The 72,089-nt window shown below is 41.0% G+C and overlaps 1 protein-coding gene across 2 annotated transcripts; it reads left to right on the top strand.

Annotated features, from left to right (window-relative positions):
* The first annotated feature begins 20,855 nt into the window (after nt 1–20,855).
* On the top strand, nt 20,856–60,647 carry Slc17a6 (solute carrier family 17 member 6). Of its 2 annotated transcripts, none has more exons than XM_032893536.1 (12): nt 20,856–21,856; nt 24,562–24,814; nt 26,167–26,285; nt 41,574–41,688; nt 42,723–42,810; nt 44,585–44,671; nt 47,579–47,721; nt 51,011–51,160; nt 55,616–55,748; nt 57,027–57,137; nt 57,510–57,637; nt 58,540–60,647. In XM_032893536.1, the coding sequence occupies exons 1-12, from the start codon at nt 21,771–21,773 to the stop codon at nt 58,873–58,875; spliced, it is 1,749 nt and encodes a 582-aa protein (XP_032749427.1). In that variant the 5' UTR covers nt 20,856–21,770; the 3' UTR covers nt 58,876–60,647. The 2 variants fall into 2 exon arrangements, with proteins under 2 accessions (XP_032749427.1, XP_032749428.1); XM_032893537.1 differs by lacking the exon at nt 20,856–21,856 and adding an exon at nt 23,932–23,983 and having other exon boundaries at nt 58,540–59,155.
* Nucleotides 60,648–72,089: the final 11,442 nt, after the last annotated feature.

Below are 72,089 nucleotides of genomic sequence, written 5' to 3'. Positions count from 1 at the left end.
TGTGGCTAGTTTAGAATGAGGGCGTCCTAAGAGAAAGAGGAGGATGACTTGGAATGGACAAGTGCATGTGTAGGGTTGGTCAGATATGTAAAGACACTGGAAGCAATTGTTGGAGGAGGGAATAGCTATGGAAACAGAAGGGATAAAACTAGAACAAGCAGTGCCACATTCTAATGAAAGTAGGGATAATACAATTCACAGTGTTTCTTTCTTTTTTTCTTTCTTTCTTTCTTTTTTTTTCCGGAGCTGGGAACCGAACCCAGGGCTTTGCGCTTGCTAGGCAAGTGCTCTACCACTGAGCTAAATCCCCAACCCCAACAGTGTTTCTTAAGTGCAGATTTAATGTGTATATACACAGGTACACTTGTATATCTATGAACTCATAGGCATCAAGACTGAAGCATGTGGTATCTAGGACTCTGGGCCATCTTGCTATGCTATACTGCAAGAAAATTCTCAAGGGGTAAAAGGTAAAGACACAGGAGTCAGATTGAAAATATGTTCTCCATAAAATGGTAGGTGGATCTGGGCAGTGGTGGCATATGCCTTTAATCTCAGCACTCAGAAGGCAGCAGCATGCCAGTCTTTGAGTTCAAGATCACCCTGGTCTACAGAATGAGTTCCAGGACTGCCAGGGCTGCACAGAGAAACCCTGTTTTGAAAAAAAAATTGTGGCTGAGCATGGAACACGTCTGGATGGAAGAACAACCCACGAAGTAACCGATTCTTAAAGTGATCTTAAAGAGAGGTCCTAGAACAAAGTGCACCGGAGAAAGTTGACAAGTACAGTATGTGATGATGATCTGATGCTTTGGTGCTATCATGGCTAAGGGACAAATGAAGTCATGGGATTAAATAGAAACCATGTGCCGTATCAAGCATCTGACCACGAAGGTTGTAATTTGTGTGAAACCATGTCCTTTTTGGTTGGAAACACACACTGGATTATTTCAAAGGAACAGTAAGTAGTAGTTGGACCCAGTGAACATGCCTGAGTCTTGCTGAGTCAAGAGGCTGAGACCAAGGCATCTTCCTGCCTCATCTCTTCTGTAACTGCTCACGTATCCCAAGGCACCAAATTACACATGATCAATACATACAATTTTCATCATAAATGAAAACAAGAAGAGAAAAACTTAATGATTGCTTACCTAAAAGTGGTGAATGAGGCAATATTAAAGGTTCGAAGATGTAGTTTTCCATGTACATTTGTCTGTAGTCTTGTATGTTTTTAATTTAATTTCATTTTATATGTATAGATTTTTGTCTTTGTGTTTGCCATGACACCAACTGTATGCAGTATCCATGTAGGCTAGAAAAAGGTCTCCAGCCACACACTTCATTAAACGTCTGAATGCCACCTCAAGGACAATTGCTTCACATTATTAAAATTTGAGTCAAAGATGCAAGTAATATACTGTCATTTAGGTATATTATTTTCAACTCTGTGTATTTGCAGATTGTCAAGTAAAAGTTGGTTAAGAATAAAGCTTTTAAACATTCTTCCTATTCAACATGTTTATTACACACAAGAGCAAAAGGAAGAAACTTTATCAATTCCACAAACAAAAGAACCCATATTCACATCTTAATCTATCAATTTGCAGAAAGCATGGATGTCTGAGAACCATGTTAAACAGGACAAAGTTATCAATAATCCGATTGAAAAGATCTCAATTGGTCTAATAACTTGTTTTTCTAATGCCAGTGAGTTGGCAGAGAAAAGAGATGGAGAATCTGCCTGTTAAACTAAGTTTAGGAAACATCACTCTTCTGTGTCTTCTAAATGGAATCTGATTTGAACCATAGATAGATAGATAGATAGATAGATAGATAGATAGATAGATAGATAGAGACAGACAGACAGACAGACAGACAGACAGACAGAGAGGGAGGGAGGGAAGGAGGGAGAGAAAGAGAGAGGGGGACAGGGAAGGAAGGAGGGAGGGAGAGAGAGAGAGGGAGAGAGAGACAGACAGACCAACAGACAGACAGACATAGTTGAGAGCCAGTGATGCCATATACTGAATTATGGGTTATTTGTAACTCTTTTCCCACATGCATTGATGTTTTGTGTACATGTTCGTCATATAAAAATATCAGATTCCCTAGACCTGGAGATAAACACAGCTGTGATCTGCCATGTGAGTGCTGAGATTTGAACCCAGGTCCTCTGGAAGGGCAGCCAGTGCTCTTAACCACTGAGCAATCATTTCAGCCCCTATTTTAAACTTTTAAGTGTGACCTTACTTGGACTTTGAGAATACATTTGTTTTAGAGACACCTTCTGAAATGGAATGGTGACTGCAGTCTCCTTCATGTAATTGTAGATGGGAGAGGGAAGGTTGAATCAGCAGGAAATTCAGTAAGACATAATTTCCTGTTGTTTGTGTGTCATTTATCTCTGTAAGAGAGACCTGAAGGAATACTCCCAACAAACAAACAAACAAACATCAGTACATACTCTGTACCACCAAACGAGTAATTCCATACAAAAGTTGACCTTAATAATGCCCACTATATTTAGATATACAGATCTGTGAGCTATGGGTAGAAAGTTGATATTAGGCAAATACATGAAATGACCACCACAATTTACTTTTAAATATAATGCAATTCTCTCAAAATTAATATGGAAAATGCTAGAGAGGGTTGTTGTTGAGAAAATCAATTTGATACAGCAGCAATAATGTGTGGTATAACACAAGTCTACAACTGAGTTCCCAATTTAACCCCCACTACAGAGATAAGCAATAGTCTTTGTTTTGGTATTTGGGGGGGGTTGTGGGCTTTTTCTTTGGTTTGGTTTGGTTTGGTTTGTTTTTTTGTTTGTTTGTTTGATTTTTTTACAACCTTGCCCTGCTGGCTATGAAGGAAAAATAAAAATTGATTTCCAGTATAACTGGCTCCCAGAAACTAGGAAAGTAAGCGATTCCTTCACCTGAATAAAAAGTGTGTACTCTTAGGGCAACCGTCCTCATAACATGCTCCTATTGCAAACACGGTGTCCAGCTCTATGAGTTGAGAGAAATATGGCCTGGTTAATGAGGGTGTGTGCGTTACAGTTTCAGGGTACATGGGAGCTGCAGTCCACCTTCTCTTAGCAAATACCCTTGTTGTTCTGATAAAGCTGCTGCAGCATATTCCTTTTTTTCGTTTTTGGGACTAATTACAAGGTGTTTCTGTACATTCCTAACTGTCCAAGCTAGCCTTGAACTCACAGAGATCCTCCTGCCTTCGCCTCCGGAGTGCTAATATTAAAGGCGAACGACACCCACCGTACCTGCAGCGTATTCTTAAACTTGAACTACATAACTCTTACGGAGTGGCAACTGCATTGCACAAGCCAGCTCCACTCCCCTTTGAAGTGTGTTGGCTGCGATCCCTACGCTTACCTCATGTTCCAGGGTACAGCTTGCTCCTCCTTCCGCTACAATCCTCATTCTTTCACAGCTCATGTCTTGGAGCGCCACACGGTATAAGCTGAGTTATACACAGGAATTGAGGGTGAGTCAATATCTCATCTGATTATTTTGACCCACAGCTCGTCAGTGTACCAAAGTGGATGGAGTCTTATGTAGGATCTTACAATTCTCTACTAGATTCCCCCAGCCAGAAAGTCAGAGAGGTGCTGCCCTGCCTGATATGGAAATCGCTAAGGCTGTGGGTTTGGTGCTGTGCTTAGGAAGGGTTGTAAGGATTGAAAACTGAACAAGAAATGCAGCAGAGGTCTTCCAATGAAATGTCAGAACTGGAAATTAAAAACAAGCCCCGCTGAGAAGTCTCCTGAGGTTGTGTAAAGCTAAACTCAGAATTACTGCTCGGAGAGACAAGCAAAGAGCCTGGTGTGGTCCACTTCATCCTTCACAGACTGAAGATTTCATCAAGGAATGAAAATCTCGCTTCCCAACCTAGCCACGGATGAACTCTGGGTGAGTGTGGCAGAGGGTGGGTGTCAGGACACATGTTGCCTGTGCTGAGGCCTAGGAGAAGGAACTTAAGACCCAGGGCCAGTCAATATGACTTTCCTCTCATTCTCCTTCATTTTATCTCCATCTTCCACAGCTGTAAGTAGTGAGTTTTCCCCCTACCCATGCTTTGCTTTTTCTAATCTTAAATCCAGCCCTGTTCAAGCTTTTAGTTTGAACCAAGCTCCCTGCATTGTTCACTGAAAGCACTCTCTGGTGGCTCGGCTGTATGCATCTCTTCATTTGTGAAATTAAGACCTAAATGTGTTTGCTAATAAACTAGTCTTACTGAGCTAAAAAATATGTATCACAGGAAGTATCCACTTAAAGCCATTTGGCTATTATAAAGGCATATGATTTAAAGATACATAGACATGTTTTTGCATGAGCTCAATTTTTATTTCATTTCTTTGGAGTATATACCTGGAGGTGTGATTGCTCCTTTTTGAGATATATAGCTCAAGGTGGCCTCAGGGTTGTGATCCACCTACCTCAGAATTCTGAATGCTATTCTATCACATATAATGAATCTGAGTGTCAGATGTGAGAAACCATTTCTCAAATCTGTAGTCCTAAAGGAGATGTAAATGATACCTATGCCTCCTTCAAGATCCCAATGACAAACCAAAGTTCATGCTGTAGAATCCATGAGTTTCAAGTATAGAACATGGATTACCCTAGCAGTCATACTGAAAAGACTTCAGCAAACATGAATGATGACTCCCCCTTCCATCATAGATGGAGGACCTTCATTTAGCCTTCTCCCATCTAATATACTCTAGTACCTCTCTGAGACCTCTGGGGCCATGTGCAATCGGTACCAAGTTCTGTCCAAGTGGCTAGGATGAGTGGTTAGACACTCTTTGAGGTGAGAATCCAAAGAGCCTCTCCACTCTTTTGTGAAGGAAGGTCAACAGTCCACAGGTTGGGTGTGACTGATTCTTGTGGACCAGCACAGCCAATCTAAATGAAAACGGTAAAGATGATGACTGTTTTGTTGGAGGAGAGTGCTACACAACCTCAACAATGGACCAATGGCGTTTTTCATTGCGCAAATGAATTCACAATAGCTGTGCACAAAATTGAGACACCCAAAACCTACATGTAGATAGGGAAGGGGCTCATGACGTCCCACTCCAGCTGAGAGTCACTGGAGAAGGGAATCAGGTTTCTTGAAGGATGCCTCTAAGGGACTATCCACAGCTCCATTGATGATCCTACATGCAGGCGTATAAAGACAGCATGAAATGGACTCTGGCTTAGAGAGAAGGGATGGGGGAGAAGACCGAGACAGAGAGCACATGGGATTTGGAGTGGAAAACAATGCAAGGGATAATGGTGGAATTGTAATATTTTCACCACGCTTTCTTCTTATGACTTTACAGTCTGAGTGTTTGCCTCATTTTTCAACAACTTTGTAGTGTATGAGTCTTTCAATAAGGCTTTGGATACACAAATTAAGTATTTCTGCATTGGATACAGGTATGCTAACATATGATAAACAAATACAGTTTTAAAAATTGCTCAACAATATTATCAAGTAGTTATTCTCTATAAGTAGCTCCCACAGCTGGGATTTCCATCACTGTGGTAATTATTTGTAAAGGCTGCTCACATAGATGTGTGGTGTGTGTTTGCCATTCTGAATTCTGACAAACATTACACAATGAATGGATGGGATGCAGAAAGTCAGCTGAGAAGTAGACATACCACCAAGAGTCTGTAAGTAGTGACAGTGGCTTCAGTCCCAGTAATAAATAATAAACTTTACCTCCTTCCCAGCAGACCCCTATTGCAAATGTATGATAGTCAATGGTCCCAAGAGAGTAGGAGATAGCAGGTGGACCATGACATCTACTTTACCATTGCTGCAGATGGATTTCAGACTGAAGGAAACTTGGCCATAAGCACTGTGCCCTGAGAACAGTATCTTCTCTTGATGAAATATTTTTTCTTCGAACACAGAGGTCACCTTGCATTTTACAGAGTTACTGAGTTGAAGGGAGGAAACAATAAAGTAAATGAAAAGATCTTCTAAAAGAATAAGCTGACAAGTAGGGTCAAGGCTCATCCCAGGTCACAGGCTGCCCTGTGATGCCCCACTTTTAGTCTGAGAACTTTATCGCTTTGTCATTGTCTACCCTTCACCATTGGTGCTGATTTACTGTTTCATTCTTTTCTGCTTCACCCATTTCTCCAGTATTGTATCTATCCTCTCTCGATCATCTAAGCCAGTAAAACCCCATTAACTGAAAACTGTCTTTCCCCCGTTTGAAAGAGGTTTTTAATAAGGTATTCTGACTATCTCTTCTGGGACCAGTTCTGTGGAGTCATAACAGAAACAAGAAATAAACGAAGTGATTCCCAAGTTCCAAGTAACCATGAGCTTCCATAGAAAGCAGGAAATGCTTCTCAGAAAGTGATGCACAGTAAGCTTTACCATTGTTTTATGTCCAATGTTCACCTTTGACTGTATTCTCATATTTTATCCAGGAACGTATATGATACATGAAAGGATTAGATAGTACTTCACAACACAGAAGAATTAGGATAGATGTGCAAGGAAATGTGGTGTTTGCCTTCCTAGAAGCCATCAACAACACCCTTGGCAGAAAATTACAACGCTGAATACTACTGAGTGGTGAAAAAATGCAGGTCACATCATGGCTGCTTAACTCAAGCCAGTATAATTCGAGAGCGCTTAAAAGCTCTTGGCGTTTTTCCTAAAACCATAGCCACTGATGTAAAGCCAGACATTTATTTTCTTGGATTAAAGAGAAATCAGAGACAGGCAATGCTTGGACTTGTCCGTTGCTTCAATGTTGTCTCTGTGTTGGTTGGCTCTTAGTCAATTGGACACAAGCCAGGGTCATCTGAGAAGAGGGTGCTATAGTTGAGACAATGCACCCCTTAAAAACAGATGTACCCCAGTCAGTGGGGCATAGTCTTAATTAGGGATTGATATGGGAGGGTCTGGCCCACTGTGCCACCTCTGGGCAGGTGGCTCTGAGTTGTGTAAGAAATCAAAACAAGCAAGCCATAGAGAGCAAGTCAACGAGCAGCATGCACTCCTTCATGGCTTCTGCTTTCATTCATACCTCCAGATTCCTGCTCTGATTTCCCTCAGTGGTGGAGGGTGACTAAAGGGTTGTAAGCAAAAATAAACTCTTTTCTCTACAAGAGCGATGTTTTGTTTTACAAAAGCAATGGAAATCAACTAATACATCCAGATATAACACAGCTGTTTGTCTCTTTTCACTTGGTTGTCAGTATGCATTGATTTCAACATCCATTTTTTTGTTTTGTTTTTTTGTTTTATCTTTTATTTTATTTTATTTTTTTCTTTTTGTGTTTTTGTTTTGTTTTTGAGAAGGGTTTCTCTATGTAGCCTTGCTGGCCTCGAACTCAGAGATTTTTCCTACAGAGATCTGGGATTTAAAGTATGTGATACCACCACCCCACTCACCCTCCTTTTTTATCATTTGATGTCACTTATGACTACTCTAACATCAGGAATTATGAATAGACTAAGGAAGAAAGATAATGTAGCTTAGGTGGAAGCTATAGGCTTAAAGGAGTTACTATCTGCCAACTCATGAAGCTACTGGAAACATGAGAGAAAGACCCAAAGCTGAGCTTCTGGAAGGAAATACCAACATCCACCACAAACCGTAATAACTGTAGTAGTATAAATCTTTTCCCACTGTTGTCATGAAGCACTAAATCCAGGGACCTGTTTTCCACTGTGCTGTAACATTGGCTATTATGTATGCTATAGCGACTTTTATATCTGAAGTGCGTGTTGAACGATAACCCTCATTATGAGGGATAGAGAGGGCCAAAAGGATCTTTAGGAGGCTTTTGGGCTCTGCCCTTGTGAATGTGTTCATCAGTTCATGCAATTAATGGTTAGAAAGTCCTAATGTATCTATTGGACAGGTGTCTTCCCACTTCCTGCCAATGTATCTATTGGCAGATTTCCTAGCCTGCTACGCCCTCAACACAGTCATGGCTCTGCCTTTAAGAAGGCAGCCTTTCAAATGGATCAGAACAAACTCTGTTTCTACAATTCTGTGATAGCATGTTTTCATATGGAGAGAAAGTGGACTGGGATGCACTGAAACTTGTTTACTATCAACTGTGCTTCAGGATGTCACCCTACCTGCAGGTAACCAAATGTCCATGACTCTCTGAGGTTACAGGGCTTTCCAGGGACATGGCAGTTTCCATAGTAAATCAGGAATCACCCCCACAAAAATAAGCAAAAACAAACAAGATGAATCACTAGTCTCTTCTTACCACCGACAAGGAAGCACTACCACTCCCCAGAGCTTAGCACCATATTTCTGAGCTTTTAACAATACTCCATCACCTTTTCCCTAAGTATGTTGACTCATGTGTCTTTTTCGTGAAATATATTTGAAAAGTGAGCTTAGATGGGATGACTTAATTATGTGGTCCTGACGTCTCCCTAGGCATTTCAAAAGGCTGCGGATAACCAAATGCTTAATAAGCATTTTCTCCTAAGAAAGAGGTTACAGAGACAAATTTCCTTGACATTTTCTGTTCCATGAAGCTTTCTCTGCAGTCTAGATTTCCTGCAAAATCACTTCTGCCCATTTTGGCCTTAGAAAGAATCTAGAACTATGGTTTCTGCTCTAATGATGTTAGTCTCTACAGAAAAAAAATCAAGAGAGAAGTGAGTTGAGAATATCCCTGGCAGAGTCCACCAACACAGTCAGTTGCAAGAACACTTGCGAATCTGTATGTGTTTCCTACACAAGCAGCGAGTCTTGTTTGCATGGACACTTTTGTTTTTATTATTTGGGTTTTTTTTACTTGATTTATTGGGCAGAATAAATCTATCTTTCCTTTCTCAGGTGCATTTGCTGAGAATTTCCCACTATCTGAAGTGGAGTCCTCAGTACCTTGACTTGGGCTCCCATAGTAACACAAAGGACAACTTTCCATAATTCTATATAACACTTGTTTCCTCTGTGTTCTGGACATACCCATTCAATGCCATATAACACTCAGGTGTTCTTTGTGTGACAGATATTGTTCTAGAAAGTCATGCTTATACAGACCATATGAGCCCTTCACGAGGTCACCTAGGCTCTCAACTCTGTAAACATCTTGAAAAAGAACAAAAGGAAGGAGACAGTTATAGGAAAAAAGCTGTGACAGAGGACCCGTTTTAGAGTGAGTAACCTGTTCTCACCTGAGAGCACTGCTGTGTGGAGCTGAACAGATGCCTGCCCTCTGTAGCTATTCAGGAATCCCCTAGTGTTTTGCCTGTATGTATGTCTGCTGAGTGCTGAGAAGACAGGATTAGACCACCACACTCAACTTTCATGTCTATATAATGAATACTTAGCTCTTCCCCAACTTATAAAACTGGGAAAATGGGCCTTGCAGTAATGGTAGACCATGGACATGCATATGCTTGAAAGGATGTATTCATGAATGTGAACCTCAAAGCTAGCAGGCACACAGGGATCTAGAATGAGAGCCCTGAAGGAAATAATGAACTAAAAATGAAAATATGAATGTATGACAGGAACTGGTTCCCAGCCCTTTTCCTGCTTAGCATCCAGAAAGCTGCTTGCCTGTAGTCTAATTCTTTCCGTGAAAAAGACTGGAAGGTTTGTATAGAGGAAAAGCTCATCAATGAAAGCCAGAAGGCATTCAGCCACTGTTACCCACTGGGTCTGCCTGAAGGACTGCCTGGACAGTATAGCTGAAAAGTTTGATAGGCCAACCTTGCCTTTATCAAAGTGGGTAAAATGAACAGCTAAAAACTACTAGATGCTTGATTTATAAAAAAAAAAAAGACCCTGGAATAATCTAAAATAATGCAACAAGGGGAGATCAGTAGAAATGGAGGTCTAAGGATAAGTCTGAAATGTAGCAACACATTTTAAAGTTTTCCTAAGAATAATATAGAGGTTCAACGAGTGAGGAGATCTTAAAACTCAAAAATAGAAACACATAAACCTTAAAAATCAATGAGCCTGAAAAGAAAAATGGAAGCCTGCCAAAAAGTAAAAATCAGGATTAAACATGCCGAAGAGAAAGTGATCATTTAAACTGAAGATCAATTTAGTGTGGCTGATGTCCAACACACAGAACTTTAAGAAAGAATTGGGGGGCGGGGTGGGACAAAGGGAAGGAAATTATAAAAGATATTGTTATGGTTTGTATATGCTTGGCCCAGGGAGTGGCATGATTAGAAGATGTGGCCCTGTAGGAATAGGTGTGTCACTGTGGGTGTGATCTATAAGACCTTTATCCTAGCTGCTTAGAAGGCAGTATTCTGCCAACAGCCTTCAGATGAAGATGTAGAACTCTCAGTTCCTCCTGCACCATGCCTGCCTGGATGCTGCCATGCTCCCACCTTGATGATAATGGACTGAACCTCTGAATCTGTAAGCCAGTCCCAATTAAATGTTGTCCCTATAAGAGTTGCCTTGGTCATGGCCTCTGTTCACAGGAGTAAAACCCTAACTAAGACAGAGATTAATATGCACATCTGAAATTTGAAGGACAGGAAGCAATTTGCCTCAGAATAACAAGCTGAGATTCAAAAAGGAAAGGATCCTTTTAATAGTTTCAGGAATTTTGTGAAACCATTGAGTGTGCCATAAAATCTCAAGAGTCAGAGTAGTGCGAGGTTACTACCAACAACACAGTAGAAAGCAAAGGAAAGAGGCCACAAATTACCAGAAAAATGCTGAGCTTGGAACTCACAAACAGGGAAACTAAGTGTGAAGGCAGAAAAATAAATCAATTTTCAGATACACAAGTTCCCAATAATTTACCCCACCCCCATTCCCTGTTCCAGAAACTAGCAAAATTGTCATTAAGGAAAGGTGTAGAAAACAGGCTATAAAGAGTTGATTCAAAAGAGAGGTGCATGATCTCCTAAGACTAGCAATGACAAGGGAGCCCAAGGAGACCGCTGTGTATCCCAGTGAATGAGTGTTTTGTTTGTATTAAAGCACAAGAGAAGAGCACCCAGAGGTGAGCATCTAGTGGCCCACATGGATCTGAGAGCATCAAGTCTGACCACGCTGGGGAAATCTTCATGTTTTATTGGAGTATTGGAGGACGATGGCACACAGAAATGGTATGAAATACCAGCAAGCAGAGCATGTCATGAAGCCCGGAGTGAGGAACACATTGTGGGTGACAGAAGTGACAAGAAAGCAGTCAGCTGTGGTGCTGAGCAGCAAGGGTTTGGGAGGGCTTGGAATTTTAATTCTGCCGTGAAATCATGTGAGCTTGAGAGTGGTTTAGCATTAATTGTCACAGTCAATAGAGTGTAGGACAGAGAAAACATATGTATATAAAAAGAGGAAAAGAAGCAGAGTCAGAGACAGGAGAGGGGCAGGGAAGAGATTTACGTGCATCTTTCAGAGGAGTGAGTATGGAATCATCAAATATTGAAAACCAGCAAAGTGCCGTATGGCTGAGAAACACCTAAAGAAATGTTCAACATCCTCAGTCATCAGGGAAATGCAAATCAAAACAACCCTGAGATTTCACCTCACACCAGTGAGAATGGCCAAGATCAAACTCAGGTGACAGCAAATGCTGGCGAGGATGTGGAGAAAGAGGAACACTCCTCCATTGTTGGTGGGGTTGCAGACTGGTACAACCATTCTGGAAATCAGTCTGAAGGTGCCTCAGAAAATTGGACATTGAACTACCTGAGGACCCAACTATACCTCTCTTGGGCATATACCCAAAAGATGCTCCAACATATAACAAAGACACATGCTCCACTATGTTCATAGCAGCCTTATTTATAATAGCCAGAAGCTGGAAAGAACCCAGATGCCCTTCAACAGAGGAAGGGATATAGAAAATGTGGTACATCTACACAATGGAATATTACTCAGCTATCAAAAACAATGACTTTATGAAATTCATAGGCAAATGGATGGAACTGGAAAATATCATCCTGAGTGAGGTAACCCAATCACAGAAAAACACACATGGTATGCACTCATTGATAAGTGGCTATTAGCCCAAACGCTTGAATTACCCTAGATGCACAGAACACCTGAAACTCAAGAAGTGTGACCAAAATGCGAATGCTTCACTCCTTCTTTAAAAGGGGAACAAGAATACCCTTGGCAGGGAATAGGGAGGCAAAGTTTAGAACAGAGGCAGAAGGAACACCCATTCAGAGCCTGCCCCATATGTGGCCCATACATATACAGCCACCAAATTAGATAAGATGGATGAAGCAAAGAAGTGCAGGCCGATAGGAACCGGATGTAGATCTCTCCTGAGAGACACAGCCAGAATACAGCAAATACATAGGCGAATGCCAGCAGCAAACCACTGAACTGAGAACGGGACCCCCGTTGAAGGAATCAGAGAAAGGACTGAAAGAGCTTGAAGGGGCTTGAGACCCCATATGAACAACAATGCCAACCAACCAGAGCTTCCAGGGACTAAGCGACTACCCAAAGACTATACATGGACTGACCCTAGGCTCCAACCTCATAGGTAGCAATGAATAGCCTAGTAAGAGCACCAGTGGAAGGGGAAGCCCTTGGTCCTGCCAAGAATGAACCCCCAGTGAACGTGATTGTTGGGGGGAGGGCGGTAATGGGGGGAGGATGGGGAAGAGAACACCCGTATAGAAGGGGAGCGGGAGGGGCTAGGGGGATGTTGGCCCGGAAACCGGGAAGGGGAATAACAATCGAAATGTAAATAAGAAATACTCAAGTTAATAAAGATGGGAAAAAAAAAAAAAGGAAACCAGCAAAGTATAGCTATCATATAACTAACTTAGGTGGTACTTATTCTGTTACGCACCGATTTACATTGTACCACACATAAACATGTACATATACACAAACACATTTATATATGCTTGTATACACAAAGACACACTCATGTACCTACATACATACACAAACATTCACCTACATATATATAAACATGCACACATAACACACACATTATATATCCACATACACAAGCACACACATATATACATATAGACAGAAAAACAATACACATATACATAGACATATATATACAAGCATACATAATATATACATACATATGTATATGCACACAGAGAGAGAGAGACACACATACACAAACACATACATAAGCACATACATTCATGTTCCCATATACAAGCACATACACGTATATACATATATGTACATGCATATGCATACAGACACACACACTGTCTTCTATACAAGGTATAACAGGTGTCTCTGGTTTAGTTCAAGTTAATAATAAAAACTAACCAGTAAAATGACCTATCAGGATGCCTTACAAATAAGGGAAATCTAACTCAAATAGAATAAAACACTAATTAAAAGATGCTCATTTTCTCTGCCCAGTGAAAGATCGCATTTCAGAGTAGCTTGATCAGCCCTCTGCCTCTGCCTCTGTATCATAAATGACCAACAGGACTGTCACACCAAAATTGTTCTAGTGCACTGCCAGTTACTTCGGTCTTCAAAACTGGCACCTTTGTCCCATGGGCAGGTAGTACTCTAGAAGTGGCTTTCCCTATTCATTGTGACTTATTGATGGACGTATTCGTGTTTTTAGGACAAAATCCTGCATAAAATGTTAGCATCCCCAGAAACTTGTTCAACCATCACTTTGAAGCAACTTCTCTTTTAAAGCCAAAGTAATCTTTTTTAGTTGCCACTAGAGGGCAGCAGGTAGGGAAACATGACCGTTGCTTACCTCTCTAGAGATCTTGGTTTTTTTGTTTTTTGTTTTTGTTTTTCTTTTTTTCCCATCTTTAAATTGGGTATTTCTTATTTACATTTCAAATGTTATTCCCTTTCCCGGTTTCCAGGCCAATATCCCCCTAACTCCTCCCCCTCCCCTTCTATAACAGTGTTCCCCTCTTCATACACCCCTCTTACCACCACCAACCAACAATCCCCTACACTGGGGGGACCAACCTTGGCAGGACCAAGGGCTTCCCCTTCCACTGGTGTCCGAACAAGGCTATTCACTGCTACCTATGCAGTTGGAGACCAGGGGTGGTTCATGTATAGTCTTTGTGTAGTGGCTTAGTCCCTGGAAGCTCTGGTTGACTGGCATTGTTGTTCATATGGGGTCTCAAGTCCTTTCAAGCTCTTTCAGTCCTTTTTCTGATTCGTTCAACGGGGGTCCGGTTCTCAGTTCAGTGGTTTGCTGCTGGCATTCGTCTATGTATTTGCCGTATTCTGGCTGTGTCTCTCAGTAGAGATTTACATCCGGTTCCTGTCAGCCTGCACTTCTTTTGTTTTCTCATTTCCAGGTACAGTTAGAGAATGCTTACAGCATAATTTAACATTGTCTATTCTATAATAAAACAATGTATGTGGATCTTTGGCTTGGGAAACATTATAATAATTATTTTAAACTGGGATTGCAGCCCACTCTGCTTTTAATAGTACATTCATTTATTTTATTGGTGGCTTGATTTTTTTTTTTTTAGAATTTCATACATGAGTGCTGTATTTACATCTTTACCCCTTCTCTCTGCCTTTGAACTCTTTATGTGTTCCCCCAATTTATTCTCAAATTCATGACTTCTTCTTTAATTAATGTGTGTGTGTGTGTGTGTGTGTGTGTGTGTGTGTGTGTGTGTGTGTATGATGAACTGTTGTGTGGGGCTGTGTTAAGAAACTGCCAAGTCCATTTAGTGTTTCTCATATGTATGCATATATGTTTAGGGTTGGCCATTTTAGATCAAATAACCTATCAAGGCTCAGCATGGAAAGGACTCTTTCTCTCTTGTGTACCAGCCATTGATACCTATAGTTCTTCATCTAGGAGTGAGGCCTTCTATGATTTACACATCCACACTTGCCTCTTAACAGGTCTCCTTGTTTGTCAGGTCTTGGTAGGTAGCCATATTGGAAGACTTCGTAGATGCAGCTTCGCTTACATGTGGAAGACACTGACTCACAGAGGACTTCTTGGTCCTCTGACTCTTACCCTTCCTCTGCCGTGCTTTCCACAGTGCTTCACTACAGTGACATGGGTGTAGGGTTAAGTTCTAGGTGCATCAGTTGCCCACTCTGTAGTCAGTTGCTGTAGTAAAAATAGTGCAGAAGGGAGAATGAAACTAAAAACTCTAGGTGTCGACTGATCAGTGGGAGCGTTCGGTAATGTTGGATAACTTCTTTCAGAGAAAATAGTGCCTGTCAGTGTGTGAGGTTAATGCATAGTAGAGAGGAAAAGGACACAATAACCCAGGACAGAAAAAGAACAAAATCATTATAGAGTCCAGAGAGAGGAAAAAAACATGGTCAAACCCCAGCACATTTTTTGTTGTGTGTAATTCATTCTGTATGTGAATCTGTGAAACACCATAAGCACCAAGCACACACCTCTAATCCCAGAACTCAGCAAACAGAGGCAGGTGGATTTCTGTGAGTTCAAATCTAGCCTGACCTACATAGTGAATTTCTGACCAGCAAAGGCTGCATAACGAGACCCTTTCTCAAAAGAAAAGAAAGCATGAAAGAGAAAGAAAGAGGGGGGAAGAAGGAAGGAGAAAAGGAAAGGAAGGGAAGGGAAGGAAGGGAAGGGAAGGAAGGGAAGGAGGGGGAGGGGGGAGGAAGGAAGGGAAGGAAGGGAAGGAAGGAAGGAAGGAAGGAAGGGGAAGGAAGGGAAGGAAGGAAGGAAGGGGAAGGAAAGATCACAAGCCGTGACTACCTCTGCCGTGAGTTCTTTAATAGTGGGAATGTGTTTATTTTATATTTATACAGCGTATACCACCTTTTAGCTCTTATTTTTCACAAATCAATGCTTATGTGAGCAGAGCATAAATTTTCCTTTAAGGAGACACTTTTTTAGGATTTCAAAGAGGCCAGCCCAGGACTTCAAACTTCTTTTGGAATGTGTCACCAACTCTGGGTAGAGAACATGACTGACTGGGGAATTCAAACCCGAAAGCCCTTTCCCGGTCTGGAGCACAGTTGTTCTCTGTGTTGTTTCTGGCAGTGGTTTCTGTTCGCTCTAAAACACGGGCTCTTCTGGAGAAAGTAGATTTTCTCTGGAGTACAGAAGGAAAACACAGAAATGAGATTTCTAATTCTTGTTAATCATAATACAGATTGGGTACATACTGAAAGATATGTTTTATATGTGATTACGTATGTATGTTTTCATGCTTAAAATATATAGCTTGGCAAGAATGTATAATCTTTAAAAATTTATTTTTAATTATGTATATGTGTTTTTGCCTGTGTGTATATATGCATGTGCATGTGGACTCCTGTAGAGGTCAGAAGGTGATGTCAGATCCCTAGGTGGATGGCTGTGGGATGCCTAGCGTACGTGCTGGGAGCTGAACTCTGAACTCTGGCCCTTTACAGAGCAGCATGGACTCTACTGAGACATCCTTTCCAGCCCCAAGAATGTATTCTTACTTACCACGCCCTGCTTACAGAAGAGAGAGAGAGAGAGAGAGAGAGAGAGAGAGAGAGAGAGAGAGAGCAGTCATGACAGAGAAATCAGAAGAGACTTTATATTAGGCCATAAATCACAGCAACATAGTTTTGTTCTTTACATGGAACTCAAAATGAATTATTTCTTTTATATCTGTCACTCAAAAACATTGTGTAATGGTAATTTATTTGAAAAGTCTCTGAGGATAACACCGTAAAGTAAAATCAAATAAAGCTTAACTAAAAACTGTCCACTTAAAAACCCTTGATAAGAACAGTGTCAAGATGAATCCTGGAGCTTACTTGGCCTAAACCTGAAAGATGTGTGGGGTTATTACAGTGAACATTTACTTAAGCATCCAGAAGTAAATAAAGCCATACTATCTAGTAGAAAGCATTGGAATATGTTTTTCTCTTTGAGAATATGCACTTTCTGCTGATCTCACTGAACTCAGAGTTTACCATGACCCAGCAAAGGGTGAAGCCAAAGAAGGGCCAAAAGTCTACAACAAATGAAATGTTCTATTTCAGATTATTTCAGATGATTAAAGAATTGATAATTTTGACTTGTGATAGCAAAACCCCCTAGGAAAAATGTATATATTACTTTCAGTATGCTACCTATCATACACACACACACACACACACACACACACAGAGAGAGAGAGAGAGAGAGAGAGAGAGAGAGCAGTCAGACACACACTGAGAGAAAGAGACAGAGCAGACAGTCACACACACACACACACACACACACACACACACACACACACACACACACACACACACACACACACACGGGGCCGATGGGAGGAGCAGGCACACAGTCAGACACACACCCACAGAAATGTGTACATAACGGTATAAAAAGAAACTCATCTTACAAGAGAACCATAATTTATTCTACTGTGGAGTCAAGTTTGAAACAACACACCTGTATGGTTAGCTGGCATTTCTAACCCTCAGCATAGTGAAGTTTCTTCAGTGAGATTCTCAAGCTATTAGGAGTCTATAACAGAAATTTAGTAATCACTTTGACAATTGTATATACATTGCCCACAGAGACTTTATACTTTTAGGTATAAATTTTATTTTAACTGATACCAACAAAAAAAAAAAAAAAAAGGGTAAGAAAGAAAAAACATAAACACAAAAACCAGTAGCTTAAGTTACATAATTAAGGGTTAAGATTCTTTTTAAACCTTCCACCAGAGGGCAACATTTGCAAGACATTTAAATAATCCTTCCAAGTATTTCCTCACATAAACAAATATAAACTGGCCTCATTGCTGTGGGTAAACCCTTATGTAAATATCAAGGTATCCATGCATATGGTTATTTGAGCAATTACATATAAAATGCCTATCTAGTCATAAAGATCATAAAGAAAGCAGTAGGTCTGCTTTTGCCAACTTTTTTTTTTTGCTATGTCCTCCCTATTCTATTAACATTAAGCTTAAATATTGAAAACACCTTAGTACTGAAGGAAATAAAATGAACCGATTCCCATCAATGACAAACAGAAGCTGTATGGTTTTTCAAACAGAAGACATGTTAGAAATAGCCTACTACAAAGCTTTCTTTGTACCTGTGAGGAAATGGAAATTTATTCACGTAAAGTCATTGAACTTCTTATGTCAATAATACAATCTGAGCAACCCCAAACCAGTTGCTGGCTGCATCCTCTAAGAAGCTAGTGTTCAAAGTGTGATCTAGGACAAAATGTATCCTGGAAACTTGGTAAGATTGCCTCTCCTGGGGCTCTGCCTGGACCTCTTAATTTATTTTCTATTTTAATAGGATCTCTGTCTTTGGAAAAGTACTCCAACCCATTCTTCCTCCTCATCCTCATTACAGGTACAAAGTTTACTGCAATCTGTAGACCTCATTCTTCTCTAGACAATGGAAATAAGATAGCCTCTGTTCAGAGAACTGCCAGGGATGAATGAGGTCACCTGAGTGTGAATCATTCATAAGCTGCAATCTGTTATGCACATGAGTTATATGAATGAAACCCTGTTATGAAAAGGGGTCGTGCTTTCGGAGGGAAAGCTGTCTAATGGTGAAAGAGAGAAGATGGATGAAATTAGATAAACTATTTATTTAAAAAAAAAAAAGAGATTTCCCCATAGAAGTCAAAGCTTTAATAACTATGTCTAAGTCCTATTTATAATTATTATCATATATTTACCTAAATATAAATCTAATGAATTTGCTAGGGTCCAAGGAGTTTGTGGTCTGTGTTTGAGATTTTGGATCAAATAAAGAAGGCTGAAGAAAATCTGTTGGGTTGATTAAATGGGTGTACTATGTATGGTGAGACCAGCTACTCAGAGAGTCAGAGCCTTGTGAACCACTGAGTCTCTGGGGGCTGAGTAGCAATTCTCATAATTTTCTGTGCTCTTATTCATGGCTATGCTTTATCATGACACTGATGGGAATGTTCTCCACGTATCACAAGCTCTCTTTGTACAACCCACCCCCTCCCAGTCTGCTGGACTGTCATTATATCCTGAGCTTAAATTTCTTTTAAAATATTAAATTACCTCTTGAAATGCATGCTGCACACTTTTACACAGAGACGGGGCTTCTTATCACATCTACTTTCGTCTGTAATTCTTTCTACTGATATCTATGTGTATCTACCATGTGACTTGTGAGCTCTTTCAAGGGATTGTTTCCAGACCTAGTACAATTCTCAGCCCTCAACAAATATTTTTAGAGTGAGTAAATCAATATTAGCTCTTGTTTCTATTCAGACACTCAGACTGTTACTGGGAAAGGGAGGGACACTAGATAGCATTTCTCCATGCAGATGAATGCAGTTATTCATTCTAAAAGCAGCATCTTTGTGCCAGAGTACCATGGCATGGGATGTAGATGAATGATGCAGCCATCTTGGTTTTGGGTGGTTTTGACTTCTAGTCAACTGGGATGGGACTCACAAAGAAATGCTTTGTAGAATCATTTTTGCATCATCACCACCATCATCATCATCTCAAACTCAGATATTGAATGTAATTTCCATTCTTACCGAAACATCCACAATGGAAGAATCATTGGTATTTCTAAGTGAATTCACTTCAGAGATTTGAGTAGCTAAAAATTTGTGAACCCTGTATTTTTAAAAATGTCCTTGTGAAACAAGTCTTAAGGGCATTGAAATTTTGTTTGTGATGAAACAATTTGATAAGAGTTCTTTTTTCCTTCATACCCTATCTCCTATGGAAGCACACACAATTTTCTTGTTTTCTAGTGATATTTTTGAAGATGGTTTCCTGGTTTTGTGTGTGTTTGTGTGTGTGTGTGTGTGTGTGTGTGTGTGTGTGTGTATTATTCACAAAATGCATATGTCCTAAAATAACAAAAATATACTCCTGGTATTTGTGCTTAACCATATTTCCTAATGAAATATAATTTTATAGGAACTGGATTAAACAATTGCAAAAGGATTTTAGCTATTTGTGATTTTCTTCATCTTTCTATTTTAGGAATATTTTTCCCACATATCATTTGAAATAGCCAGAGAACCTTCTTATTTGATTCTGCTTGTACCATAAGCCTGGGATGTAATCTAATAGTCCCTCTGTAAAACCCACTCCCCCTGTCGGTTTAGCTAGCATCCAAGGTTTAACCTTGGGGATGTAGCTCAAGGCCACTCTGTTTCATAAGCACTTGCCTGGACTGCATCTAAGAGGGTTGTGGTCCATGTGAAGGGCATTAAGAATTCACATTAATTCAGCGCAGTTTAATTATTTTGCTTGATGGAATAAGTCCACCGATTTTATACACAACCAAGATGGAAAACCTCGTGCGACCATCTCTCAGAACAAACGGGCAACAAGAACAGCCTCCCTCTTGGGAAAAGGTGTCATAAAGGGGGAAAATAAGATTTAAATGGAGTGTAAACATACCGAAGTACATTTTTAAAACATTATCAATTACTATTTTCTAACAAGTGTAGGTATACGTACAAATTTTACCTGTAATTAGAAACAATTCAGTATTCGTGTGTGTTAGTTAATTAAAGAAGCTTAGAATTCCAAAGAATTCTTATCAGACTGCCTGCCCTTTATTTGGAGGACTGCACTAATATTACAGCTGTCATTTTCTCTCTGTCTCTCCTCCTTCCCCTTCCCACTTCTTTTTTGTCTCCTTCCATTTCTCTTTCTGTATCCTTTCTTGTTCATCTTAGGGGTTAAATCAAACACGCAAGCAGTATTAATATGCAACCCACAAACATATGCTTTATATCAGGGACCAGGTGTTTACCTGGATACCACACACCTAAGGTAGAAGCTTCTGCAGTGTTGCTTCCTCGCCATGCTGTCAGAGCTGGTATGCATATGCTGGGCAACGGGTGGCCAAGCAGAGTAACTTGTCAATGTTTAATAAAGCCCTCCTCCCTTGCAGAGCCAAATGCAGCTTTCCTCCTGAGAACTCTGCAGACGATGACATCTCCCCACTTGGTTTCCATAGCATCCGTTCCTGAAGAGCCCTAGAAAGGCCCTTGGTCAGGGCGATCCGCCCAGCTCCCCTAGGAAGTTGGCAAGCTGGTGAGCCAAGAGCAGCGTCCAAGGTTCCCCAAGCTTCCTCTGTCCGTGGTGCTGAAATGCTAAGCTGCGACGGGCGCACGGACGGGAGCGGTCAGGTTTTATGGAAGGTCTCCCCTGACGCTGCCTAAACCACAGCTGTGTGTCTGTTATTCACTCACGTTCGCAAAAAAGCAGCTAACATTCTCAGTCTTAATTCCACTCTGCCACTCTACCGCAGAGCACAATTACGCCGGCGCGATGGGAGGAGACCATGTTAAGGCAGGAAGCTAACAGCAGCCGCTCACCTGATGCCTGGGAAGCTCCCAAGGGTTCTGAGAGCTATGAGCTCTGATCAGCAAAGTCACCATTTTAGACAGTAAGGTTCTTTTGCTTTTTTCCCTTACACAAGGATTCGATGACGTTTTTGGTCAATCTGATTAAAAGACAGCGGATTTGGTTGCGTTAAGACTTCAAAACCGGGAATTTACGTTGTTTTTCGGTGAGGTGACTTCCAGAACAGGGACTCATCAGCACCCGCCCAAATACCACGGCACTGCGCGCGCCCTCGGCCACCGGATCCTCCCCTTCCAATGAGACTTTGTGACTGTGTGTACCAATTCTCCTATTAGGAAACCCGTGGGCTGCATGCAGCTATTCTGTTGTACTCTCTTTCTCGCTCTCCCTCCCCTCTCCAACTCACAGCCTTGCTGAAAAGCTCATCTCTGCTGAGAAGAAAACGTTCTACCTTAACCTATTAAGACTATGCGCAGAACTCGCCTTTCATAGCCATCACAATTTAAATCTGGTAAGGCTGGACACCAGTCTTTACAAGGATGGAGTCGGTAAAACAAAGGATTTTGGCCCCGGGGAAAGAGGGGATAAAGAATTTTGCTGGAAAATCCCTCGGACAGATCTACAGGTAAGAAAAAGCAGCCCCATGCTTACCTGGGCTCACCATGACAGAATCTGCAAAGCCATTTCTGTAAAGCTTGATTACTTAGAAAGATTGTAACATGGTGGAAAAGTCTTTTGTTGTTCATTCCTGAAGCTGGGTTCCACTGGAAACCTGCTTATGAATGCAGGAATGTGGCATTAACGAACCTGTCTGCTGTGTGTGTGTGTGTGTGTGTGTGTGTGTGTGTGTGTGTGTGTGTGTGTGTGTGATTTTGTTTCATTACCTGGGGATTCTCATGTGTTCCGATCTATCTCTTAATCTTGCTTTGCCATTCCAAAATGTTCCTTCAGCACCTGTTCAGAAAGCCTATTTCTTTTTTTCCCTTATAAATTCCCCAAATAAAATTCCTTTGATCCAAATGAGTGAATAACAAAAGCCAAAACCCTTTTAAAATAAATTCCAAAGACTAATGACAGAAAAGAAATCTAGACCTCAGCTGCAAAAACGTAGTGAAGAACTCTCTAATGGGGAATTCTGTATTGAATGAGACAGGATCAAAATATATCAATAATTGATTGTTGATGCTTCTCTGTTGAATCTAAAACATTGTGTATGTATTTTTATCTGTTTGCTATTTTTTAGGAGCCTGATTCTTGTGTGGGAAATGTCAGTGTTTTAAGAGCCAGAATAGTAAACTACAAAATTATTTGAAAGCAACAGAAAAAATTTAAATGCTATCCTTCTTGTAATTACTACACTAAGCATACTGTACTTTGCATGAGGTCATGTCCTGACAGATGTATTATATCTTTTATTAATACTATTTTTGTCAATGATACATGCAAAATCAATCAGACAGCAAACACAGTAGGAAGATGAATTTTGGAAAAGAATTCATTTTCACATTTGGAAACTGAAGCCTTGGCTATCTATGAGAGTGTAAACAAGATGGCCAATGTATATCATCTCTTTTGTCCAAGGTGATTGGTTCTGGTGGGCTTCAGTGGACACCATCACGCACCTCTGCGGCAAAGGGTGCCGCAGCAAGCAGTCTGCAGACTTGCAGCTGCTTGGAGGCTGCTGTGGGGTAGGGAACTCAGGTGCACAGTTTAACTTTGCAAATTCAGGTATATAAAGTCAAGGCGAAAAGGATCAAATTGGTTAAATCTCTTTCTTGCAAGAAAAAGAAAATCACTGCATGTTCCTAGTAGTTGGGTTGTATATCTGTGATAAACATACACATAGCATATCAACACTTTAATGACCTAATCTGCAGTAGAATTTGAGAGAATTTGGAAGATAGATTCAAGTTTCTTGGCAGCCATATTCCTTGCTGTACATGCCTTGAATTGATGTTAAAATTCCATAGGCTTCACGTACCCCCCCCGTGTGTGTGTGTGTGTGTGTGTGTGTGTGTGTGTGTGTGTGTGTGTGAGAGAGAGAGAGAGAGAGAGTAAGCAATAGTGTGCTATTTAATGGCATGTGCACGATTAATAGTAACTACAAGATGCATTGAGAAAATGTCTATTGTAAATGAAGACACTATTTAAATATCAAAAATACCAGTCTTGTTGAAAGATAACTAATACTTTCTACCCTATTCTTTTATAAAAATAGACATTTTATGGATGTGCTAGTGTGAGAGCAGCACCACCATTTATCAAGTCCATTCTATCATTCCAAGTCTCTTCCTTCCCTACTCCCTCAAGGATGAGAGCCTAAAGGGAATTGATTGAGATGAGTCAAATCTTATGATTTTAAAAATGTAATCTTCCTCTTAGAGATACAGACTGCCCTGTGAGTGCCCCTTGGTAGATCCGGGAATCTCATTTTCTGGGTCTGGAGCCGGGCCAGCGATATTTTTTAGTGTGCTATAAGTGAGATAGTAATGACGCAAGATTGTGAATGATTAATTATTCATGTTGTAGGAAGGAAGCTGAGGTGTCAGCCATATGCCTTTGTTTCTAACAGGAGTAAAGAGAGGAAGGATTGAGAGAGGGAGAGGAAGAGGGAAGAGGGAGCTGTGGGGGGAGGGAGGGAGAGAGGGAGGGACGGAGGAAGGGAAAGAGAGAGAGAGAGAGGGATGGGGGGAGGGAGTGTTGAGATGACACCCCAATATAGTAGATAGAAGATTGGGAAGTGTTTGGCTGGGTAAGGAAAAACATTGTGCATTTTGTACACTAGGGTCAAGAGAGGGGAAGGATCGAGACTGTGATCTCCAAGCAGCTGCAGCTCCAAAGAGTTGCCTCTGATCCTGTGAGGTCCTCCTTAAGCCCTTGATAGATTGAGGTGCAGCAAAGGACCCTCAGTAACTTAGAGTACAGCACCATGGAATCAGGATGGCATCCCGCAGAAGGAATTCCTCTCCCAACACTTTCCCTCGCATCCTAATGACCCTAAAAGTTAGGTCCAGTGGACCTGTATGTAAATTGAGACATATAAAAGTGACAGGACGGAGGTTCACTGAGTTAGGCCCGAGCGTAATAAGGGGAAGTCGCTGCTACCAAGGGAGAAGGGTATAGAATTTCGCACAATACAAGAGGCCCTACGTTCTATATTGCTCGCACTCTTAACTCTTCAGAATGAATGAACAAGGTCAGAGCCCAACTCCACAGGGCCTAAGGGTTGGGGAAACCAAATGCCCGGCTTAGGGCATCTTTGTTGCCTACACTACGGGGTGGTTTGGGGGTGCCTAACCACTGGCGTCCTTTCTCCTTAATATGACGCAGGGTGCTGGAGAAGAAGCAGGACAACCGAGAGACCATCGAGCTGACAGAGGACGGCAAGCCCCTGGAGGTGCCTGAGAAGAAGGCTCCGCTGTGCGACTGCACGTGCTTCGGCCTGCCGCGCCGCTACATCATAGCCATCATGAGCGGCCTCGGCTTCTGCATCTCCTTTGGTATTCGCTGTAACCTGGGTGTGGCCATTGTGGACATGGTCAACAACAGCACCATCCACCGGGGAGGCAAAGTTATCAAGGAGGTGGGCATTGACCAGCTCTAAAGGGAACTCCCAACTCAGACTAACTCGCAGCCACTCACCTGTCTAAGCTCAGTTCCCCCACCGAAAGAGGAAGGCTTGCTTGCTGTGTAAGCTTTCCCCAGTCCTGTCACCCCTTTCCCGCTCTGATCCAGGCCTTTCTTCCCTGGTTTGTAAGGCAGAAAACAGTTTGTGGCTCCCTAGACTTGAGTAAAGAATGACAGCTGGGAGCTAGCAAAGTCTGCTAAATCTAAAAAGAAACATTTTCCTTTTAGTGGGAAGGCATAACATTATACGCTCTCCCCGGATTCCTCCAGATTCTCCTGCCCCAATCAGCACCCCTAAAAACGTGTTTAGTTATCAGAACAAGCAAGCAAGCAAGCAAGCAAGCAAGCAAGCAAGCAAGCAAGCAAACAAACAATCAGAAAGCCTCGCAATTAAATCAGTGTGTATATATTGGTTTGACTAAGACCTTTGGAAAGTCATAGGACTCAGGCTGCGGGATAGGGGAGTCCGCCTTCACTAGAGTGCACGCCGCGGTAACTTTACAGAGTGTCTTCCGCAGTGATGCCTCCGTGGGCGAAGGTGAGTTGAAGGACGTAACAGTCTTTCCGGGAATGTAATAGAGCTGCTTGATTTGGTCGCAGAATTTGGGAACACTCTGGAGAACCGCACTGATTTTCCCTAGCCTTCTGGAGCCCAGGATACCCAGGAAATTTTCATTGCAAGAGAGAAAAATCGCAGCCCCAGTTTTCTGGCCAAGACAAAACCTTGGTATTTTACAGTAACTTGCACATTTTGGGCTCCCGTTTCTTGAGAGGCAAACCCGGTATGGCCCAGTGTGGTCTCGGCAGCCAGGGCTTGACATTTATACAGCTCCGAAACAGAACCTTAAGCTTTGCGCCCTGCCCCCGCCATATAATTTCTCCAAACTAGTGGGAGACTGTCCCTAAACATTTTTGTTTTACCCATTCATATTTAAGGAAGACACCCTTTTCTAACGCCTCCAACAGTTAAAGGCACCTTAACCAATATTCTTTTTTGCGAGTCCGAATTCTTAATCCGGGCTTCTAAAATTTCTCCACCAAGTGAGGCCATCCCAGGTTCACGGACACGGAAGCCTGGGAACCCATACTTCATTGTGAACTACAACCCCTTTTTAAAGAGTCCCTCTTGTCAGAAGCAATTGTTATGAAACGAAAACTAAGGCCCTGGCTTCAGTAATGCAAAAAAATGTTCTGCGTGTTTAAAGGTCCGTGGCACACCGGCCCTCTGAAAGTGAATTGTGTGCATTGACTGTGTCATACCTAACCCCTGACAGGTTGTTTCTTCATGTTTTCCCTCTATTCTTATAGAAAGCCAAATTTAACTGGGACCCTGAGACTGTGGGGATGATTCACGGGTCGTTCTTCTGGGGCTATATCATCACGCAGATTCCGGGCGGATACATCGCATCGCGACTGGCTGCTAACCGGTAATCAACCAGTGTGGTTGGGTCTCCCGGTTCTTGTTTGTGCGGGGGATCTAGACCGCCCTGGGGAATTTGGAAACTCCCTGAGGGCGTTTCCTTGTAGCTGGACACGCCTTCCAGGCCGCACACCTTCCCGCAGTGCCTTCTGTAGCAGAAAGGGCTCTAGCGCTCCAAGATTTGCACAAAGGAGTCTGCTACGTTAGGCCATTCTAATCAAGCTTGTTAGAGAGGCGGCCTTCGAGTAGGGCGGGGAGGTTGCAGGGGAGTGTTTGTGTCTGTGTTGGATACTGCGAAGATGGGGCAGCTATAAGACGCACAACTCGGAAAGAGAGTGCCCGGATAGACGTCCGGTGGTGCGGACCCACGAAACGGCGCAGCAAAGGCTAACCCCTGAGCTAGCCCAGATGGTGTTGTGAGCCTGAAGGATTTGTTTCTATGGACGCAGGCGGGATCTAGGGCTCTCCGGGTGCTATTCCACCTGTTAATGAGCTCTGTGCTTTGGGGGCGGGGGTGAGCCGAGAGGCTCAGCTGCGTCCCTTGGCCTCTGACCACCAGTCCTGCAGCAATGGATGGAGCCTACTTTGAAGCCGCAGTTTTCTAGGGATACCCCTCCCCCAAGGTTCTTGTACAGAGACACCCCAAGCATAAAAACAGTGGGTGGCGATACCAAGGAGAAGGGCATGACTACCTGAGAACAAGAGACATTTGTGTTTGCTTCTTTGAGTGCATTTTAATGAAAAATAAAAACAGTAAAGCTAATTCTATCTCTGAGTCTGAACGAGGCTGATCATCCATCCCTCCTGACCCCACGGCTAACAGATCCCAAATAAAGACGTGAGGCCTTTCTTCAGACCTCTGACGAGTAACCCCTCCCCTCCTCCGTTAGGCCAGCAACTGTTTTTTGAGGCTCGAGGGCGACCCGCTCCATCAGGTCAGCTCCGAGGCCGGGTTTCCTCTGTTTTTAGCACTCACCTGCATCCTCAGGCTCCATTCCTTGGCCTATCCTCCGGTTCTGCAGGGGGAGGCTGACGGCTCTCCCTCCAGGCCTCCAGGAGAATTCTTTGAATTTTATCTTGGGCGTTTAGATCTAAGATGGGAGATTTCAGGGCGGCTGATCAAAATGTGAAAGGAAGTGCGGTAGAGAGCTTAGGATATTTTTTTCATACTATCTACACCAAGGGGTAAGGGCACCAAGCCCTCGGGCCCAGCAGGTGGCTTGCTTCCGTAAAATAAAAGCCAGTTTATATGGAAGTGATAAAAACATGAACATCGATGATGACACTTAGTGATTAAGAACACACAGCCATATTCTTGGTCTTCGAATCTCTAATAAACGACTTCTTTGTTTTCGTCCCGAAAATTATTGCTTTTTCCCAAAGGATGCTTTAAATACACATATATAGAGTATTTTTAAAGGAGGGGAAAATCAACAGAGGATTCACCAGCAAATAATTCCAAATGATATCGAAAATCACAACTCGATGTCATTCATAATCAGGATAGTCTTGCCTTTAAGGGTTATGATGGCTGAGGACTGCGTGCCAAGAGTTAAACTGCTAACAGGGCTCCTGCCAGGAAAGGAAAGCCAAGGACTGCAGTCTTACCTCTTTGTGACAGCGGGGAGTCAAAACACCCCAGATTTTCCTGATTTTTTTTTTAAAGCTTATCTCGATTTTTGGTGTCCCATTGAACAAGGATGAGCGCCTGACTAGGTAGCTGGGTTGTTTTCTTCAAAGGAACATCTTCAACGTTTTAGAATTCTAATTTGCACCCAACCTTTTTACCTTTAAACATATTTCCAAAAGTAAGAGGATCGATACCTCCAAACATGACATTGTAACTTCTACCAGACTGAGAAATTTGATAAATGGATTAAAGTAACGAGAAAATACGATTTCGAGAGACACACCACAGGTCTCAGAGTTTAGATCCCTTTGCTTCACTTTTAGAATATTAAAAAATCGTCTAAACACATATGAGCTTCCTGTGAAAAGTGGGTCAAAGTATGTGGACATTTTCTTTTCTGCTTATAAAAAGTCTTTCTTGCTCAACAGAGGGGAAAACTATGCTAAGGAAAGAGGATCAAAATTATAAATAATTTAGTCACCCAGATGTGTTTGTTTTTAACACGTTTTGGATATTCAGCTGGTGCTAGAAAATGTACTTAGATTTTGTCCCTGAAAGCTTCCTACACATGAATACCTAAGACTCCCGTAGAATTGATTGGGAGACAAGGAAAATGTCCTGTTAGTTTCTTTTTCCAGAAATAGTAGAACACGCAGGGCAGGGCAGGTCTCTGCCCTAGAGACTTGCCTGTCCATTCACAGCGCTCATCCTTGTAGGCTGAGATTTCCCTGGGGCAGAATCCAGGGACTTCTCCTCCCCCCTCCTCCGTCTTGCTGTGAAGAGGCTCTTTGGAACCCGCTGTGTTTGCCTGTGCTCTTGGGGAGGAAGGAGGTGTGGAAACAGTTCCTAGGGGGAAGAAAGGATCCTAGCTATGCTCTCTGCTGATTTCTCAATGGGAAATAAAAAGCACATTGGAGTTTCTCCACTTTCTTGATTAGTCAAGACAGCTTCACTCTTAGTCGGGATCCAGACTCCGGGGTCATTCTATTAATCAAATTCTAAGTATTTATCTTTCTTGTTCCTTAAGAGATGTTGCTGAGGGAGACAGGGGGAAAACACCCAATTTACTAGAATGCTTCCTTTACCGCTTCCTTTGTTTTTCCTTACGAGGCAGTAAGGCAGTACACGCTGTGGGAAGAAGACTAGTCACATCCATGGAAGCTTAAGATGGAATTGGAGAGGATTCCTTTCCAAATCTGTAATGTTTAAGATGAGGACATCTTAAAAACAGTGATTAAAAAGGTTGGAACAGGTTATTTTTCTTTTCAGCAATACAGAGCACACATGAGACTCCCAGCAATCTAGTTACCCACACATGTAGAGTGTAGCCCTGCGTTTGCCCTGCATTTGGGCTATTGTAAAGGGATGTGGCAAGAGTTTAATTACAGGAACAGAATTGGATTTCTTTTGTTTTTTGTTTGTTTGTTTTTTTTAAGACATAACTAAAGAAAGCCAAGGAATTGTAGTGGTTTTATTTCCAATGTATCACAATGTAACTATACGTTCCAATATTATTTAAACATTTGTTGCAAGTTCCCCAGCTGCTTCTATCCTCCTGAATTCTTAATTTACTACACCAACCAGCATGAACACAAGAACTATCTTAGTTGTCTCTTGGTCTAATGCCTTCTTTTCCTAAGACCTGTGAGTTGTAACAGTCTTATCTGCTGCTTTTCTTGTTTGTTTGTTTGTTTGTTTGGATTTTCAGGACGACATTGCTACCATCTTGAATACTACCTGGCCATGATACATATTTGTCTAAAGAAATGAAACAAGAAGTCTTAGTCTCCAAACCAAAACCTTATGAGTTCAAAATCCCGAATATGTTACTTAATAACTTGGGGCACAAAAATCTTTCCTCTTTTGCCTTCTTGTTGAAAGCAAAGTGCCTACTTCATTTTGCTCTCCTGATAGCCACATAGAGCCTGCATATGGATATAAGGAAGTGTCTGGAACTATGTAATTGTTGGTTTATGTCATGTGTTATTGATACAACCCTAAATTTAAAAATTGAAAGAAATACTTTATGCTCATGATCTTACCTTAAAATTCACTTCTAGCATGGTAAATGAATTATTTCTACTGTGATAGTAACATTCATGGTCATGTGCTGTCTTATATTTCTGCTTTAAGAACTAATTTTCCAAACTGAATTTTTAGAATTAAATTGTTGTTCACTAAAATTATACAAACCTCAGTTGAAAGCTTTAAAATAGCTATTTTTAAAATGGAAGTTTTGGCCAAGCATTTAGAGAGTTCTGGGGATCTAGTGTGTGTTCAGATTGAACTTTAGCCTGGTGAACACACCTGAATAAATTCAAGTTCAAGGTTGGCCTCCTGCTTTGAAAGCTACAGTCACTTCTTCCTTTTCCTGTCCACTAGTTCATAATGAGCAATCCATAGAACATCATTTTTCCCCAGGCACTTCTTGTCTTAATAACTGAGTTTTCTTAGAGAAAAAAAAAAGGAAGTCTTTAATTTTTAAAATGTTCATTTGGCTAAGAGATTGTATGTATATGTATGTCATATGTATTTGCAGCATAGTCTTGTCCTTAGATAGGAGCCCTGGTAAAGCTAGACTGAGGTCATCTGCCCCAACTCTCCATCTCACAGACAGATAGTACCTGAAATACAAAGTCAGGGAGGTAGTGGCATTCCCTAGGTTGCAAAGGAACCACATCTAGAGCTCAGGTTCCTGTAGTGGAGGGCTACAAGCTAATTCTACAGGGAGTGTAATATTCTGCATACCACTATGTGTCCCATTGTGAAGTTCACTTACAGCAGCAGGCTGAACCATCTGCTCCTTGAATGAACGACTCCAATCTGTCATGCTTCAAATCCAGAGGATAAATCCATGAATTAGGCATCACAAACCCAAGGGACTACTAGATTTGTCTTTTTTTTTCCTTTTGAGAAGAAGAAACATACTGTGTGGGGGCGTTTGTGTTTCTGTGTCTGTGCGTATATGTGTTTATATGTGTCTGTCTGTGTCTCTCTATAGGTCTCTAGCATCTGAATCTGTGTCTCTGTGTCTCTCTTTCTGCCTGTCTCTGTGTTTCTGTGTCTGTCTGTCTCTGTCTGTCTGTCTGTCTGTCTGTCTGTCTGTCTGTCTGTCTCTCTCTCTCTCTCTCTCTCTCTCTCTCTGTCTCTGTGTGTGTGTGTGTGTGTGTGTGTGTGTGTATGTATGTATGTATGTTTGGTTGTCTTGGATTCTAAACTCATCTGCAGCAGTGTGATTCTGTTCTTCAGAGAGATAGATTTTATGCTTGATAATGACTCAGAGGGATGGTTGAAGTTCTCCAGGAGAAAAGAGGCATTTAGTTCTTTTCCTCCCCACTCATGCCTTTGTCTGTCTGGGCTCCTGGAAGACTGCAAAATGACAACAAGAAATTTGTATGCAAAACAGAAAGAATCCTTCCTTGGGATTCTGACTAATGTAACTCAATTCATTTTCTTAGTGTAAAATATACAGCAATATGTACCTAAAACCGAAACACCCCAATCCATGCTTTAAAACTCCTTACTAATGCACATTTTCTTTATAAAAATAAAATACTTTAGGTAAATTTTTTGGCTTCCCTGATCATAAAAAATAATGTTTGGTTATTTTGATTTTTAGAAAGAAAAGAATGACATTTTTCAAATTAACAGCTTCATGTTATCTCAGATCCAGATCTGAGCAATTTGTTCATTCTTTCTGCTTCTAAGAAATCAATCACAAAGGTATGTTAATACATTCAATTAATATATCAGAATGAGCTCTGGAAATGAGCTCCAAGGTTCTGACACCGAACACACACACTCACTGTGTCCTATGTCTCTATCTACATATGCATCTACTACTATCTATCTTTGTTCTTTTCCATTGGCCATTTCTGTCTTTCTATTATCTACGATTGATCTGTCAATATCAATGTACCGTATGCCTATCTGTCTCTCTCTTTCGCCATGTCTACTTACCTTTTCATGGCAATGTCCACCTCCAGATGCAGTTTCTTAGCGCTCAGTGAGAAATATTTTCAATCTCTTCTGCATCAGTAAACCTTTCATATTCCAAATATAAAGCTTGCTGCAGGGGAGGGACCACCATCTTCGGTGGTGGTGGTGGAAGTGGTTTCTAGGTATTCAGTCTTTGGGGGCCAGAGGTTACCTTTTCTATCCCATTCACCAAGTAGCCTATCAAACATCTAGCTGCTTTGCCATTGTGGGCCCGATAGGTTAGGTATCTGGGGTAATGGAACCTTTTATTATTTTTTCCAACAAAAGAAAATACCCTTTACCGCAGGATGAATGATGAAAAGATAGGCTGGAGGGGGAGGAGTCTCCAAGGACCCGCTCCAGCTTTGCTGACTGAGGCTTTTTTTTTCCTCTCAATTCTACAAACCCCTCACCCCTCCCAGCTCTGGTTTCTACATTGATATTCTGCCAGTACACTGCAGATCTGGGTGGGGGTAGCAAGAAGGATTTTACAAAAATGTCAGGTAGGCAGCTGGTAGGATAATTCTCCTGCTGCCTTATGCCACCAATGGGGCAGTCTAATTTCTCTGCCGTGAGTGATGAAGTCATTTTTACAACTTAATGATGTACCAAGGGACCCAGAGGACTGCCTCCAGCCTGTGCAATTTTTTTTTTAATAAGAGGTACAGGCATCAGATGTGACAAAGGGAGGTGCCTGGGCCTTGATTTGATTAGATTAAATAGATTAAAACTGTCTGAATCGGTCTATTCTTGCAAACTCTGCAGGAGGGGATTAATCCCACACCTGCGGTGAGAACAAGAGTCTCCTCTTTAAGTGACAATCCTTGCCCAAATGGCAGCAAGTTGATTGACTTAGAGAAGACGGATGTCCTCTGAAGGGGTGACAAGCCACCAGCTTCTGTCTGCAGGGCAAATATTTCTGGGGTGCAGGCAATTCTCCAGGGTGTTGGGGGCAGGAGATCACAGAAATGGCATAACTGAGAATTTTACATCTCCCTGCTGGCAACCGCAGTGCATGTTAATCACGAGAGGGTCATCTATGGTGTAGGTATTGTCTGCGTATCCCAGTGTTTCCATTCTCTTTAGAAGTACATTATTCACAAGCCAGTCCTGCACATGACTGTAGAACGTGTGATCATTTCATGAATAAGAGAAAGTGGAACATGGGGGAGGGGCTTGACGGAGTCAGGGGGATGGGGAGGAATATGATCAGAATGCTTGGTATGAAATTCTCAAAAATTAATGTTTTTTTTTTTAAGAAAAAAGAACATCAGTATGCACTCGTGTGTGTGTGTGTTTGTGTGTGTGTGTGCATGTTGCATGTGTGCATTTGTGTTCACATGTGTACCATGAAAGTGAAAAACAATAGAAATTAGTCCTTCATTTGAAAAAAAATCCAAAAGATTCATTTGGTCTTTGTTATTTGACTTAAGGAAACAATGAAGGAACCAAATTTAAGTCATTTTCATATCATTTATTATTTTTAAAAAACAACCTCAATAAGCAAATGTCCATCATTTTATGCCATAGCTTCTCATGTTGTTCTTTGAAAAATTAAGAGCACCTATATGTTTCTAATACTTTTCTAGAGCGAAGAAATAATAGATTACACATTAGTTGTAACATTTAAATTTATTTTGTCCCCAACTCTGATTTCTCAGCTTTATCTGGAGCACAGTCACACAAGTGTGGATTCCTGTGCTAGAAGAAGCTATCTGCACAAAAGGAAGATTAAACAACATTAAATGTCTGTCTACTTTAGATCCATATCACTATTTCTTATTATTAAGCAAAGAAAGTTCTTTAGGTCATTGTTGAAATGTATACTTTATTGGAAGCTTTTATTTATACTTAGATACCCCAGCATATAAACATATATGTACATATATGTATCTGTATATATGTATATGCATGTATATGTATATATACATATATACACATACATATGATAGTAACATAAATATATTTTTACAATGCTATGGAGAATGAGTTTTATAATTCAAAAAATTGACTAAATTTATATATTTATTTTGGGTACATTTTCTCACTTAAAATACTTTCAATATAAAGTTGAATATTTGCCTGCTTATTCTTCACCCTTACAGAAAAAAATGACTTTAAATTAATTTCTTTACTAAAAAAAGGGCTGCCTAGCAAAACAGAAAGTAGAATTAAGATATTTTATACAAATCCATGTTAATTTTACAAATCCAGATTTTTTACAAATCCAGATTAATTTTGCAAATATATAATTGGTTAGTCCAATTACCTTAGAACTCTTTGGTATCACAAATTCATTAAAATGTTCTCTACCTTATTTTCATCTTCTTATATACATGGATCTATGGGAAAACATTGAAAGTATGCCTTGGAGAAATTTGAAAACACCAGGATTGTGAAAGTCAGTATATAAGCACCACAAATCAGTCCCTAAGCCTGAGGATGCTCAGTGGTTATAACACTTAGTGTAACAATGAAGAAGGAAAGAGACTTCTCAGTCTTCACAGTATATCACAAAATAGAAATGAGAATCTAGATTTTAGGAACCTGGCGAGGGGACAGGAAGCCTCAGACGTTAGATGCACTTACTGTGCCCACAGAGTGCCTGGGTTTGGTTCCCAGCACCCACTCTGAGCAAATCAAGATGGCTCATAATTCCAACTTCAAAAGATCTGACAAGCTTTTTTTTCCCTCTAAGGGCTCCTGCACACATGTCATGTACATAGTCTCCTGTGGGGACATACACTTGAAAATAATACATAAATTTACTTTTCAAAACAGTCTAGCTTTTAGCCAAAAGCAAGCCAAGGGAGGGGAAGTCAGCATCTCTGAGTAAAAGCACGGTAACTCTGCAAAGCAGAGGAAGGTGCTTGTCCAAATATCTTTCCAGAGAGGTGACTGGCTACTTAACAGTGGGGTTTACCTCTTTCTACATAGGAAGGTTGTAGGAGGGCAAGAAGGGAAAAGAATGTGGTTTACAAAACACCTTTCTAAATGTTATGCTTCCCCCCACCCAGTGGAGCATATAAGATTAAAGACCAGCAACTGTACACTTTACCACAGTTACCACATGACTGGTACTCTCTGTCTGTGTTCCTGCCTTCCTTCCTCACATGGCCGGCTGTGCTGAGCATCTTCACACTCCCCTTGCTCATGAGAGAAAGGCGCATAGCTGGCCAGCGGCACACATCTTTAATCCCCGCACTCAGGAGGCAGAGGCAGGAAGATCTCTGAGTTGGAGGATAGCCTGGGCTAAGGAGAGAGTTCCAGGAGGGCTAGGGCTATGCAGAGAAACCCTGTCTCAAAAAATAAACAAGCAAACAAACAAACGCTATTCTTAAACATTTTAGGGACATCTGTCAAAGGAAACCAATTAGAAATCAAAGTGTGTGTGTGTGTGTGTGTGTGTGTGTGTGTGTGTGTGTGTGTGTGTGAGAGAGAGAGAGAGAGAGAGAGAGAGAGAGAGAGAGAGAGAGAATTAAAGAATAAAGGAATAAGACAGGTGAGGGTTACACATTTTCTAATACCATTATTTATTTCTCATCCTGTATGTTTGAGGGACACCATGAGTCACAGATTAAGAGAAGGAGACTAATGGATCTCAATCAATCCAGTGTTACTTAATGGGAGATAGTATTCCCACCACATTTGCTTCATGCACTTTAAGCTTCGGCATGACATGAAACCACTGTGCATTTGCAGTCATAAAAATAGCATTATCTACTGGGGCAACACTGTTATGGAAAGAACAGGTGGAGGAGAGATAATCCTCCGACTACTCTGAGGTTAGGTCACTTCCATGCTAATGACAATGTTCATGGCTGTTCACTGTGATGCGAGCATGGCCCAGAACCCATGGTTCATTTCATCTTCATGATGCTCTCACGGAGTTTTAACACTGACCTTTACAGATGGAAACGGTGAGACCTAGAAATGTAAGTGATGACAACTCACCCGAGGGCATCCTCTGGAGGAAAGAAGTTTCTGTTTGAATTGTCTCACTGCCATTTTATTTGTGTGTGTGTGTGTGTGTGTGTGTGGTTGTGTGCACACTCATGCCTACGTAGGTCAGGAATGCTATCAGATCTCCAGAAACTGGAGTTTCAGTGCTTGTGAGCACCACGATAGATGCTGGGTACTGAGCTCACGTCCTCTGGAAAATAGCAAGTGCTCTTTACCACTAAGGTGTGTGTTGGTCCAGCTCCGTTCTTAATTGGCACCATGTCAGGTTGTATAAATGCCTTGAGCAAAAGGGGCTTGCTGTTTAGCCATTCTGACCAGCAGCATCAGCAAAATCAGCCTGAAAATTTGGTTCTTGATCCTTTCTTACTTTATTTTAATTTTGCGTTTGGAAGACAGTTCAGTCTGTAGAACGCTTGCTGTGTGCACCAGGAAAGACCTACGTTTGATTCTCAGAGCCCATGTAAAAATGCTAGTTGTAGCCCAGCCTACATGGTGAGTCCCAGGCTGCTTGTGTCTCGTGAAGCATGATGACTCCTGCATCAAAAAACATCCAACTTTGTTCTTTGGCCTCCATGAAAACATGCACCTGCATGCACAGGGACTCACGGGTACACACAAACAGACAAACATGACATCTTTCACTGCATCATGTGCTTCTGTTTTCCCTTGCTTCTGGCCTCTGAGAAGAAAGAAAGCCCAGTATTGTAGATCTATGTGACCTGCTTTATGTGGTAACTTGAGTAATTTCTGATATTGCTAAACCAGTGCATTTTAGGACAGAGCAAGCAGAATCACTGGGGTTGTGAGAAATACAGGTCTCAGGGCCACACATTTCCACTGAGTCTGGAACTCAGACTCTGCTATAGCCAACCCTTCATTCATCATTATGCTTGGTGTAGAGAAGTCCACAGCGCTAACCCATTCTGTGGTTTGTAACTTCCTTTCGCACTTAGCTGTACAGCTGCAATTTCTTTATTGACATCTAGACCTGCTTGACAAAATTCTTTACTTCCCCTATTAATGACTTTAAGACTGTCTTAGAATTGTTGTAGGGACAGGTTCACCTTGTGTATGTGGCAAGGATGGGGGTCTAGGCGTGGGGGTAAGCTACTCTCTCATTCTCACTCCCCACTACCCGCTACCATCTATCTCTCAATAGGGCTGCTATTTTCCAAAGGTCTTGCTACTTTCTCTTTTGCTTCTGGCAATTTTTGTATTAGTGCATTGTTGTTGCTCTTATGACACAATTGAGTTTAGTGCTAGGCTATCTGAATTCTACAGCCAGACCTAATGAGTGTAAGTCATTTTTCTCAGCTTTCTGCCTTTATTAGCTTGGGAGGTGTTGAGGCTTCCTGTGAACTGGCTACCCCATTTGTGCAGGAGGGTTAGCAGTAGCAGCTTTTCTTAAAAAACAAAACAAAACAAAACAAAAAACCTGATTGCTTATTTGCAGAGGGGTATGCCATGGTGCACATAGGGGAAAAAATAAGAGCATAACTTAATTCAGTCCTCTCTTTTCCACCATGGGCATCTCAGAAGTTAAAGTCCGGTTCTCACGCTTACACCAAGTACCTTTACCCTCTGAACTCTCTCTACAGCCCTAGTAGCAGCTTTTAATGCCATTGCAATGGTTACGTGACCATCGAGAGCTAATTCACACATGCTCTTCAGTAACTGACTGGCTCATATCGGTGGATGCACTTTTGTATAGCAGACACGTGACTTCCACTCTGAGCAACCCTAGAAGCTACATCAGCAAGCTGATTCCATGCTTGCTTTGTGCAAGCTAACAGTCCTTAAGTGCTTAGGATGTGCTCAGCACCCTTCTATTCTGTGTGCTTTGTGTATAATGACCCACGGATCTATACCACTGAGCCTGATAACATTCCTGTGTTGAAGGCAGCAAATGAGGCACAGGAATTTGCACAAGCTGGTTTAGATCTCTTGTTGACAATGGTAAAGAAGACTTTCGAACCCAGGCCATGTAGGTTTGGGTTGAAGCCATTGTTCTTCACCATGGCCCTGTGCTGTTCTTTTCATTTTAGTCACTTTAGTCATTTTAGTATATTTCCTTTATGATTTATTAAATAATTGTTGTTGAATATATGCTATGGCCATTGGTATAACTCTCCATACAAGCAGTCAATGTGCTTTGATGCTGTTCACCATGCCTTCTATCCTCTGCTTTCTGTTTTCTGTGGCTCCTTCTCATAATTTCTTCTTATATGCTATCAACTCTTCTGTACATTTATTTTTATTTCTTCATAGTTCTTTGAGAATTTTGTACAGTGTACTTTGATCACATTTATCCTTCCCCCTCAACTCCTTCCCAGATCCATCACCTATCCAGCTTCATGAGTTTTATTTTTTCTTCACTCCAACCCATTGAATCCAACTTGTGCTGCCCATTCACCCATGTATATGTGACCTTCCACTGGAATGTGACCAACCTAACAGGAGCCACATCTTTAAAGAAAACTGAGTCTCTTTCTCCAGCAGCTACCAAATGCTAGTAGCTCCTCAGTTAAGGGAGAGGATTCATGGCCAACCCCACTCCCAAGCTGGAATTTTGTCTGTCTTGAGTTTGCACAGATCTTGTGCATGTTGCTACAATTGCTGTGAGTTCAAATGTGCAATTATCCTGTTGTTTTTGAAAACTTAGTTTCCTTCTGATCACCTACCACAGCACATCTTTAAAATTTTTGTTTTCACATAGTTGAAAACCTGGAGTGGCTGCTTGCTTCTCCATGTCTGCCTTACTTCTTTCTCTTAATGTTTTACATTTTCATCTATTTTCCTACAAGTGACATGATGGTGATTTTCTTTTTGGCTGAGTAATATTCCACTGTGTAAAAACCATATATTCTTTTGTGTAGCTTTTGTTCATGAGCAGGTAGACTAATTCTGAATCTTGGCTATTTTGAGTAGTTATGACAAATGCATGTTGGCAGGTGTCACTTTTGTGTGCTGTCATCATTTCCTTCAGGTCTATGGCTGGGAGTGGTATAAGGTTCAATTCTTGTGATAGGCCAGAACACAGAAGCCAAAAGGTTATCAGCTTGCCTGCCTTAGAAGTGATAAAGACAGAACATTACAAGCATTTATGTACCATATGCATGCTAGGCTTAATTCCTTTTTCCTACTATCAGTGAGTGGGGTCATTTCCTTCTTTGGAATGTAAATCCCATCATTTTTTACTTGCTGGGCCATAGATCTCCTGCCCCCCAATTTTAGTGAACTATATGCTCATTTCACCTTAATCATCACAAGGTAATTAAGCCTCCGTATGATCATCCTGAGATCTATCATTTTGTGATGTGACGACCACTTCGTAAGCCTCTGCCCTATCTATACTCTTCAGGCCTCTTCATTCATCATCTGTTCTGTTTTTCTTTGTTCCTTAATACCCTGCATTACATGGTCAGTCATCTTCAGCAATGCCCTGCTTTCTGGTCCAGGCTTGTGTCCAATAGTGACATTTCAGTTAAAGGTAGACTACCTACTGTTAGATTATGTTGACTAGATATTTAGCCATTCCTCATCTGTGCTGACATGCTCTATGTTTGTAGGATGATATTGCCAAATCATGCAGTTCCCAGATGCCATCTGCTAAGCCAGGCACCACATAATACATATATAATATATTAGGTACGGTTGTCCATATAGCAACCACTTCCACTTTGGAACCCTTGTGGTTTAGTCCTTCCTTTTAGAATTTCTTTTATGTTTGATGCACTCATTGCCAAGGACTGGCTCAAAGGCTATTCTGTGAAAGCTTGGCTTACTGGTCAACCTCAGTGGTATAAATAGTTTTCTGAAAATCTTCCTTCCCTATCTGAGCACATGTTTGAAATCAGTGTTCCCAGGTGAACTGTGAACAGAAAAGCTTATCAGTGCTGGTGGTGTAGTAAGACAAAGCATAAAGGCTTTTCTTACAGGGTAAAAATCCTGCTGCTTCGAAATTTAATTTCGCTGGTACTCATTTGTACAATTGTCTAAAATTAAATAAGGTCCTATTCTCATTTAACTTCAAATTTTATGCAAAATTTGATAGACTTCATTCCTAATCAGTTAAGGTCAATGTACTCTCCAAAGCAATGGTAATGCTTAGAATGATGTTTGGGAGAACTAATAACTTAGAGGCATTCACAAATAAATTGTCATAAGGTGGACTCTGCAGTAAATTACATGGGTAAGGGACACATTTTTATGTAGAGTATGGGTCAACTATCACCTGTACCGATGCATCCTTTTGTGGTTGTGAAGTTACAGCTTGTGAGGTCTGAGCATGGTTTCCCTCAAATAAACCTTAATATGTAGCTCTGATTGCAGTCGATGCCCAACTAATAGTTCATCTCTGATTTCACTGTGGGGTTGATTTTGTTCCCCTAAGTGATATTTGGTAAATTCTGCAGGCATTTTCTGTTGTGGTTGAGGGAGAGAATGCCATTGGTATCTGTTGGGTAAAGTTCTAAAGATCTAAAGATCATTTCATGCATAAGCCAGCACTCTACAGCTGAGAATTATCCCTACAAAATGCCCGTTGTTCAGCAACTGAAACTCAAAGCTAATGAAACGTGTAAAACTTCACTCCCTTTCATCTATTTAATGACAGCACCATCCTAAAAACTCTTTCTAGCAGAAAGAAGATCATAGCAAGAAGTTCCATTCCTACAAAGTGAATTTAATCCAAATTAACCCCCACAATAACTACCAGAAGACACATGTGTTGAACAAAGCAGATAACATGGTTTATCCTCCTTTAATCTTAGCACACCATATCATCTCTGAGTCCAAATGTAACACGCCCACTCAGCAGCCATGTTAGAGCAAAGAGGAGATTCTGTGTCTATGAGAGGTGGGTCAAACTATCTCCAGTGGGGAAGAAAGAGGCAGATGTGGCTGCTGACTTTTCAAGAAAATTATCTGCCCCAATCTTTGACTGACATGAAGGAAGCTGCTCGTTTTCAGCCCTTCATGATCTTATTTATTAAATGTTACTAGCAGGTTAATAATCATTACGTGCCCTTCAGAAATTCAAGTCATTAACTGTGATATTTAATACATCTCTGGAAAACCTGGAACATCTATGATGTACCCAATCCCAACTGAACTGAAAGGTCAAAGTATGACTTAGTAACACATTGGGTTGGGTCCTTGGGAATAATCTGTTCCTAAAATATACTTCTCTGCAAGGGATCGGTTCTGGCATTTCCATTGAGGATGTGTTTTATTCATTGGTGTGAAAATTATGGAAGCTTTCAAAACTACTTAAATTAGGATTTTTACTTGCAAAACGAAATCTTTAACATTTTTCTTCCAATTCTTTTTTAACTTGTTGTGTATATGTGATTTTGTGGATGTACCTCAGACAAAATCTGTCCACCTCTGTATCCCACAATGAAGAACAAAAAGGGAATTAACACTAGTACACTCAGTAAGAAAAACCTCTTCTACGAGGTCGACCTCTGGGATGTCTGGAGCATTGAATTGTGATTGCTGTTGGCCCACTCTTGTTTCTTACTCATCAAACAATGTATAACTTTTAGGTAATTCAAGGATGCATTTATTACAGATAGGTGATCTATATAGGAATTATTTTATTCTTTTAGGAGGAAAATATCCACTTTAAAAGTGTTTTTTTCTTAACCACTTAAACTCACCTGAGGAGCTTTGAGCAGTCCAAGTCACACTGAGTCACATCTGCCCATCTCTGTCTTCCAGGGTCTTTGGGGCTGCCATACTGCTTACCTCTACTCTCAATATGCTGATCCCATCTGCAGCCAGAGTGCATTATGGATGCGTCATCTTTGTTAGAATATTGCAAGGACTTGTGGAGGTAGGAATTACAGGGTGGCATCATTTCAAGTTTGGGGGTGCAACTGAAATCTACATGCTTACTTTTGTCTTTATGGAAAAATAGATATTAACTGTACTGTATAATGTTAAAATAGGAGATAAAGCATTGGAAATGTATCAATCACAGGTAATCAATCCACTTGGTCCTCAAACTCAGGGCTCCCATACCAGTGAGCTACATCCCTTGGACTTGGATGTATTTTTTAAAAGATTAATCTTTTATTTTTCATCCATGTATAGGTGTGTATTTCTGCACGTGTGTATGTACATGTGAGTGCAGGTACCAAAGGAAGCCAAAGGCATCGACTCCCCTGGAGTTGGAGCCATAGACAAATTGTGGAGAGGTGAAGGGAACCAAACTTGGGTTCAGCTTAACTGCTAAGCCATCTCTCCATCCCTCTTGAGAGGTTTATCCTAAGTCTCTGCTTTTCTTTAACACACTGAAGTGTTTAGCATATTCTTAGCCATGTGGTTATACAATTGGAGCTTGATGTAGTATCCAGAAGACGTTGAAGGAATGCCCTTTAAAAACCTGAGTTTGACCTATGAACAGTCCTTTCACCACATGGAGTGTGACAGAAACAGACAAAGTGACTGTAAAAACACTGAGAAGATTCTTCTTTCTTCCAAAGTGGAAAACAATTGGATAGAATCAAAATTATAGAAAGTGATAGTTATTTTTAATGTCAACTTCTAAATGGCTGAACACCTATCTAGAGTTTTTGGGGAGTCACTCAATGCAGTGTCTTACAAAAGGTGTCCAAATTTCACAAAATGTTTAGACTCACAAGCAAAGTGATTATCAGACAGTCTTATTTTTCACTTTAATAAGAAGAAAATTAGGATGAGGGAAAACCCTGACAGGTGGGAGCATCTGAAGAGATTGTGTGTGGAGCTTTTCAAATGGGGTTCCATGGGTTCAGTGAGAGCCATTAGATTAGAAACAGGCTCAGAGGAGGTTCACTTCCTAGTGGCTCTGTATCCTAAATTCCCATGTCTGTTTTCCCACTGCAGGGCGTCACCTACCCAGCCTGTCACGGGATATGGAGCAAGTGGGCCCCTCCTTTGGAGAGGAGTAGGTTGGCTACCACCTCCTTCTGTGGTGAGCATTGTGCTGCTGTGGTGGGCTAATGGTTAGGGAAGGTAACTGCATTTACAAAGTAGCAGGTTTGAACCACTATTCTAATTTTCATTAGCATCTTTAAACCAGCTTTTCTTTATGTCTTCTCTTATTTTGGGAGTTGAACCATTCCTAAATATGTTAACTGGTGGTTTTTATCATGTATGTGCGTGTGTGTGTGTGTGTGTGTGTGTGTGTGTGTGTGTGTATGTGTGTGTGTGTATGTGTGTGTGTGTATCATATATATATATGTATATATGTATATATGTATGTATTTGAAATAACTATGTAGCATGGACTATCCTGAAACTTCGTATGTACAACAGGCTGGCCTAGAACTCACAGAGATCTTCCTGCCTCTGTCTCAGATTGTGCTTAGATTAAAGGCATGTACCACTAACCCTGGCAACCTTAAATTATTTTTTTTTTTAGTCCCCAATAGATACACAAGGAAAGTCCCATTCCTAAATGGCAACAAGAGACAATACAAAGTCACTTGAAGAATCAGTTACTGTAAAAGCCCACCAATGATAAATTCTCAACCATATTATTACATACAGACGTTGAATTTGTAAACATTAAGATTTACACCAAAGGCTTTAAATATCGCAGTCTTTGTCTCTGAATCTGAGATACTGTTTTCACAATCATTTTTGATACATTTTAAAAGGAAAGTAGAAAATATCATGCAGAGGTAAAGCATGCCTTTCTAAAAAACGATTTTTTTCTTTCCTTATTTTTATCTTCTCCATTTGGGTGTCTGTCTGCATGTACGTTAGTGCAGCATCTGCGTGCCCAGTGCCCTCCGTATTAGGGTTCTCTAGAGTCAGAGATCTTAGGGAATGTCTCTCTATATTAAAGGAAATTATTAGAATGACTTACAGGCTACAACCCAACTAGGCCAACAATGGGCGACTGTGAATGGGAAGTCCGAGAACCCAGTAGTTGCTCAGTCTCACGTGTTTTACTTGGCCTTCTGTATAAGCTGGAATCCTGAAGTAGATTCCAACAGATGTGCTGACCACTAAGTGCAAGCAGATGAAGAAGAAGAAAGCTTCCTTCTTCCATTGTCCTCATGTATACCAACTGAAGGTATATCTCAGATGAATGGTGTGTACCACCATGCCTGGATTTAAATTATTTTTCACTTGGAACTTGCTCTATCTCAGGCTGACCTTGAACTCAGAAATCTGCTTGCCTCTGTTTCCTGGGATTAAAAGTGTCAGACACCTTGCCTGGGCCTAAATTTTTCATATCCACTAGGCCTCAAGATCTAGATCAAAAGCCTGTGTCTTCCAGCCTCAAGATTGGGATCACACGTGTGCCCTCCATTTCTGTATTGTAGTTCATTTCAGAAATAGTCAGGTTGACAGTTGGGACTATTCATCACACCAGTGAAGGCCAGAAAAGAGCATCAAAGCCCTTGGAATTGGAGTTTTGGATGGTTGTGAGCTCCTGTGTGTGTTCTGAGAACGGAACACATGTCCTCTACAAGAGCAGTAAATGCTCTTACCCATTTCTGCAGCCCACACCCTTGCCACAGTTCTTAAGTCTCCGTTATGTCCTGCTGCCTAGGTTTGATTCTCCGTGTGGTCCTGTGATTTTGTGTAAAGATGTAGGGTGAACATGTGTTTGATGGAGTGGTGTGTATATGTGTGCAACTGTTGCATGTGTTTGTGTGAGCCAATCCTAGAGTACCCAAGGGAAAACCACTATTGTTCTCACTTACTTCCCTCCTTCATTCCTTCCCCTCCAGGTTCCTATGCTGGAGCAGTCATTGCAATGCCCCTAGCTGGTATCCTGGTGCAGTACACTGGATGGTCTTCAGTATTTTACGTATATGGTAGGTCACATTTATTTCCAGTAGAGTTATGCATAGGCTAAGTTAAGTAGGAAAGCATACAATACACAATTATTTCCTTACTTTCTCATCTTAAAAAACAAAACCTTTACATTCCAAAATTATTATTTCTTCATTGCTGTTTGCTGCCTTAAAGAGCAATAATGTTGCTTATGGAGATATTGTAATACCGTTTTAAGTGATATGCTTCTGACCGTGAGGAGGATAAGGAGCTCCTGATTAAATGCCACTAGGGATTAAAGAGCTAGCCCCGACTCACCTCTCTTTTCTGCTATGGTTTTCTGGCCATTACTCTGATTCTACCTCATCAAGCTGAATGGGAGTGGGTGGCAGGAGGATGGTTGTCCTGCTAATTCATCTATTGGTTTTGATACAATATCTATAATAACCAGTCACAGAAGCAGAAATTAAAATCCACAGAGATCTCACATTGAAATAAACATGAAATCCTACTGCATATATGCTAATAAGAAGTCGAATGCTTTCCAGACTGCCCTGGGGGTTCCCTTTCTAAGGTGTCTAATATCATCTTTGGGTGTGGGCACAAGCATCTGGAGGATTAGATTAAGCATGTGGTGTTGTAGAGCAGTGTCTGGCTGCCTCTGAATTTGGCCACATTCATTTGTTCTTAGCTTGAAATATTCTTAAAATGGTAAGTGTATCTTCCTAGAGAATTCTGACAAATATTGCTTTATAACAAGGGTTTTTTGGGTAGTGAAGAACCAATTAACAGATTTTTGGATTTTTTGAATGTTCTACATTGTAAGCCATATATGTTTTTGGATATTTCTGTCTCTCTGTGTCTATCTCTGCTTCTGTCTCTGTCTCTCTTTGTCTCTGTACATGTGTGAGTATGTTACATGCATGCCGTGGTATGTGTATAAAGGTCAGAGGACAACTTGTAGGAGTCAGTTCTCTCTTTCCATCATGTAAGTTCTGAGACTGAAACTCAGATTTGATAGAAAATGTCCCTACCTGCTGGGCTATCTGAGAGGATCCCTAGAGAGAATTCTAAAAGTCAGATTTAAGTTTTATTTTTCTGTTATTTGCTCTTCACAAGGCTGTGTGTTTGTACTTAGCATGGCTAGTTGCTACCACGATTTTGGCTTAGTTTATGACTTACTTGAAGATTTGATGGGACTCTTACATTCATACACATCTCAAATGTCAATTGTTTCTAGAAAAAGAAAGAAAGATAGGGCATGGAGTTGAGTGGGAGAGAAGGTGGGGATGATCTGGAAGGAGTTAGGAGAGTAGAAACTGTGATCCAAAAACGTAAGAAAAATTATTTTCAAGGGAAATATATTTTAAAGAGAAAAAGAATGCTAATTTAAGTAAGTCTTTATGTTTTCTTGAATCTCATTTAACATTTATCTTATACTATGAATCAAAGGCTATGCAGTAGATATTTGGAAAAATTCAAAGCATGTTTGCTTGCTGTCCCCAAGAAAAACTGGATCCTGAATAGCATATTCAGTTTTTGTCTTAAAAATTAATGCGATGAAATTTGGACAGTAGAGTAAATGGAAGAAGGTAACAGCTATAGAACACCAGGTGGACACAGGGCCCAGTACATGGATTTAATTCATGGTAGCAATGGACAGAGTGGTACAGGATACGTTTGATGAGTTCAGTTGGTGAGCATGATGAACAGTAAGGGGTCTTCACCAAATTACAGACCTCTCAGTTATCAGATGCTCCGAGTGTGACCCCCTCACTCTTCTGTGTGATATAAACAACAGCCTCCTTTACCTAACTTTATTTTATTATTTTGCCAAGAACTTCTAGACATAGTTAGGATTAAAGTTTATGAAAATCCTGCATATATATGTGTATATATATACACACATATGTGTGTGTGTGTGTGCATATGTGTATTTCACATAATATATGGCCTCAAATCACATCTGCTTCCATGTTCAGTAATTAAAGGGAAGACAGCACATCAGCAGCTATGCATGGTGTTAAGGAAGTTGTCTTAGAGAGTCTATAGACAAACATGAAGTATTAGTGAGCTCAGGAGCATTTAGATTGTTACCCAAGGGATAAAGGGAAGAGTCTGAAAGAAAAATGCAAAGGTCTGCTAGCAGTGGGAAGAGCGGGATAAATCACCTGGAATTCCTCCTCCTGTCGGGCTTCCAGATTTATAATGCACAGCGAGAATACAGGTTCCTAGTGAGAGTGATAAATAAAGATGAGGACTGGAAGGAGAGAAGATAGTTTGTAGCCTAGGGATGTAAGTTCTGTCAGTCCCCAAGAATGAACAGCAGACTGAGCTAGGGCACACAGTGTGTAGTCACATCCCATGAAAGTGCCTCCATGTTAATTGTAGGGGCGTTTGATCATTGAATGTGGTCATTCAGGCTAGCAAACTCTTCTTCATTTTACTTCAAAACTATTTATGGCCCTTAGAAGTGCCAGTCAGTGAGGGGAGCAGACATTTCTCCCTCTCAGGAAATTTAAACCACTTTTATATATTGAAAGTCAGCAAATAAGAAACATGTCCATCCCTCCTTCCATGGCATTCTCCAAACAGACAAATGTGGTCTTGTTCAGTTTTCTTCTGTTGTATGTCATTGTGTCTGGTCTGGAACAGCTCAGGAATGGAATATGAGACGCGTGATTAAATTTCCAACTGATACCACTCAGTAGCAGCTTGTAAGTATTCTGTGTATCAGTGCTGCTCAATTAGAGTTAATGATACAAACCATGGCGTCAGTCTTTGAGAAATCTGGTATCCAGAGCCTGGGGACAGGAAGCACAGGTAAATTCTGCCCACACCACACCAAATGGTTCTCACTGAAATTATTATGTGTTGTCTTCAACCCTTAGCTCTTAACTGTATTTCTGATTACTGTCTTTGACCTCCTTGCTAATCCTGTCTTGCAGGAAGCTTTGGTATGGTCTGGTACATGTTCTGGCTTCTGGTGTCTTACGAGAGCCCCGCAAAGCATCCAACCATAACAGATGAAGAACGTAGGTACATAGAAGAGAGCATTGGGGAGAGCGCAAATCTGTTAGGAGCAATGGAGGTAATCATTTCTTTATGGTGTCTGTACCTGTTTTTATCCTTCCTGGACTAACCGTGTTACAGGTCCTTACTGAACAAAAGTAATCTGGTGCTAATCTTTCTCCCAGCCTCTCTCTCCCTTCCTCCTTCCCTCTCTCAATCCATTCTCCCTAACCTCCATCAGGAATGATTACTACCTTCTTTTCAGAGAAAAACTAGATGGGTTAGCAGGAGTTCTCAAACTTTAGGTCGTGACCCCTTTGGCAAAATCTCTATCTCCAAAAATATTTACATTATGATCCATGATAGCAAATTACAGTCACAAAGCAGCAGCAAAAGTAATTTTACAGTTGAGGGTATCACTACAAATGAAGAACTGTATTAAAGGGTCACAGCATCAGGAAGGTTGAGAACCACTGAGCACTGGGTTATAGGAACAGTACAGTCGCTGGCTTTCCACTTCCTGTATCCCATTGCCTTTTAAAAGCACTGTTTCTCTCTTCTTACAAGGTTTCATATGTTCCTGTTACTTCAAATACATTTAAAAATAAGGTCAAATGGAAGTAGAACTTGTATTTCAAGTTCTTTTGAGCATTCTTTGGACCAAATTCTGCATACAACAAAGCAGGCAGCATAGTCTCAGGTTGTTTTGTCTGAACACCACTAACACAAACAACAATGGTTCTCTGACCTCAGCTGCATTGCACCAAATCTTGTGGTCAGGGAATTCCCACAGAGGGTACCCAGAATATCTCAGAGAAAGAACTAGAAAGGGAACAAGAATACAGCACACCAGGAATACCAGCCCAATGTGCTTCTTAAAGAAGCCAAGAACAATGCAAGTTCAGGTGTATCAGAGAATGTAATGTATTTTAGACCAGCAACAAGGGGATCAACACACAGTGATTACGGGAAGCTCTAGTGAATGTGTCTCAGGGTCGAGGCCCATTTCTTTCAAAGTTTGGGAGAAATATCCTGGCTTGAGAATCTTCAAGGCCTGAACTTGAATTATAGCCCCCTAGGAAGACATGCAGTATGGACCAGAGATGGGGGACTATGTTCCTCAGGATCCAGAAAGCTACACAGGCGTAGCCAGAATTGACATCTTGTCCTGTTTACTTTCCTTTTGTTTATGTGGACAGTTCAAACGTGTGTCCCATGAATGTGTCATATTCTCTTCAGTAAATTCTATCAGATCTAATACATTCAGTAGTGACTCTCAGACACTGCCAAACTCACAGCCACATTCAAATTATTACCACCCAGGCAGGCAATCTTCTAATCCCTGTGGGAAGTACCACACCTTCATCTTTTATAGTCGCTTGCTAAGAGTGGATCCAGTGAAAGATTGCAGGTTACAGTGTCCTGTATGACTTAGATCTTTTATGTTTTCTCTAAGGAATAATGTGTGTGTGTGTGTGTGTGTGTGTGTGTGTGTGTGTGTTTATCCTGAAACAGCTGAATGAACACTGTCAGAATGCCTAACATCTGCTTGTAATTCCTGATGATTTTTAAAGCATAAAGTAAGTTAGAAGCAGGAGAGATGAGTTGGTACTTAAGAAAGAACACTTGCTGTTCTTCTAGAGAACTAAGGTTCAATGCCCAACACCACACAGCAGCTCACAACCATCTGTAACTCCAATTCCAGGGGATCTGATGCCCTCTTCTGGCATTTGTGGGCACCAGGTACACATATGGTGCACGGACACACACTGAAGCAAAATATGCATTCATACAAGATAAAATAAATAAATCTTTTTAACATGGACAGTTTTCTCTTCCTGTTGGGTCAGTGCTTTACCACATGAAGAATGTAGTTCTCAGAAAAGATAATTCTGACATTAGCAAAGCAATATTTTCCCAGCAGGAAAAAAGCTGTTGCCTCTTAACAATTCAGTTGTGCCTCTTCCCCACACAGAGGTATCCTAGTGCAGTCACTCCTGTCTTTGGGCATTTTTACTTATCTGTGAAGTATTTGTATCATTTATGACATATTAAAGAGGAAATAGGATAGGATTAAAGAGAAAATTCCTATCCCTTGGAGCTTACCTATCATGCTTTCACAATACAAGTATTTACCAAAAGCTACATACGCTGTTTATTATGTTATTGATGTGGGCTTTTGCCCTTTTTTTGGCATTCCATATTTTTCTGATGACTGTCATGTGATTTCTTACTATTCTATATTTGAAGTGATTTTTGAGACTCTATATACAGACAGTTTCATAGCAACAATCCTGGGACTCAGCACTCAGGAAGAATTACTAAATCTGTGTCTAGAAGTTCTGCTTCCTGTTTGGATCATTTTATCCTGTCAAGGACACCATAAAACACTGATTGAGCTTACTTTAGAAGATTATCTCTTTGGCAGGTGTATTTTGGTCTTCAAGATAAGGTGCTTAAGAAAGTATTTGTGACTATGGGAAATAGTTTGAGGTCTAAAGCACTAAGCCTAAGAGGTTTAAATTGTAAAGGTGTTATAATCACAGCAATTTTCTCTAGGCACTTTTTGTTTTTATTTTTGAAAAGACTCAAATGGAAATAGCTGGTAATGATGTCCTAGGTTGTACTCAGCATCACGGGACTATTTCAGGAACTTGTACCTCAGTGTCATAAAGTATATTGATCTTCACTAACTCAAGAGAATTCACAGAGAGATGATAGCTTAGATGACTTCAGAGAGGGAGGCAATAACCTGTTCTGGTTTTCTTTTTCTTGTCCAAATACATTGAACTTTTAACATTTTAGATATCACAAAGCCTCTCACTTGGCAGTATTTTGCTGGGCAGTGGAGGAAGCTGCTTTAAACTCTTAGAAATTAGAACCTGGGCTGGAGAGATGGCTCAGTGGTTGAGAGCATTGACTGCTCTTCCAGAGGTCCTGAATTCAAATCCCAGTAACCGCATGGTGGCTCACAACCATCTGTGGTGAGATCGGATGCCCTCTTCTGGTGTGTCTGAAGACAGGTACAGTGTATGTATGTATATATATATACATATATATATGCATATACATATATATATGCATATATATGTGTATATATATTCTTTTAAAAAAGAACCCATGGTTTTGGAATTTATTTTCTATGTATATGAATTTGCATATGATAGATACTAGACTAAACCAGAGGAATAGATTGGTATTTTGTTTCTTCGTTTAATGATTGTTCACTCACTTAAGTTTAACTGGGATGCTGTAGCTGCCAATTAATTATCTCATACTGGTATTCCATCCTATGAGCCTGAAAACAAGGAGCAACAATTTAAGTCAGAAAATGCAGAAGCCGAGTAACTCTCCTTTGGGACTTTCAGAAATTCAAGACCCCATGGAGGAAGTTTTTCACATCCATGCCCGTCTATGCGATAATTGTTGCAAACTTCTGCAGGAGTTGGACTTTTTATTTACTGCTCATCAGTCAACCAGCTTATTTCGAGGAGGTTTTTGGATTTGAAATCAGCAAGGTATGTACAAATTCGCCCTTATTATTAGATAATAGTTTTACTGAAGTGAACATTCCTTTCTTTAGCCAAAAGTTTGTCTTCTAACTTTCATGATTTATTGCCATGAAGTGTGTGTGTGTATGTGTGTGTGTGTGTGTGTGTGTGTGTGTGTGTGTGTGTGTGTGTGTGTGCCCATCCTAACCTATTCTGTTGCCACTAGAAATCTCTCTCTAGTTCTGGGGATCCAGGCAAAAAGCATATTTTCTCTGCCTTCATATAGCTTCCATCTAAATGGGTGTGAACATCAATGTGACACTTTCCCCACAAGCAAATATAACAGCCGTTAGCCCAAGGAAAGCTAACTGCTAACAAGAAAGGTCACCCGTCCTGATGGAATTGTGTTGAGACTACACCAACCTCCTCTCCTTACGTGTTCTCTGAGATCTGTCCAATTGAAAGATACACTTAGCAAATCCAAAGTCTGAGAATGTCCTTGCGCTTTGCTTATCCAATTTACTCTAACAAGCATTTGCTGAGTCTATTATAGGACACTTTGTGTTATTCAATAAAAAACAAAACATGGTTTCCCTTCCCCAAACGTTTGCAGCTTTGTAGTAGCAGACAGAACTCTTGTGTTACCAATTCACACGCACAAGGTGTGAGAGGCATATATTTATAGACACAGACATAAAAACATTTCCAAATTTTCTATAAGGAGAACCCAATTTTAATTGCTCCTTTAGTATAGGGGAATGGAATTCTGTAATTTTTTTTCATATTCATGAATAATCCCATTGGGTAGACCAAATAGATAGTTCTCATCATTTCTGTTTGGCTGATGGTGAAAGAGAACTGAGAGTAATTAGTGAAATCACTTAATGCTATACTAACAAACAACAAGCCGAGGACATGGATACTCCAATTCTGTTTTAATTGCCATTAGTGTCATACATCGGGTGACCTGTACATCTCATCACACACTTAGCAGGTCAGTGTTGAGTGCCAGCTCTGAGCTCTCGGCTGAGTCTCAAATCCATTTATCTTTGCTGGCAATGGTCTTGCCAGTTCTCCTGTGTTGTTACGTAAGTCCAGCTGGGCTTGGGCTGTTCATATTGTGTCTCTACTTGAAAGGCTATCTGAGAGCTAGGCTAGAGAAAGCCTGAGCCTGGCAGTGGCTGGCCTAAGAGCTCTTTTGAAGCAGCTGTTTCTAAGGAAACAGTTCCTCTCTCTCTGAGAAGAATGGCTGCTGTAGACTGGCCTCTTCTCCCTGGAGCTGATCAAACATTACAGGGCAGCCTGGAGACCTCTGAGAGTATCACACCTTTCAACAAAGACAGTTGGAGGTGTGAGTCCATTTTCATAATCTAGGACAAATGTGACAGGCAAAGGCTATTAATAAAGCCAGGACTCCTTGGGCAGGGAGAGGTGCCAACTGATGATAATGAAGTGATCTTCCTGGGCTTGTGTTTCCAATTAACTGAAAACATTAAATGAAATCAGGGGTAGTTTGCAAAAAACTAAATGAACTTACACATGGGTGGATTAATTCACTTGCTGCTTTAAAGTGAAAATTGTGGATACATTCTATATACAGCATGGACTAAAGATTTTTATTAAGCTGATCAAAATTGTTTCAAACTCTCTAGCTTACCTGAAAAAAAATTTGGAGGAGGGCATGGTAGAAAATCCAGATGTGTCTAGGTTGTGTGGATTTGAGACTAAGCTTTATGATGAAGTGTTGTTCAATAACTTCGGTTGGCTTTTGAATAATTATCACCCATAATTTTCTTATCTATGGGTCAGAGCTGAATACTATCTTTTAGAAATGAAGCAGATATTATACAAATAAAATTCTTACATAGAAGGTGGCTTTCTAAAACCTCATTAAGCTAGCTAGCTAGAACCACACAGGGAACACCTTAAACTTTATTCCAAGTGTGCTTAGGTAGTTAAGACAAAGTGGATTTGTATGCACATGAACACACACACACACACACACACACACAGAGAGAGAGAGAGAGAGAGAGAGAGAGAGAGAGAGAGAGAGAGACAGACAGACACACAGACAGACACACAGACACAGACACAGACACACACACAGACACACAGACACAGACACACAGAGGGGGGAATTACATATAGGACATAATATATGCATGCACATAACTGAACTATATTAGTTCTCTCTTTCTCCACGTGTGTGTGTGTGTGTGTGTGTGTGTGTGTGTGTGTGTGTGTGCATTTCCCATGCTAGCTTAAGACTTTCAGCCCCTTTGAGAATGGCAAGATACAAATTGGTGACAAAGCAATTTAGATTTTAATGCTCACATTTAAAACTCCTAGAATATAGAGCTAAAATGAGAGGAGCATTTGTTTTCTTTTGAGTTCTTACTTAGAGAGGGCTAAAGCTCATGTTCTGGCCTCCCTAACAGTTTCAAAATATGGTTTAGATAGAGTTGTCATGTGTGACTAGAGAGACACACAAGAGAACCTAGTGTCAGAGAACCTGGGATTACTAAGAAGAGTGGGTTATAGATTCTTAATAGCCAGCTCACCCTCCGCAAACCTTAAAACAATGAGTCAACTAAAGATGATCCTAGAGGGGATGCGTCAGTCAGATAACGTGGGCACTAATTATTCACAAGTTGCCAGAGCTGAGAAGAGCGCCAATAGGACAATCTTCAGGGACTTTTGGGTTTAAGAAAATAGAAGATTCCATATCTGCGCTTTCAAGCAGGACCAAATGCACCTGTAGCATGGTCTGGCCAGCTCCTCTTAAGTAACTGCTGTTCCGGACATTGATGAAAGAGCAATAAATAAATCGTGTTTATCTTTGTGCTTTGCCGACATAAAGCATAAACATATTCTATTCAGTGATAAGTTAGTAAAAGAGCTGAGGCTGCCTAGAGTAAGACTTTTTTCAGATGCAACACACTTTATGTGGACACAGAAATGCCACTTCCCTACAGTGAGTGCCCATTGTAAAATGAACTGATGGTATGGCACTTTGGACAAGCCTTTGTGTGTGTGTGTGTGTGTGTGTGTGTGTGTGTGTGTGAGAGAGAGAGAGAGAGAGAGAGAGAGAGAGAGAGAGAGAGAGAGAGAGAGAGAGAAAGAGAGAGGGAGAGAAAATATGTTCTCCCCAGCATCTTCCAGATTTTCGCTGAATTTTGATAGATACCTACTGTGACTGAGTTGCTATTCTCAAACCAATACTACTTGGCATACAGCCTATTTGCCTTACATTTTTATTTATGTCGTATTTACGGAATATCCATTTATAAGCAAACAAACACACCCACACTATTCTTTCCTAGGCGGTGGCATAGTTTTTAAGTATACCTGCTATGAGCTCAGTCTTTGAGTGTTGATAGAACTGTTTAAAACTTGCCCTTTTCAATTTCAATTTCCTCATTCAATAATAACATCACAGAAACGTCTGCCCCAAATAAAAGATAGAACTCAACTTCTCTCAATTAGTCATGACCATGATTCCCATTTGTGAATATTAATCACAGGCTGAGTGCCCCTGTAAAATAAAACCAGAATATAAATCTCATAGTTCCAATAATCCAGCCCAAAGTTCCCTCTCTCTCTCTCTCTCTCTCTCCCTCTCTCTCTCTCTCTCTCACACACACACACACACACACACACACACATCTTTTTTCTTGCCAAAAGGTGTGCTTCAAAATATGCTAAAATGAGAAAATCCATTCATATGGTAATAGCCTATTTAAAATTTTTTTTAGATCCCCCCCACCTACAATACCTAGGGAACTGCTTCTTGTTCGTAATTAATTCTTAAACATGCATGTTAAAGACATGCTAGCTATGAGATGGTTCCAATTTCTATGAAATCAGTTTAGAGGATACATACTAAGGTATGGTAATGTGACCATTTGCTGGCAAGGACTCAAACTGAAGAACTTGTGAGCCATTCACTTAACATAAATGAAACCCATGCTATAAAATTCAGAAGAGGCATCTTAAGTGTAAATATGTACTCTTTCTCCCTCTCAAGAAAAGAGAAATTTAAATGTACCCTTTTGAAGGGCAAAAGCATCTTTTCCTCAAAGATCTTCACTCCCCTCCCCCACATACCACCTCCTCCTTCTCACTAATGATGCATTTATGCAAACACACTTAAAAATATGAATTGGAAAAACCAGTGTGACTCACTCCCTGACAAGATTTAGGAAGGTTGATTCATAAACTTAGAACGGACTGAATCATAATGCAGCAATAAAGAATTCCTTCTGTAAGAATGAAAAAAAAAAAAAAAAAGGATCAAAGTAAATTTACTTAGCTTTCATGGTTTGTTCTGTGGACGTTCCTGCTTGTTCTAGGAGAGATAGTGTGCCCTTGGAGACAGTGTTTTGCCATAGAGTGGATGAAGACAGATACAGAAAGCGAGAGTCATTCAAATGCTCAAGTTCTTTGTTCTCCACTACTTTTCTTCTCTCTGGCTTTTGTCAGGTTGGCATGTTGTCTGCGGTCCCACACCTGGTCATGACAATCATTGTGCCTATCGGGGGGCAAATTGCAGATTTTCTAAGGAGCAAGCAAATCCTTTCAACAACCACAGTGCGAAAGATCATGAACTGCGGGGGTAAGTGCATGTGGACTAGTAAGCATATGTTGCTGCTTGGGGGTCCTGTGATCTACATACACGAGTATGGCTTTCCATGTGTGCCCAGACTACATTGTGCCAGTTAGATGGGCACCTTCATAGTTCATTTCAACCCATATTTTCCCATGGCCACGTTTCTCAAAACTCATTATAAGACACTACTTAATTATATCATTTGTATATACTGTAACTAAACCTCTAACCTCTAAAACTTCAGGTTCATTTGGGTTTGAAAGTACATAATGGGTACTCCGATAATCTGTGGCATAAATTATTAACAGTATGTCTCATTGAGGTAGACTGTCCAAATTGATATGATTAAGAATTGCTAGTAATTTTGTTTTACTTGTAAAAGTTATAGTAATTGTATTTTTGAGTTTAGTCTGACTTAGGCTTGCACAGGTTCTATGCACATTGACACAATGACTGAGTTCCTGTGTGCAGTTGGCCATATGAATCTAGAGAAACTGATTGCTTGTAGTCATCTACTGCCTGCATCTCTTATAATCTTTCTGTGACCTCTTCCACAGTGATCCTTGAAGAGATATGTGTGTGTGTGTGTGCGCACGCGTGTATGTGTGTGTGTGTGTACAGTATGTATGTTTTGGTTAGTGCTGAGAATTCTGCAGTCTCTTTTCTCCTGTACCTTGTCCTGTTTTAGGTCTCTATGTTAATCAACATTTACTGTAAGCAGAAGCTTCTCCACTTACAGTGATAAGTTAATAAATGTGTTTACCAATAAGTCATTAGGAGTTGGTTTTATAGTATGTTGATTTAACAGAGGTAATAGTAGAAGGTTCTCCCATAAGGCCCATGACCTGCCTAGCCTCAGGCTCTTGGTCCAATAATGGTTATTAATCACATTACATTTATGGCCCTACTGCACTGCAAAGGGGCAGGCATCAAGTCCGACCCCAGCTAAGGAGATAGTGGCCATTTGATAGCCACTGGGAGAGGGAGAATCAGTTTTATTAAAGAGTACAGCTCTTTATAAGTTGACCATGCTCCAGTGGAAGGCCACATACCCAATAATATATGGGCACCACAAATTTGACATAATATATATATTTTTTTTTGAAAAAAGGACACACAGAAGTGGGCGGGTAAGAAAATGGGTGTGGCTCTGGAAAGATTGGGGGAGGAGATGAATGTCATCAGAACATGTTGTGAAAAATTCTCAAAGAATAAAAGGAATTCTCAAAGAATATAAAGGGTTAGAGAGATTTGTACAATACTCTCCTATGTTTGCCTTCAAAGGTTTTGGCATGGAAGCCACACTGCTTCTGGTTGTCGGCTACTCTCATACTAGAGGGGTGGCCATCTCCTTCTTGGTGCTTGCAGTGGGATTCAGTGGATTTGCTATCTCTGGTAAGGCATTTCCTTTTTTGTCTTAGTCTCTGCTAATAATTGTCTATGCACTGGACCACACTTCTAACACTTTGAAACATCTTTTAGCTTTGTCACTGTTCCCCTTTCTCCATACTGACTGTTTCTTCCTTTGTTATACTTGATCCATTTGTTCAAAGAAGGTTTGCAGTGAGTCATGTTAGGTATTGGGAAAGAGAATGCTCATCCTTGCCTTCTCATGATGTTTTTGAATGGAGTTATGAAAAGCTGACTGATAAGCACATAGTATGTACTCAGTATCTTTTGAGAAGATGTGATCTGATGCTTTGTACCAGGTACTTGCTTCTTAGAAGTTTATGTTGCCCTGAGCCGAAGCTTCTGTGTATATTTCAGGTTTCAATGTGAACCACTTGGATATTGCCCCGAGATATGCCAGTATCTTAATGGGCATTTCAAATGGTGTTGGCACGCTGTCGGGGATGGTCTGCCCGATCATTGTTGGTGCAATGACGAAGAACAAGGTAAGAGCGAGAGTGTTTCCATAGTCAATGATTCTTATAGCTGGAAAGTTGCTTTTGTGTTCTCTTTGGAGTAGTGTTCCCTCCACTTTTAAGTAGGAAGGACAAATGATCAGACCTATCTATCAGAGACCCAGGTCTTTATAGTAGCTCAGACATGATCCACCTCCCCAATCCTTAAGCAAGTTATTTCTCAAGCTCTTCCAATATCCACTATTTATTTATTTATTTATTTATTTATTTATTTATTTATTTATTTATACATGTTAATTAGCCCATCTAGGGCCTTATACAAAATACAGGGTCTTTTTATGATGTCCATGTTGTGGCAAGAATATCACCTCTAGGATCTGCAAACCTTTGCCCCTATGTTAGAAAATAGAACAGCTTTCCCCGCCTTTATTTGTCGACTTCAATTCAGATCCCAAGGCGGTTTTATAAGGAAGGCTTTTATTGTTAGATAGCTGTCCTTGTATGTACATGCTGGGCTTCAGACTTGAGGTTTCACAGATGGAAATGAAGAAAATGAATGAGAAAGGCAAACCAATGGCGAGCGGGCTGAGGTGGTCCATACCTATCACTTGGGTCCTGAGGAGAAAGCGTCAGGAGAATTCTCAGTTCAAGACCAGTAAATACATAGCAATGCCTGCAACCAAAGAAGAGACAAAAATAGAGAATAATTAATAAACGTAAAAGGGAATATTCTTAAACTCTACAGACTAGCAGTGTATTTGAAATGTTTTTTTTTCAGACCTTTATCTTGAAATGTTAAATACTAGAGCAAGTAGTTTTATTTCGAAATGTTCGCAAGACATGGATAAGGCCTCGTGAAAAGCAGAGCGCGCTCTCAGGGTGGCATTCCGGTTTGGGGATGTGCTTTCACAACCTTGCTTTTCTCACTGCAGTCCCGTGAAGAATGGCAGTATGTCTTCCTCATCGCTGCACTGGTCCACTATGGTGGAGTCATATTTTATGCACTATTTGCCTCAGGAGAGAAGCAACCTTGGGCAGACCCTGAGGAAACAAGCGAAGAAAAGTGTGGCTTCATTCATGAAGATGAACTGGACGAAGAAACGGGGGACATCACTCAGAATTACATAAATTACGGTACCACCAAATCCTACGGCGCCACCTCACAGGAGAACGGAGGCTGGCCTAACGGCTGGGAGAAAAAGGAAGAATTTGTGCAAGAAAGTGCACAAGACGCGTACACCTATAAGGACCGAGATGATTATTCATAACGAAGCTAGTTGCTGGATTCCTTTGTAGTGTTTGTGATTAAATTAATTGTGATTGCACAAAATAATTTTAAGAAATGTGGTGTAAACATGTAAACACATCAACCAAGCAAGTCTTGCTGTTCAAAAAAAAATAATAATATGAATTCAAAACAGACCATGAGATTCCCATCAAGTGCAATCTGTGGCGGCAGTCACGTGACGCCATTTTCATTCAGGCCATTCGTCCTTTTCGTTTGTGATTTAAAGGTTTCCTGTAGAAATAAGTAGGTATTCGTTGGACCCATCACCACATTAGAGAGCACAACTACAACAGTTGGCACATGTCATCCTACGGAAGTTAGGAAGCCAAAGCTACTGGATTATGTGAACTGCATTTATTTATTTATTACACTGGACTGCAAAATATCCCAGGGAAATCCTGTCTAGAGACATAGTAGAACTGGAAAGATGGCTAGATTGGGTATTGACGATAATCGTTATGTGTATATCATGGAGTGGCTATATCTTTTAATTGGAGAACTATATTGTATAGCTAGCAAAATTGTACTGAATTATTACTAGGAGTGCACAGTGTGTGATATTTTGTGATCTTCCAAAAGCTTATCTTGCAGTGTTTTGTGAAACGCTTGGGCACAAACACTTATTTTTATGAACAAGAGCTTGTAAAGGGAGGCGTATGCTCCATGCTCTCCCATTCACTACCTGACAGTATCAAACCTTCACATTTCAATGAAATCCAACGTCCATGTAACATATCACATGACTTTTTTTGCAAAAAAAAAATATAAGAAGAAATAGACTTCAATGTATTTTTTATTACAACTTTGTACTGGTTGTAACTTACATTAGGAAAAATGATTAATATATGTATAATCGTAAAGAATCTAATAAAAATTTACTATGAAGATATAGCCCTTAAAATGCAATATTAACAACAAAAATATATAGAAAATTTAGATAATCTTCCTTGATAACTAGAGACTATATGGAACTCATGCCACAAAGCTATATATAATATGAAAAGATAAACAATAGAGATTGTATATGTAGACGATTTTATGACCTAATGTCCCATTTAAGAGGTATTTGCCTTGAGTATATAGTACAAAGTATATTAAAATTATATCTACATCCCTGTATATCTTATACATATCCACTCACACAAACATAACAAATACTTTTCACACAGAACCAAAAACAAGCATACACCTAATGTTGGGTTTGGGGATTGCAATTTCTACTTTCATAGAGTCATAGAATTTTAGATGGGAAAAAAAAGGCATTTTGCTCGTCATTTCTTAATATAATTAATTCAACAGGAACTGCAACATTTGTGTACCAAGCAATAAGTGCAAAGCATAAACCTGCTGTGTGTAAATTATCCCCGTATTGCTTGTGGTAGCACTGATTTCTTTCTTTTAAAGAAGTTAACATCGGAGCTCTTTACAATGTTTTGCGCTGATAAGAATGCACATCCCAATTTAACGCAAAGTGTCACCTGGTGTGTTTACCTGTCTGTTTTGGGTATTTGGTCTGTTCGGTGTCCTGTGCTCTTGACTGGAGGCCCTGCTACTGCGAATATAAAACGTGAAGTTTGTTTCTAAATGCAAACCACTCCTGACCTTAAGAAACTAAAGCCCCTCTCTGCTTTGTGTCTCCAAGTACTATCATGTGACCATAACCTTTGCTGTGCTGAGTAAAAAGATGTGAACTGTCATTTTGTTGCTGCGAAGCAAGTGTTAATAAAATGTTCTATTTACCCTTTCGTAAAATCAGTACCTTAATTGCGGTGTGGTTTGGCTTGTAGCTTACGGGTGTTCCAATGGTGCCAAATATAGGCTCGACAGTAGCAGACTTGCTAATTAGTGCCTTGGGATTTAATACCCTTCTTTAGGTGGGAGACCTGATTCTGTAGGGAGAGTTTAAGCTCAGAAATGAAACTGTGGGTCAAACTCTATCTTTCAATAACTGTGTCATCACAACTCCTGATGCTAAATTTAAAGCCAAAGTTTGGAAATAGACCTCAACTTGTCAGTTCAACACTGCCACCTCATTTTCATCGCCCACGGACTAGGTGCTGCCAGTCACTTTCAGTGACTGTGTCTGATGTTATGTAAACCCACAGTGTGGCGGGTATTCATGCGTTCCCAGTTTAGAAAAAATAAAAAAAGAGAAGCTTGGAAAGTCTAATTTTGCAAAAGTAAAATAGATGTGTTAGTCCAACTATTTAGCAGTGAGCAAGACATGTGACAGAGTATGTATATCACCTGAAATGCAGCCAGAGTTCTGAGTCTGTATTCTACGAGTGTGAAAACAGAAGCCTCTGCTATGAGTTAGGTGCGAGTAGGGGAGCTGGAGAGATGGTTCAGTGCCTAATTGTACATCATGCTTTGCCATTCACCTGGAATCCAAGTTCCATCTAAGGGACGCGGCAACCTCTTCTGGAATCTGTAGGCACTGCCCTCACATGTCAGGTATGCTTACACACACACACACACACACACACACACACACACACACACACACGAGCATGTGCACACATAGGCACACTTAAGAAATCGTAATTAACTTAGAATCTGTGTGTGAAACAACCATAAAAAATTAGACTCCTGATACTGTACTGCTAAAAAGACTTGAGAGATGTGTTGGTTGACACTGAGATGTGTTTAATAGCTGAGGACAATGGAGGTCTACAGGGAGGATCGAACTTTGTCAAGGCAACAGGGCTAGACGTTTTAAGTTTTGAAATAAATTATAATTAGGTATGCTGTGATTTTTAGCACATCTTGAGATTTTCTTTGAACAAATTAAATAGGTGTTTGTCAGTTCAAACACTATCTGAAAAACCACTAACTCTAGTTACAAGTGAAGGAATATAGATTTCCCCTCTCCCGCCCCCACCCCGGCCACACACAAGCAAACACACATCATCTTCCTGAGGAGACAGACACCAGACTAAGCCTAATGCTTAGGGTGGCTCACAGGCTGTCTCTTTATACCTCAAAGACAGCTCGTACCATTCACTCACCCAATTCCTCTGTGTAGACTTTGCATTTTTTCTAATTATATTGTTTCAGTGCTGTCTCCAGCTAAGTGGCACCAATGTGCCCTTCATTTCTCTCATCGTGGTCAGACAGTCTCTTGCTTCCTTTCTCTTCCTCATCATCATGACATGCATCTACTAATTTGTACTTTTGACCTACTTTCCCATATCTCCCCTTGTTTTAGTTTCACATTTATTTCTAAAGTTGAAAGACTTTTGTCGTCCTTGTCTTCGTCGTCGTCGTCGTTACTATTTATCTTTCCTAAGTAAGAAATCATTACTACGGTGGTATTTAACTTCGTGAAGATTCTGCAGAGTAGAACCCAGACTGGTCCTAAAGAACTTGCTTTTACCATTCCGGTCCCTGTGTTCCCATTTTCACTATAAATCCATTACAAGGCCAGAAGCTTCCTCAGGTAAAACTCATTGTTAAAAAGTAGTAACTTATAAATCTCATCCTTCAGGAATCTGAAGCAGGAGGATGGCTTCAAGTCTGAGCTCCTAGTTTTCTGAGTTGAGCCAAGAAGTAGGTTCTACCCCATTCAAGGAATCCCACAACAGAAGGAGAGAATTGAATCCCTCAGTGTTGTTCTCTGCCATCGCACATGTAGCAATGCATAAGTCAAAGATATGACTGATGCCAAATGAAGAACATACACTAAGCCGTCATTCACACTGTGCCGGAAGAAGACAGAGCTGTAACCCGCAGATACTCACAAGTGCATCTGCAGAGAGGGAAGGCAGGGCATAATCAAAGTTTAACTTTGGCATTTTTCATTGAACCTACAGTAAATAGGACACAGAATCAGTGTTTGCTCTGGGATTTCGATTATATTTTCCTTGACTAAAAATTATATAAGTAAGAATTATCTAGTTAGGTATGACATTTTACTCTCAAAAGACACCCTTATTACTTTCCATTCCTTTTCCTTATTTTTTTATCTCTGAGTGGCCAATGGAGATAGTCATGTTTTTCAAGGACATTTGACACTTTCCTAAGTCTAAAAATTAATGCAATCACCCCTGGGAAATGCTTTTGGTTAATAAAGTCTAGGCAAAGGAAAGATTGCACACATTTCTAAAATTCTTCAGCACAAAGCCAACCAATGCATGCAATGTCTCTGGTGAAGGCTATCTTTCCAGCAGACCTCACCAAGTCTGAAGATTGCTCTGCAGTGACTTGAAAATAAAGAGATAGCTACGATGATATTATGGAGCCCATGTCTAGTCCCAGACTACAGTGTACAAATTAGCATGTAGTGGCCTATAATCCCAGCATCCAAGAGACAAAAACAGGTAAATCATTCACTATGAGTTCCAGCCTAGGAGGAGCTACATTGGGAAACCTTTCTCATAACAACCAACCAACCAATCAATCAATCAATCATCAATCAATCAAATAGTCCATCAACATTAATGCAAAACTACAGTTGCTTTCAACTCTAATTGCAATGGATTAACAGAGAAAATAAAACTAATCTGTCCGTGAGCCTCAATGCAATGTTTTTCTTGTTTTATATACTCGGATATAAGCCATGACGGGTTGCTGGGACTCAGGTCCCCCAACATGTATTGTAATAAAAAAATTGAATGATCTTAATTGCTTTAAAAATGTTTACAAAATTGTTTGTAAGCTATTCTGAGTTCCATATGTTTCATTCTGTTGTTTCTTATAAATTACTGAGGTCCTCAATCTGAGTGGTACAGTTATTCCCAGAATTCCATGAAAGATAAATCTGTATGTTTATTTTTCCATCTACCTTCCTATTACAGTAAAACCATTAGCCACCCACTTTTTATCTCTGGTATGGTGGGAATCATAGAAGAAGGACCTCTTTGTCCTGCTGGGCTATTTTGTGTGGTTCTTATTTCTAATTCTGCTGAGGGAATAAAACATTGTTCCACAGTGTCTCATTGCAGAATTCATAAAGCCGTTTACTCTTTGATGTTCTGCAGTGGGGTGGAATGCAGTCATGGCAAGTACAGGTGTCCATTCTAGTGACAGGACACAAATAACTGCGGCAGGTAGAGTGTTTCTCGAGCCCTATTGAACTTAAATGAAACGGGAAGCAGATTGAGACTTAGGGCCAGAAGAGGGAAGCGACTGCTTGAGAAACTAACTCAGGGACTTGATAGGCAGCATTCTCAGCAAAGCAAGCCAGCTTAGCCTGGTAGAGCCTGCCAGCAAGCAAGCATCAGAGAAAGTAGCAGGTGCAGAAGACCCAGGATGGAAAGCATTGGTATGTATTTTAATATTTTCAGTGTTAACATTACACAAAGATGTGGGGGTGATTAGATAAGTAGAAAAAGCACATCTATTAAGTTTTAACCAAGAACACTAACACATCTTTCCAAAGCTATACTCTCCATTTCTTCAGTTCCTCACTCCCTCCAATCCTTGCTGTCTGTACTTGCATTTGAAATGGGAAAATTAAGAAGAATGAACTGGACTTGTCCTCATCTCTAGAGAATTCTAATGTAGGAGAAGAAAGTAAGCATGGGAAGGAATAGGATCTGTCATAGCAAACAGAGGGAACTTTACAAATTCAGAATCTTGTAACTGGACAACAAACTCTTCCTATCCTGGAAAATTATCAACTCCTTATACAACTACACTATTAAATGCTTTTAACCCTTTTATGTTCCTTTTACAACAACTCTCGATGAGATATTTCTTCCACTAACCTGTAAAGCACGCAAAATGTTAGTGGTTCCATAACCAAGGTCTGAAATAGTTAAGGAACTTAACAAATTGAACTTAACAAATACTCAACACTGCTATGGAGAATTTGTGTTTCTGAAAGAAGCCCGAGGAAGGTAGACAGTGTGGAGCTAAATTTGGAGGTGGAACAAGTCCCTGCACACCTCAGAGGTGAAGGAGAAGCAGCAATCACTCAAGAGGCCATATTAGGAACACATGGTAAGTAATTACAACGTGTTGCAGAATAATCAGTCCAAGTGCTCTTAGGGGCATGTAAGAAGTTGGACAGGATAAGCCTGTCAGGTAGTCCCTTAGATGTAGGATTTAACATTATAATAGTTTTCAGTAGACCAAGATGGTCAGATAATCCTATATGTGGTAAGACACTATAAATAGGTGTTGTTGTTGTTTATTTTTCAAAAACAACTAATTAAACGAGGAGAGCATATGGTGCTCAGTGGGGATCCTCCCAATAGTATCAATATTCTCCATTGATTGTTTTCTGTTCTCTGGACTGAGCACGGCTCCTTATGATCAAGGTAGAGTCATATATGGCAACTCTAGACATCACAGGAAAGCTCTCAAGTTCAACACCTCTCTCTGTCACCTTGCTGTATTGTTTAGATATTTGAAACTAGAACCCAGGAATAGCACTAATGCAAATACTAGGTTCTTGGATAGGTTGTTTTTTTACATGCATTATAAAAACCCCAAGACACAATCATAAGTAGTGCTGAGCAGCAAGATTGCTAACGCTAGAAATTGCTCCTGTGCTTCCTCTTACATTTTCACGAAGAAGTTTTCACAATTGACAGGAGTGAAGTAGTGTACACTCCCAAATCTACAACATGCATGTAAGGCTTAAGGTGGATCTCAAGAGCCATCCTGGGTCAATCTTTGACCTTATTGATTGAGGTAAGGTCTCTCAATCAAACATGGAGCTCATCCATAAGGCTAGTCTTGCTAGTCAGCTTGCTCTGTTGATCTCCCAAGTCTGCATTCTGAGGCTAGAATTATAGCCAGGCTGTAAAGCCCACTTAGCACTTATGGGGTTTTCTGGTGTTCTGAACTCGTGTCAACACACTTTCTTGAGAAGCATTTAGCCACTGAGCATCTCCTCAGCCCCCAGAACTCCCCACAATCTTGGTGCAGAATTTTCCGTGAGTTTTCTGTCTCTACACATGGCTTTCTTTTTTATAGAGAAACAAATTGTATTTGAGTATGATCTGACTCTACTCTACTCTGATCGCATATTAGCTAATTACTTTCTGAAATAACCACATCTCCATTCTAAAGCAATAATTCTTCAACATAAGAATTTCTGAAGACATAGTTTAACACATTGAACTTATAACAACTTTTCTATGGTCTCGGAAATCATCAGGCTCTCAATTTTTACATTTATTATCATTATATCTTATTATTTTATGTTCACAAAGCAGCTACTCTTTTTAAAAGATATTGTTTATTTAATTGTATTTTTAAATAAGTGTATTTGTGTGTGTCAGTGTGTGGGTACATGTATGTGAGTCTAAGTATGACAGAGGCCAAAAGAGGGCACTGACTCCCATGAAGATGGAGATATAAGTAGCTACCTACCTTACATGAGTATGAGGAAGTGAATCCTCCATAAAAGTAGTGTACATTATTCCTTCCTGAGTCATCTCTCCAGTCACAAAGCAACTAGTCTTAGTGTCAGCCTCCCACTTTACTAAGGGCAATGAGATTCTTGGCCAGCATAATCTGACTTGGCTAAGTATAGGCATTGTTTCCCCAGAACTGTTTCTAAGGAACATGACCAACTGAACCCACCATTAACCCTGTCTGGAACGGGGCATGTGGAGTGCTTGTCAGCAATGGCAAAGTGAACACGAATGCTGCATAGAAAAGAAGACAAAGAAGACATCAGAGAGACACTGAGCTGAGGTTCTGCTGACAAGAGGCCTGCCTGAAAAGACATGCTATTGATTCCCTCAAGGATCAGATGGCACACATGTTGTATCAAAGGGCAAGCAGTAAGATGAGCATGGCATAAAACAAGTCTTCTCAGAGGGATGACTTGAATCCCAAATCACGCAGAGCCAGATTCCCAGCATTTAGTGATTGTTACTATACCCAGCATTACTTAAAGAAGCCAGTGAAGGCATTCAGTGTGATTAGCAATGTCAGTTATTACAGAAGACACAAGTTTGATGTGGAAGAATGTGCTTATTAAGAATCAACAACCCTCGGGCTGGAGAGATGGCTCAGCGGTTAAGAGCACCTGACTGCTCTTCCAGAGGTCATGAGTTCAATTCCCAGCAACCACATGGTGGCTCACAACCATCTGTAAAGAGATCCGATGCCCTCTTCTGGTGTATCTGAAGACAGCTACAGTGTACTTATATATAATAAATTAATAAATCTTTAAAAAAAAAAAAAGAATCAACAACCCTATACACACCCCTATATGAGATCAGCCAAATGTTGAAAACTAAACTAAAACTAAAAACCAAGTAAAATTGCAAATATTCACGCTCTGTGTCTTTGTATTGTTAGGTGCTGGAGAGCTGATCCACTCATGGGACATTGCCCGTGTCACTGTTAAAAGTCACAGCAGTGTTTACTTCCTCTCCCATGGTCCTCTGAAATTTATTGTCTTCCCATCAACACACTTTCTACATATGACCATTGCAGAGAGGCTTACAGAGAGAGAGATGAGGTTGGACGAGGATACATTTCCTTCTGGCTAAATCTGTTTTGGTGCAGGCCACACTGCTCAGCACCCAGAGTTCTAGAAGGCTTCAGCCTTCTGGGTTTTTGCAAAGGTAAAATCTCCACAGAGGTATGGGGACATTTCTTATAATCTTTAGTTATTCACAGCAGAGTTGAAGACAAGAAGTGTGCTAGCTAGTTTCATGTCAACTTGACGCAAACTAGAGGTATCTGAAACGAGAGAACCTCAGTTGAGAAATTGCCTCCATGATACAAACAAGCCTGTAGGGCATTATCTCAATTAGTTATTGATGGATGAGGGCTCAGCCCTTGTGGATGGTGCCATTCCTAGAGCTGGAGGTCCTGGGTTCTATAAGAAAGCAGGCTAAGCAAGTCATATATAAGCCAATAAGAAGAACCTCTTCATGGCCTCGGCATTAGTTTCTCCCTCCAGTTCATGCCCTCGCTACTTTCAGTGATGACCTGTTATATGAAACTCTGAGTGAAATAAATTCTTTCCTCAAGTTGCTTTTGTTAATGGTGTTTCATTACTTACAGAAAACATCCAGTTGTGTAAGCAACTCCCAACTTGTAACTAAGTGAATTTGAAGGCTTACGTAAACCAAGTGGACTATACAAAAGAACCCTTGGTTGAGGGTATAGCAAGGAGAAAAACACACAGTCAAGTGAAGCAGCATCTGGGCCCTCAGACCCAGCAAACCATGGCCATGTGTACATGATACTGACTATAAATTATTTCCCACGGAGACCCTGAACTCAATTGTTTGTATGACATCTACTGGTATTGGTGTGCAAGGAAAACTCAGCACAAAATGAGCCGAGTGTCTCAAGGACAAGCCCTACCTCAGGTCAGCTCTTGGTTGGTTATTTTAAAGGTTCCATTCTTAAACTTCCCTTAGGCATCTTTTATTAATGTCAGTCTGATTTTACAGTGAGGTCCGGGGATAACTCCCCAGGGGCACAGGTCACCTGTTTCTCTTATTGGCTTAAAAAACATGACCTTATTAAAAATAAAATCTACCCACTTCAGGAGTCAGCTTTGAAAAAGCCAAGTCCAGAAAGAAAGCTTGTCTACTTGTTGGTCTAAAGCTACTCTACACTTTACCCTGCACTGTCTGTTGGCACATTTGCATGAGTATAGAGTGTGGGTTATTGGTCAGAAGTCTAGGAGACAGAATTATTTTTTTCTTTAATCTTTTTATTTCTAAAGTCCAGATTTTATCCCCTTCCTAGTATACTATCTGAATGTTCCACATCGCATACTTCTCCCCACCCCCTACCCCACCCCTGTCTCCATGAGGATGTTCCCACCCCCACCCCACCAGACCTCCCCACTCCCTAGGGCCTGCAGTCTATTGAAGATTAGGTGCATCTTCTCTGACTGAGTCCAAACCCGGCAGTCCTCTGCTGTGTTGGGCCTCATAACAGCTAGTGTATGCCTTTGGATGGTGCCCCAGTGTCTGTGAGATCTCAGGGATCCAGGTTAGTTGAGATGCTGGTCCTCCTACAAGGTTGCCCTCCTCCTCAGCTTCTTCCAGCTTTTCCCTAATTCAACCACAGGGGTCAGCAGCTTCTGTCCATTGGTTGGATGTAAGTATCTGCATCTGACTCTTTCAGCTGCTTGTTGGGTCTTTCAAAGGGTAGCCCCTTTTTGTGAGCACACCATAGCCTAAGTAATAGCATCAGGCCTTGGGGCCTCCCCTTGAGCTGGCTCCCAATTTGAGCCTGCTATCGCCGGACCTCCTTTTCCCAGGCTCTTCTCCATTTCTGTCCCTGCATTTCTGCCAGATAGGAACAATTATGGGTCAGAGTTTTTGACTGTGGGATGGCAGCTCCATCCCTCACTTGGTGCCCTGTCTTTCTGCTGGTGGTGGGCCCTACAAGTTCCTTCTTCCCACTGTAGGGCATTTCATAGAAGGTCCCTCCCTCTGAGTCCTGAGAGTCTCTCACCTCCCAGGAGGAGACAGAATTTTTAAAAAGGAAACTTTAGAAGACAATTTCATAATAGCCTGTTAGAAGCAAAATAAAGTGGACAGGGAGTCCAGGAATCCAGCTTAAACCAGGGTTGCAATGGAGCCTTTTGAAATCTTTAAAATCTTAAAATGTTTATTTATACATTATTTTATGCACATGGGTGCTTTGCCTGCATATGTGTAAGTATATCATCTGCTAGAAAGGGGCACAAGATCCTTTGGAATGGGAATTACAGAAGGTTGTGAGCCACCATGTTGTGTGCTGGGAGCCAACTCTCTAGCTCCTGAAGAGCAATCCTAATCAGGGTAAGTGGGACCCAAGGTGAGGACATTTTGAGTGATTTAAGGAGTGCTCTCAGGAACAGAGAACAGGATGAATGGAGGCAGATGAAAGCATCTTGTCCCTGCAGCAGGTCCTCTCAGGATGGTTTCACCAGTAGGTCTAAAACATCAATTGCATCATGTATGATGTGTTTATAAAAAAAGATGAAGAGAGGGGGTATATGTTCTGTGGAGGTATGGTGAGGTGTGGGGAAAGGGGGTACATGCTGAGGCATCCTTTCCCCTGGAGGGACCACACAACTGACTGTATAGTGTAGAAAAGAGCTTATTCAGGTTATGTGGAGGGGAGTCAAGAAGGTAGTAGAGGCAGAGAAAGGCAGAGAGAGAGAGAGAGAGAGAGAGAGAGAGAGAGAGAGAGAGAGAGAGAGTAGAGAGTAGAGGCTGGCCATGAGCATGTGGAGAGGAGGGGGGAGGGAGGAGAGGACAGAGCAGGAGCAGGAAGGAAAAAGCAAGAGAGGAGTAAGAGAACGAGAGAGAGAGAGAGAGAGAGAGAGAGAGAGAGAGAGAGAGAGAGAGAGAGTAGAGAAGTAGAGGCTGGCCATGAGCATGTGGAGAGGAGGGGGGAGGGAGGAGAGGACAGAGCAGGAGCAGGAAGGAAAAAGCAAGAGAGGAGTAAGAGAACGAGAGAGAGAGAGAGAGAGAGAGAGAGAGAGAGAGAGAGAGAGAGAGAGAGGATAAACAGTGAATCAGGCCTACCTGGCTGTTGCCAGGTAACTGCGGGGCAGAGTTTAGACAGAATGCTAACAATGTAGTCCAGCCATGAAGAAGGAGGTCCTTTTGTTTCCTTTCAGTCTGTCATTGCAGGAAAAGAAAATCACCTCTCAAGGAAGAGGCTGAGGGCAATTCCTTGGAGAAGGCAGAGGCTGGGAATCATGAGCCAGTGGTGCCTGCAGCTAGAGAGAGGCAAACCCCCAAGAGATATTTACAGTCACCTACACTGAGATGAGGGCCAAGATTAGTGAAACACTGTTTGAGTTTGTCTGTGTGGCTTCCCAGAGAGGTCTGCCAAGTGGGACAGTGGTTGAATGGGAGACATGCCTCCATTGATCAGTAGCACACTCCAACTTCTTTAGCCTTTCATCATGGCCCACATCATTTGAATGGGAAAAAGAGGAATAAAAAGGGAAAACATGACCGATTCCAGGTAGTGTAGAAGAGAAGGTTTGTTGTAGATATGAGACAGCATCACCAGAGGCAGGGACATCTGAGAGAGTCCAGAGTGAACACAACCCTGAGATGGGGGATGAGAGGAGAAAGCAAGAGAAGGGAAGGGCAGACTAGTCCCTAGGTTGGAGAGTTCAGGGTAGGGGGCAGGGTTGGTCAGCTTTACACTGGTACTGCTAGGATAGAAGGATACAGTGAGACTTGACCAGCCAGGGCCACTTTGATATGTTAGATATGCCTCAGTTAGCCACTTGTTCTGCATTCAGGCCTACACCAGTGACTGCCTGGTGAGCTGCACACCTTCATCCTGAGGCTATAACTTTGGTTCCTTTTGTTCTGAGAGCTGCTTTTGTTTTTATTTTTGTTTATGTTTTTGTTGTTGTTTGTTTGTGTTTCTAGCTTTCCAAGGTATAAATGGTTACTGTGAGACCCTGCAAGCTCTGACCATACAATCCAATCACTTTTTCCCTTCCTCCAGAGAACCTAACTGATAGCAGGGGTGACATTTAGCAAGCAACAGTCAGCGGAGCAAGTGGCAGGCAGGTGAGTACTTCAAGAATAATAATCTGCTGAGTTTGTGAAACTGGGTGTGACTGTTAGTGTGGGACGAGCTGCCCATGAAGAAGGATGAAGGAAACCAAGACCTGTTTGGATTTTCAAGTTTTGTGGGAGACCATTATCAACTTTTGAATTGAATTGATAATGGCTTACATTTCAGGGGAAAAATCATTTAAAGTTCTCCTATGGACGAGAATACACACACTGCTTAATTTTGGACAAAGGGATGAACTCACTTCAAAAACAGAAAGAAATGAGGAAAGAAAAAAGTGATGTGTTTATAGCAAGATAAGGAGAAAGGGGATATGTTCTATGGAGGCATAGTCAGGTATATGGGGAAGCAGGTGCCTTGTTGGGCCCATGCTGAGGCATCCATTCCACCTGAGGGACCAGCAACATGCTGGTATAGTATAGAATAGTGTGATTTGGGGGCATGGGAGGGGAGTCAAGGGGAGAGTAGAGGCAGAAAAAGAGAGAGTAGAGAAGTAGAGGCTGGCCATTGAGCATGGGGGGGCAAGAAGACAGAGCAGGAGCAGGAAGGCAAGAGAGGAGGGGGCAAGCAGCCCTTTTTATAATGAGTTAGGCCTACCTGGCTATTGCCAGGTAACTGTGGGGTGGAGCTTAGACAAAATGCTACCAGGAAAAAAGAAAAGAAGAAAGAGAAGACGAGAAGAAACATGAAATACCAGCTGAGCAGCATGTCGTGCCATACTTTGAA

The sequence above is a fragment of the Rattus rattus genome, chromosome 2 (assembly GCF_011064425.1).
Source record: "Rattus rattus isolate New Zealand chromosome 2, Rrattus_CSIRO_v1, whole genome shotgun sequence".
In the NCBI taxonomy this organism is placed as follows: domain Eukaryota; kingdom Metazoa; phylum Chordata; class Mammalia; order Rodentia; family Muridae; genus Rattus; species Rattus rattus.
The sequence above is the reverse complement of the archived record's forward strand: the minus strand, read 5'-3'. Positions and strand labels throughout refer to the sequence as shown.

What these genes read in the sequence shown, in the direction of transcription:
- Slc17a6 (XM_032893536.1), top strand. Translation starts at nt 21,771, where the DNA reads ATGGAGTCGGTAAAACAAAGGATTTTGGCCCCGGGGAAAGAGGGGATA. An exon ending in AAAGATCATGAACTGCGGGG is followed by an intron (nt 55,749 to 57,026) that starts GTAAGTGCATGT and finishes TTGCCTTCAAAG; the next exon opens with GTTTTGGCATGGAAGCCACA. An exon ending in CAGTGGATTTGCTATCTCTG is followed by an intron (nt 57,138 to 57,509) that starts GTAAGGCATTTC and finishes TGTATATTTCAG; the next exon opens with GTTTCAATGTGAACCACTTG.